The sequence below is a fragment of the Girardinichthys multiradiatus genome, chromosome 4 (genome assembly GCF_021462225.1).
Source record: "Girardinichthys multiradiatus isolate DD_20200921_A chromosome 4, DD_fGirMul_XY1, whole genome shotgun sequence".
In the NCBI taxonomy this organism is placed as follows: Eukaryota; Metazoa; Chordata; class Actinopteri; order Cyprinodontiformes; family Goodeidae; genus Girardinichthys; species Girardinichthys multiradiatus.
Window position 1 is genome coordinate 28,224,073 of NC_061797.1, and position 72,089 is coordinate 28,296,161.

Sequence of the window (72,089 nt, forward strand, 5' to 3'; positions counted from 1 at the left end):
AAGGTTAGAGTCTGAAAGAGAGCACATAGAATTAGTTACAGTAAAAGCTCACTCAATTGCCATGTCTAGGAGAGAGAAAGGGTTAAACACTAAAAGACAGGGCTATGTGGATCATCGGTAGAGGGTGAGCATTAAGTTGTTGCCAGCAGAAGCTTGGACGATTCCCCTCTCCAGAAAGGTGTCACAGGTAGACACAGAGCCAGGCCAGGTGTAGCTTCTAGGAAGAGAAAAATGAGAACAAGGTTAAAAGCTGAAATAACAGCAAATAATGCAAAATTGGGGAGTAGTGTGAGAATGTAGCGAAAAGGGTGAAAGGGGTCATTATGTCCTCCAGCAGCCTAAGCCTATAGCAGCATAACTACACAGATAGTTTCAGTTCAGATTATTTAGTTAAACGGCGCTTATTTACGACAAAGTCGTCTCAAGGGTCCCTCTGATGGTCATTGTTATACTAAAAACCACAAGGATTGGGATACCTCCCTCTGTCAGACTGATTATAACCATTGGAAAAGAGAAGGGGTCATACAGGTAGCAGAAATGGAGGGTGTGTTTGCACCTCAACCATAACTGAGCTGGTTTAGGCTAAGCCTGACTTCCCCTTACTCCAACCAACAGGGAGGGAGGAAGGCTCCCTCCCTGATAACCTAAGCCACTCTAACTATAAGCTTTATCAAAAAGGAAAGTTTTAAGCCTAGCCTTAAAAGTAGACAGGGTGTCTGCCTCACGGACCAAAACCGGGAGCTGGTTCCACAGGAAAGGAGCCTGATAACTAAAGGATCTGCCTTCCATTCTACTTCTAGAGACTCTAGGAACCACCAGTAAACCTGCAGTCTGAGAACGAAGTGCCCTGTTAGGAACATATGGAACAATCAGATCTCTGATGTATGATGGAGCTAGATCATTAAGGGCTTTATATGTGAGGAGGAGAATTTTAAATTCTATTCTGGATTTAACAGGGAGCCAATGAAGGGAAGCTAAAATAGGAGAAATATTATCTCTCTTTTTAATTTTCATCAGAACTCTTGCTGCAGCATTCTGAATCAGCTGAATGCTTTAAACTGCATTTTGTGGACATCCTGATAGGAAAGAATTACAATAGTCCAGCCTTGAAGTAACAAATGCATGGACTAGTTTTTCAGCGTCACTGCTGGATAGGATATTTCTAATTTTGGCAATGTTCTTGAGGTGAAAGAAGGAAATCCTAGAAACCTGTTTAATATGGGATTTAAATGACATGTCCTGGTCAAAAGTAACACCAAGGTTTTTTACTTTATTACCAGAGGTCAATTTAATGCCATCCAGGTTAAGTGATTGACTAAGCAGTTTCTTTTTTAAAGACTCCGGTCCAAAGACAACAACTTCTGTCTTGTCTGAATTTAGAAGCAAAAAATTTAAAGTCATCCAAGTTTTTATATCTTCAAGACATGCTTGTAGTCTATCTAACTGGTTGGGCTTATCAGGATTTATGGATAAGTAAAGCTGACTATCATCAGCGTAACAGTGAAAATTTATCCTATGCTGCCTGATAATTTGACCTATTGGAAGCATATATATAGTAAAGAGAATTGGCCCAAGTACTGAACCCTGTGATACTCCACAATTAACCCTGGAGTTTAAAGATGATTTATCATTTACATGAACAAACTGGAATCTGTCAGACAGATAAGATTTAAACCAGCATAGCGCTGTTCCCCTGATCCCTACAGCATATTCCAGCCTTTTTAAGAGAATATTATGGTCGACTGTATCAAATGCAGCACTGAGATCTAACAGAACCAGTACAGACACAAGTCCATTATCTGAGGCCATAAGAATATCATTAGTGACTTTCAGCAGAGCTGTTTCAGTGCTATGATGAGCTCTGAAGCCTGACTGAAACTCTTCAAACAGGTCATTGCTGTGTAAATGCTCACACATTTGATTTGCAACTATTTTCTCAAGAATTTTAGATAAGAATGGAAGATTGGATATAGGTCTGTAATTTTTCAAGTCAACTTGATCAAGCGAAGGTTTCTTAAGTAAAGGTTTAATTACAGCTACCTTAAAAGCTTGTGGTACATATCCATTTACTAAGGATAAATTAATAATATCTAAAATGGGGCTGATAATCAGAGGGAACACTTCCTTAAATAATTTGCTTGGGATTGGGTCTAACATACAAGTTGAAGGTTTAGATGAAGCTAATATTTCTGATAACTCAGCTTCACAGGATCAAAACAGTTCAAACACAAATCAGGTTCTGCAGTTATTTCCAATGTTGTCCCACTTGCTGAGGATGAAGTAATCATCTTTGGGAGTATGTCAAAGATTTTCTTTTTAATAGAATAAATTTTATTTAAGAAGAATCCCATAAAGTCATTACTGCTAAGAGCTAAGGGAATGGATGGCTCAACAGAGCTATGACTCTGTGTAAGTTTAGCAACTGTACTAAAGAGAAACCTAGGATTATTCTTGTTCTCTTCTATTAATGATGAGAAATAAGCTGTTCTGGCTTGGCGAAGTGTCTTTTTATACAACAGTAGGCTATTTTTCCAGATGACGTAGGAATCCTCTAGATGTGTAGAGCGCCATTTTCTCTCCAATTTTCTAACATTGTGCTTTAAAGTATGCAGCTCTGAATTAAACCAAGGAGCTAGCCTCCTATGAATGATTACCTTCTTTTTCAAGGGGGCTGCATGGTCTAATGCATCACGCAATGATGAAGAAACACTATGAACAAATGAATCAATTTGTGAAGGGGCAGAAACAAGATTATAGCTGGGCTTTTCAGTGGTAATGAGGAAATTAAAAGTGAAACAGATTCTTTAAAGGTTGTTACAGCATCGCCTGATAATGATCTACTATAATGAAATTTTCTTTCAGGTGTGGAGTACTTGGTTAAATTAAACTCAAAGGTTATTAAGAAATGGTCAGACACGACAGGGTTATGAGAAAATATTGTTATGTCTTTACACTCAATGCTATATGTCAGCACAAGGTCCAGAGAATGAAGACAAAGGTGGGTAGGTTGGTTAATGTTTTGAGCAAAGCTAATTGAGTCTAAGATAGCATTAAAAGCTATATTTAGGCTACCACTTTCAGCGTTAACATGAATGTTAAAATCCCCCACTACAATAACTTTATCTGTATTTAACACTAAATCAGATAAAAAGTCTGAAAACTGATCTAAAAATTGAGAGTAAGTACAAAACAACAAACAGAAGTGGTTTTAGTGCTTTGCAATTTGGATGATGAAAACTAAGGATTACATATTCAAAAGAGTTGTAGCTATTAATTGGTCTGGGACTAATCAATAAATTGGACTGAAAGATGGTTGCTACTCCTCCTCGCCCAGTATTTTGAGGAATGTGAAAATTTAAATAATTAGTAGGAGTTGAATCATTTATAGTAACATAATCCTCTTGCTGCAGCCAGGTTTCTGTGAGGCAAAATAAATCAATCTGATTGTCACAAAGCAGGTCACTAACTAATGTCTTTGAAGAGAGAGATCTTATATTCAGTAGGCCACATTTAATTGTTTTATTTTTCTTTTTGGCCTGAGTTGTGTTTATTTTTATGAGATTTTCCTGATTTCCTCCTTTTAGATTATTTTTTAACCTATTCAATTTTGGCTGTGGGTGAGACACTGTCTTAATAGGGTAATGGGTGGGTAGCAGTACAGAAGCTGCAGAGAGGAGTATTTAACTACAACCCTGCTTCCTGGTGTGAACCCTGGGTTGTCAGAGTTTTGGAGAACTAATAAATTCGGCCAGATTCCTAGAAAGAGCTGCTCCATCCAAAGTGGTATGGATGCTGTCTCTCCGGATCAGACCAGGTTTTCCCCAAAATGTTCGCCAGTTATCAATGTAACCCACATTGTTTTCTGGACACCACCTAGATAGCCAGCGGTTGAGTGACAGCATGCGGCTAAACATGTCGTTACTTATCAGATCGGGGAGGGGACCAGAGAAAATTACGGAGTCCAACATCGTTTTGGCAAACTTACACACTGAAGCAACACTAACTTTGGTGACCTCCGATTGACGTAACCGGGTGTCATCACCGCCAGCGTGAATAACAATCTTTCCGTATTTATGCTTATCCTTAGCCAGCAGTTTCAGATATGATTTGATGTCGCCCGTTCTGGCCCGTGGCAGACATTTGACTATGGTCGCTGGTGTCTCTAGTGCCAAGTTTCTGACTATGGAGCTGCCAATTACCAGAGTTGGCTTCTCAGCAGGTGTGTCACTGAGCGGGGAAAATCTGTTAGAAACGCAGACGGGTTGGTGGTGACCTGTGGGCTAGGATCTAGGACTATGCTTTCTACGTACCGTCACCCAGCCAGCCTGAGGCCCCGGCTGCGCGGGCTCTGCTGGAGGACTGCTACGTGGAGCTAGCCTCGGTGGCTCCGCGCTGGCTACGGGGCCTCGGCTATCTGCTGGTTTTTCAACAGCGCGGAGCTGGGCCTCCAATTCTGACACCCTCACCTCCAACACTACAAAAATGCTACATTTATTACACGTACCATTATCACTAAAGGAGGCAGAGGAGTAACTGAACATCTGACACAGAGAGCAGGAGAGAGGAGGAGACTCAGAGAGAGAAACAGCAGAACGGGTAGCCATGGTGGAGCTAACGCTAACGCTAAGCTAGCGACCCCTTACCACTACTAGAAAAACCGTGTAAGACACGGAGAGTACCCAAACGTTAAATACAGCAACAGAAAGTATGTGTTTTAATGTGCTTATGTATTATAACAAGTAAGAGATATCACAGTAGAAAGAAATCAGATCAAACGAGAGAGCCTTCACACACCAAACAATTCACCAAGTGCAACAGCGAAAACAGAAAGTGATGTTACCCAGAGCTCCAGCCGACTCTCTGAACCAGCATACTGCAAATCTACTCAGTCACCACCATCACTGGTCAAGAGCCCCTCAAAGGATTTCTGGCAGAGGTGTCAAAAGAAAAATCAAAGGAGTTATCTAATAGCCAAGGAGCACTCATAGAGAGCTTAAGAAATGTCTGGAAATGGCAGGAATAGTTTTTCCCATGAAAATAAGTATTGCAATTGACAGCTATGGCCTCTATGCACATTTACTGCACAAAACATTGTTGAAGAAAAAGCATGTTCAAAGCTTGACACTTGTTTAAAGATTGTTGAAAGATGTTGAAGAAGACTTTGGCAAGCCAGTGGAATACTGAGAGATTATAGTCTGGTGACATCAGGCCAAAACTGAACTCTGTGGATGTCATTGCATTCATTATGTTTGGAGGATAAATGGTTCTGCACATCATCCCAAACACACCAAGCCAAAATAAAGGTTTGCAGGTGGAAACATCATGGTTTGAGTTGTCTTATTGCATATGACACTGGAAGACTTCATATACAGTACAGAAATTGAAGGTAGGATGAATAGAGAAAATGTACTGTGAAGTTATTGTTAAAAATCTGAACATGAAATAAGTGTGGATTTCCAAGCAACACAATAGTCCCAAACATACAACCACTGGTTTCAGAAATTAAAACTGCTTAATGGCCCAGTCAATTGCCTTACTTGTATCCAACTGAACAACTATGGAAAAAACTGAAGATTGCATAGAGTGCATAGAAAGGACCCCAGAAACTTCAAACTGAAGATGGTGTAATAGGGCAATGGATATGACTAAGTTTCCATACAGAAGATGAATTAGAGTTGGCATGACCAAAAAGGCTTTTTCACAAAGTTTCTGATTTGTTTTTATTATAAAGAAATCCGAAAATTCATAATTGTTTGCTATATATGGTGAGGAATGCAAAAAAGGCAATAAAGAGTTACCATGCAGTTGTAATGTCATGCAGGCCCATGCATAAAAGTTAAAAGACAAGATTGAAGTTTTAATCCTCATTGTAAAATTTATTTCTTTTCCTGTTTAATAGCAAAAGCTATGACTTTAAATGAAGACATCTGGTTTTATTCAAACATTTTTGTTTACAGGTTGTGATAACTATGTACAAACTAGCAGACAAATTAGCTGTAGTTTCCCAAAGGAAATGATGCATTAGGCCCATGGACCATAAATGTGCACCTAACTATGCTTTCTAGAAAGGTTTTGGCAGCAGAGCTGGACCATGTAAGTTTATCACTCATCTGGCCCGACAGACAACTTTTAACGCATTGCTCGAGGTGATGGTAGTATTTTAGCTGAAAAATAAATAATCATTGGATCGGACTTAGTTTAGTTTTCTGCCTAAGGAGCTTTAATATTAGTGTTTTTGGCTGGACACTCAGAAGTCTCTTGGCTGTGCTCGAAACCTCCTTCCACAAACTTTCCAGCTCCAAGTGTTGCAATCTGGTTCCATTTTACAGCTGGCCTTGAAATTGTAACAGAGCGCCTTTCTCTCCCGTCTTGACCGCATATTTAATCCTTGTGCTTATGTCAAACTTAATTACAGAACCTTGTACAAAAAAATAACAAGTGAGCCTTGTAGGGGCAAGAGAGAGAGAGAGAGAGAGAGAAATGTGGAGCATTAGGCGAAGGAGAAAGAAATAGGGACAGAACTAGGATGGTGAGCAGTGCGGGTGAGATATTCTGTGTGCATTTACTTTGGTAAATGACCAGAAAAAAAGCACAATATGTATGCAAAAATATAATATAATATATTAAGAATATAAATAATGTAACAAACAATATATCTTTTAGCATTTAAAAAGTACAGTGCGTGGACATAGTGTGTCTTGCATCTAATATACCCAACAACAATAATAAGAGTTTTAGATAAGAAAATGACCAAAGCCCCCAAACTCCCCTGAGCGCCCAAAAAGAAAAGGGGGGAAACGAATGATCAAGAGATGAAATCATTTACACACTTTTTGTGTGTATGTTTGTGCACGTAAAACTGTTCCCTCCATAGAGGTGGAAAAACCACAGAGTCTGTTTAGTCTGTCAGTTTAAAACTATTACCTCAAACTCTCAGAATATGAGTTAAGCCTGTCGTGCATCGACATAGGGAGACAGCTTTGTGAAGAACAAGCCTTTGAAAAGTCTAAATCAATTTTTTGGGGAGTAACATAACAAACGCTTCACCGCAACATTGAGAGGGGGGGATCCCTTTTTTTGTCAACACTTTGAAAAGCACATATTCATACAATCTTCATAAGGCAAAACAGAATAAATGCAGTATACATGAAGTCTTTTGAAAAGGGAGATGACAGGAAGGGAGAAAGCAGGGATGCTCCTATAAGGAGCAAACAAAACAACTAGGAGGGCCATTAATGCAATACAGAGCCATGCTTTTTCTGTTTCTTTTTTCTGCACTGCACACATTGCACCCACCTTTTCCCCCACCCACCCTTTAGGCCAGCCTGTTGGCTAAAACCTTCCAAGCTTCCCAGACAAGACATGAATGGTCAAGCAATGGACGAGAGGAGGGAGAGAGGTTCCCATGCCACTGGTGCTGGAACTGGCGCGCCACCCGGAGGTATTTATAGCAGGCCAACTCTAAAGGGCCGGGACAGGGGCATGCTTGTTTTCCTTTCCATTCCCTAGGCACTTCTACCAGGCCTCACATGTGGGTGTTAAATATATATCCAAATACTGGGAGCAACATTGTGGAGGCACAGGACAGGAGGCAGCGGGTTCTTTTGGAGTAACAGTGAGCTGGGAAGGAGAGATATAGAGAAAGAAAGACAAAGTTTGTGTTGGTTTTGCAACATCAAAGAGATGTTTGCTAAATTCCAAAATAATGAGATAGATATGCTTTTTAATCATACTTTCTTCAATGTCAGATGTTTACTCAAATGTACTTAACAATTTGTGAAACAGCCTTTTAAACTGTTTTACTTTGGTAAAACATTTAGGGTATCTTTCCACAGGCTTCCCACAATAGTTTGTTGGAATTTTGGCTCATCCGTCCTGACTGATCTGGTGTAACTGATTCAGGTTCGTAGGTCACCTTGCTCACACAAATTTTTTTGTCTCTGCCCAGAGGTTTTTATATGGGACTGAGATCCGGGCTTTGTTTTGGCCACTACAAAAAAATGACTTTGTTGTCCGTAAAACAATTTGTAACTGATTTGGTGGTATGCTTTGGGTCACTATTCATTTGGAAGAGCCAGGTGTTGTTTCAACATGTCAACATAATGTTCTTTCCCTCCTGCAGAAAACACCCGCAACTGGTGCTGCCATCTGCATACTTTGTAATTAGGATGGTGTTCTCAGGCTTGCAAGTTTCCTCCTTCTCCCTCTAAAAGCAACAATGGTAATAATGGCCAAACACTTCAATTTAAGGCCACAGGACATGTCTTCTAAAATTAAAGTCTTTGTCATGGAGTGTCTTTGTAAACTGTCATATGCTTTTTTATGTTGCTTTGGGTGTAATGGCTTCTTCCCTGCAGAGTGACCTTTCCACCCATTTTGGTAAATTACTTATTTGACTGTGGACAATGACACCATCTTAACAGCTTCCTCACTGGGTACTTTGCTCTTGTTCTGGGGTTGATACACACATCTCAGATTAATCACGTTAATCTCTGAGACGCAGAAACCCTCTTCTTCCTGAACTGGACGATCTACCATATTACTTGGACTTGTTTAAACAGATGAACATGACACCAACAAGCATCTGAAAACTGCACAAAATGCTTAAAAATGGAGGTCCACCTATTTTCACTGATATCTTGGTTGATACATTTTGATTTTTTTTATAATGTCACACAGGTATGTAGTGATTTGATGTGAACCTTAAAATACAGCAGGTTTGGCTTCAAGTAACTCAAACTGATGACATTATTACCTGTGCTTTCATAAATTATTTAAAAGGCCTAGTAAAGTTAGTTCATGGAAAATATCTCACATTTAATAATAGAATGAAAAATTGACAAAAAATTGTTCCCTCTCATTATTTTGGCATTTTGCAAATAAAGGTTTTTATTTATTTTTTATTAATAACTAACCTAAAATAGGTAAATTTTCATCTAATGTAATGTTGCACCATGAGAAAAAAATTGGCATGTCTTTTTCTACAGTGTTTGTAAACATCTGGTTTCATCTGTAGGTTTGGACTCAGTAAATGCTCCAAGTCTCAATTGAGACCAAGACATCGACAAGGTTACAGTGAAAGCCAAGCTGACGGTATGTTGTTGTCTGCAGTGTCTGGAGAAGATGGAAAATTCAGAAAAATGTAGGAGACAGCCCTACCCTAATGGCATCCTTAACATTAAAAAATATGAGTGCAATTCCTTCTATATACTCAATTTCATGCTTTGTCTTCCTGCTTGGGATTCTAGAGTGAGATTAGAGTATGATGAAAACATATCCTATAAATATGCACCACTGTGATGAATATAACAGTGATTATGGGGGCAGGCATAATTAGATCAGGAAAGTAACAGACTCATTGAAGTTTGCTCCGTTTCCGTGTTTGGGAATTTCATCTTCTGTCTAATGCATGAGGAATTGCAGAACCAACAGAAGAGTGGTAATCATTTGGGTCTCTAGGAAGAGCTCTTGGGGCCTCTTCAGTGATGCTTTCTCCTGTTTTAGCTCTTTGCTCCCATTCACAGCTCTGCAAAAGTCACCCTGGTGTCTCTGTTTTTAATGATTGTTTGACCACCAAACTATTAATTTGGTGCCTCATAGATGGCTGTTAAAAACTGAAATAAGCAGGAACAATAGAGTGCTCCCAGTTGGGGCCAACTAACAGTTCATGCAATGTTTTCAGCTGGTTTTCCTCGTCTGATCTTCACCTTCGTCAGCAGTTCCCTTGCTTACCCAGTTTAGATCTTTAAGTCCTAAGACTTTAACAACACTCTGACCTAAGCCCCAGTTCAAATCCCATATGTACCAAGGCCATCCCACCAACTGATTGCGTCAGAAAGATTCCACAGCCGTAACCTCTATTTTTTCATACTTGTGGGAAAATAGCAGTTCATGTTTCCTTGGATGCTTCACACATTCCTCACCCTGTCTTCAGATTACAGGGCCCCCGCAGCATGGACATGGCCAAAGCCACTCCAGAGGAGGTGTTTGGTGCATAAGAGGTGTGGCTAAATGAAAATGAAAGAGATTTTTATGTGTGTGTAGATTTAGGAGGGAGTTGCTAAGCGACATGAACTCAAAAAGGCAGTAATTACATTTCCCAAAGCCTGATGAGTCTAACAGAACTTGGACAGGAACTTTCCAGCTCATTTAAGCTCTCTGAACACAGCTGGGAATTATAGATAACAGAACATCTGGAAGTCACAAAAATACCTCTCTGACGACTGATTCAAACTAATTCAAAAGTTGCCACATCCTGCTATGAGCGACATCCCAGAAGCAAAGCTTTGACAGGTCCAATATTTCTAGTTTTGTTGAAAAATAAATGACAACTATAGTAGTATAGTAATTCAGCCAAAACTTAATGCCGATAGATTTAGCAAAACTGTTTCCTCAGATCATGGCCAAAAGCTAAAAGATCATAGAAATGACATCAAACTTCTAACAAACTTCTTCCAAACTCATTATATTGTGCAATTTATGACCACAAGCCTAATTTTCAACAAGCATGAATGCCACATACTTCAACATGTAATCAACTCAACTAACAATTCAAAACACGACTGCTTAATTCTCACACACTAACAGAACTTTACGGACATGTAAAATCTTTGTCTCATCCCAAATTCCTGACCTCAAAATTTCAAGACAAAGGTAGTTAGGCTTGATTTATGCATGTCTCCACTTAGGATGACGAGAACAGGACACAGTAACGGAGCAATTAATTCTGATGCTGATAACATTATTAATGGTAATGTTTAAAACATCAAAGCCCCGGCTGACGAAAAGCCGCATCATTTTTAGTCAGGCAAGATGGAACAGAGGAGCACACTGGAGTCAGTCAAGGTGAGGCACAGGGGGGGGGGAAGTAATTTGTCTCCACACAGATTTTCATTGTGATATCATGGAATCTGTTGTCCAAAACAGGTTTAAACTTCTCTGTATTGCATTCAGTAATATACAGTGTCTCACAAAAGTATTCATACATTTTCCAGATTTTACTTTATTGGGTTGTAACAGACCAACACATCTTGTTTACTAATGTTCTCTAACAAACCTTTTAATTCTTCACAGAACAGAATTTTTAAATTTATACTAAGATTAAATTACACAGTTGGACTACATTTACCAATTAGGTAATTTCTGAAGGGAAATGGTTCGGTTTAGATTTTATGTTGGAAGATTAGAGTATAGAGGGGGGAAATGCACATCATGTATTTTAAGAACCATGCATTATCCTCCATTCACTTCAAAATTATGTTTTACTATGTGTTGGTCTATCACATAGAATCCCAACAAAATACATTGTTTTAGGGGTTGTAATGTGACAAAAAGAGAGAAGTTAAAGAGGTATCAAAGCTTTTGCAAGGAGCTGTAGCTTGTCTGGCCAGTGAATAGGGTTGCCTTCATATTATGAGATTTCAGACTGTTTTCCTAAAATATAATAAACAAGTGGCTGTCATAGTTTAAGTAAGCAGTAAATAGTGCCTTTTATAACAAAATGCAATCAGCAGAGAAAACTATTAGTTTTAACTGTAAAAACCTTAAGTTTGCAAGTTTAGAGTGAGCCTATCAAGGACACCGCCTCCATCCACTGTTGCTTTGGGCAGAGGGATAAAGCTTCTCTGACTTCCACATATTCATTTACCCCCTACCATCACGTCAATTGAACCAGGGAGTCTGAGGGTAGGCAAATTTATATTCACCACACATCTCCATCCCCCAGCCAAAACCATCCCCACTGGAAACATTATTTCATTACATATATTATGCATTCAGCAAAAGGGAGGTGGTGAATATGCACTATGCAGATGCCTGCGTGTGGGTGTTGGCAAACTCGGATGTTTCCCTCTCTGTCTACATGACTGTGACATGCCTGTTGTTTTTAAAAAAGAGGGTGTAAAACAGATATATTGCCCCAGGGGTCCAGTTTTAATGGTACTTGGTTTACTTTGTGAGAACAAAGAGAAAATATTTATTTCATACAGTTGTTGTGTCAACACAAGAGAAGTGATATTTCAAGTTTTACCATGCGTGGGTTGAAAAAAAGTTTCCTACAGAGTTATGATGAACTTTCTCTGTTAATCTGAGTATGTGAGTCCACATGTGGATGTACAGACTGTGCCTCAACCAGAGCAGGAGAGACCAGAGACACAACAGAGAGTAAAGAGACCAGAAAGAGATGAAGATAGAGATGGGCAGATCTGACATGTGACAAGCTGCTCTTTGGGCCCAGGTCCAGATGTCACCAGAGCAGTTTTTGTTTGTTAATGTCTTGTTTTAAAAGCCCCCTTAATAGTGACTGCTGCCTTTCCATTAAGTCTTTAAGTGGCTCAACACAATATAGTCTTGTCTGATTTAAACTGGAATCAATTTGGAAAAGAAACCATTTCGCCTCTATTTAAGCACAGCTCTGTCTCTGCTGTGGCATGCTGACCTTTCCAGAGGTCTGTCTTGTGCTTCTAGGCGGGGCTAAACTTGTATTTGAACCATTTGTCAGGACTCACAACTGCGTCTCTGTTAAGGATTCTCAGTCCCACAAGTCACCCTAATTTCATTTTTATCCTCTGCACAACAAATGTTGTTTTGCAAATTTCCTACCATATGCTTTTCTTTTATTTTTTCTGATCGATATGATTTTTCACCTTGTGAGGAAATAAAAAAAATGAGACTCCTGCTTGGTGGCAAATAATACAGTTAGCTTTGGGTCTGCTTCTCCTTTAAACTTTTCCAGTACAGTGATTTCTCTCAAACATTAAAATGTCGTAAAAGCAGATGCAATGGCTACATCAACTATACTTATTGTATTTGGAAGCACTTTAGTCAGATTCCTAATTTGTGGTCTTGAAAGTGACTGTCTGTAGGAACAACTGTCTGTCTCCTTTCCTCCTGTTAGAAGCTTATTCAAGATCCACCATCCCTTCAGCTTTCTGCTTGACCGCAACGCTTGTGTGACACACATGTTTTGCTGTGTACCAGTCTCCCCTGCAGCCAGATATTTTGTGATTGCACATGGTTAAAAATTACCAAAAGGAGGAAAAAAATACAGTTTAGGGGTATAAAACATTTAACACATATTAAATAAACTTGGAAGAATATTAGAACTTTAGACCTGTCTGAAGTGGACTGAGCTAACCCTTACATGTTACTTTAACCGACCACAACTGTCTTTCAAATTTGCAGAAAAATGAACGTCTCTGTGGATGCACCACATTGAGCTGATTCAAAGTAAGCAAATATTATTAGGCAGATGTTCAGTAATTAGTCACTAATACCTCCACCACCGGAAAGTTGGTAACATAGAAAATTTATCAATGTTTTTAATTCTTAAAGACAATTAAATGGCATGGCTTTGTCATTTAGACTTCTAAAATTTAGCCATCTTTCAAATAGATTTTATAAAATAATATGCTGGTCACTATTTCAATACTTGAAGAAAGAGTTAAATTGGATGTCTTTAAATCTCCTTCAGCTAAATTGTTGGCTTTATTGCTGTTGAGAAATGTAATTGTTGTAAATGCTGTTTGGTATTACCTCCCTCTTTCTCATTTTTAGATGTTTGGATGTTGAACAATGTGTAGGTCTGTCCTGTTAAACTTCTATGATCGGAATCTGTTTTTCTAGCACTTTGGCTCCAGAATGATTCACAGGTCATTTCTGACTAAAATGTTTCATTTGTACAGTTTCTGATAAATGGCAAATAGTTGCTGTGAATTATTTTTTGCCCACTGTTCCTTTTTGAAGTGTTTTACTTCAGCCACACTGGAGGATCTACAGGCCTGAACAGCCAGTCTAATGTCATGCCCCAGCATCTCAATCAGATTTAAGTCCTGGATTTGACTAGATCATTCTGCATAACTTCAGCACACTTTGAACTGAAGGTCATGAACTGATAACCAGACATTCTCCTTCAGATTGTTGTGGTACAGAGTGACATTTTTGAGTGCAAACATTAATTAATAAGTTCCACATCATTACACTATCACCACCCTATTTGACCGTCAGGATGATGTTCTTTTTCTAAACTGCTGTGTTCGTTTTATACCACATATGAAGGGATGAACAACTTCCAAATAAAATCCACTGCTGTCTCACCAGTCCAGATAAAACTTTCTCAAAAGTCTGAAAGACCATTTAGAGGCCTTTTTGGCAAATATGAGTCAGGCCTCTGGCTTTAATTTGATCAGCAGTGTTTTTTAACTCTGACGTCACCCTTAGATGTTGTTATTTTTTGACCTCCTGGATAAGTTGTGAATGCACTCATGGATTGACTTTGGTTGGCCACTCAATGGAAGGTTTACTTCTATTTTATATTTTCTTCTTTCAAGCATACTGGCTCTCAATGTGATGAAGTCTTGCTGTGGTCTGACTAAAGTTCCTAAACTGTATGAATGCCAACCTGTGAACATTGGTAAGGTCAAAGTGGGCTTGTCCATGTAGACACAGAAACTATGTTAAAGCCTTAATCATTTAAGGGGTCCATGACAGAGGTAAAAGATGATAAAAAGACAAAATAATCAATTGAGGATTGCTTAACTTTTTCAAACCCATCTATAGCAACATAAAAGTGCGGGCCACATGTTAAGATACAGTTCTGGAAAGAACACGTCCTTGCTTGTCTTGCACAGAGCTCCATTCAGTCTTTTCTAACGGATGTGCATTTGAGAGATTGGAAAAAATGCATCCTCAAATTGCATCAGTTTCTTATCTTCTACCGATTTTCGGCAGGTATGGCAATGACTTTGTGCTACAGCTTCACCATTTAGTTGATTGCGTATAATGCTTTGAGAGCTGTTCAGTGAGAGGAAGTTCACCAGAGATCAGGTCCCGGTCCACATTCACAAACACTCATGCATCCAGAGAAATGTGGCATTAAGTCAAGCCTGGTGGAGAGAAATCTCACCTGCAATTCAAGCGGATTGCTCTGCCCTTTTATTTGCTCTTGTTTGGTTGCGGGGGGGATGTGCTACACTCTGACCTGGGGGCACTCATCCAATCAGCTCGCTATCTGCTGCAAGGGCCTCCATAATAGTGACATTTTTCCACCTCGCCAATAAAGTGGTGAAAGCCACCCTCCACCCGCTACTTGACCATTTAACTTCTTTCTGAAAAGGCCCTTTCTTTCTGTCTGTCTCTGTGTCTCACTGAAATCAATAAAGGCAGAGCAAGGAAATAGGCCGATCCAACAACTGCATTAACTGGTGGTCTCGACTGTGGTACAAAGAGGGCTGCTGGCAGAGGAGAGTGGGAAGCTCCTGTCTCTTATACATACAATGGTGCAAGAATTCTGCTTGTGGTTTACACTATATGTTATCATCTTGCAATGCAGTGAACACTCTGAAAATACCAATTTAAACGTCTCGCTAACAGACATGAAGGGCTTTACACACACACACCCAGACACGTGAAAAAGAATAGAAAACTGACAATTTTTAAATATTCATGCAGAGAAAAAGGTGACAATCGAATGCAAAAAACACATTAGCACATATATAAACTCTGCAGTCTCTAATGATCATTGCTTGCCATGACTCATTTAGCAGCTGCATCCACACATCACGGCATGTCTGCAGTGATTGACATAATGGCATCAGAGTGAGAACAAAATGTCTTCCAATAAAGGAGCAGGAGGGAGAAAATGAGAGAGATGGGTTACAACTCTGCCCGTGCTGAAATGAGTGTAGTGCTTTGTTTGGTTATGCTGTCTGAGCTGAAATTGATTTCTGTGAGAAGCATGCACCAAAGAGCCTCTGCTTTCAGATGAAATAAATAACATACTCTTGTGAAGATGGGAGGGTATGTGGAAGAAGGAAGAGAAGGTGGAAAATGGGATCAGGGAGGAAGGCAAGAAACAAAGATGGATGGAGTCAAAATGATTTTATAAGAGGAAAGAAAAGCTGGGATGAAAAAATGGAAGGAAATGTCTAAATGTGCCATACTGAATTTTATGTGTTCAGTTTAGTGCAGCACTGAAGAGACACAGCCTGGGAGACATCTGGAGTAGAGGAGGATAACAGCCACACGCCGCTCTCCACCACAGACAACATGATGAGGGATTAAACTTCATTGCAACATGTTATGGTAATGAATGGTCTGTGGCTGGTTCTGAACGTGTTAGAGTAATCAGCACTTTGCAGCATATGTGTGAGTAACACTTTTTGGACGTGCTCGCAAATGCATGTGTCTGCCTAAGCAAGTGTGGAAATAATATGCTTCCCTACATGTTGGCCAAAGCAGACGCATGCAAATTAAAACATGCAACACTTAAGCAGTTGGTGTGGTATGTAATATCTCCAATAATTTGTTTAACATTGTCTTTTAATAGAAGATGGGCAGGACCAGACCTCGTGATCTGAGCTAGCATCTGGACATCTGGCTCTCGGGTTAGTGCCAGAGTGGGAGGAGAAGAGACGCAGTCAGACGTCCCAGAATGGTAAGGTTGACTCTAGGTCATACTGGCTGCCTGGCCTTGTGGCTCACAGATGTTTGTCTGCTTCAACAAGAGTTGTGTTTCTGGAAGAATTTACACCATGTAGTGCTGCATGCTGCAATAATCTTCTCTGTTTAATGAAGATCTCATACATCATCGATCAATAAGACACAAACAAAAGCACATTTATGGATTACAAAGCCTTCTGAATGCAATGAATCTGCTATGTAATTGCACAGAGCTGTAGTGTTGTGGTGTTCAAGTCAGCTACCCCGTCAGTCTTTCCCAAGCAAAGCAACAGATTTATATTGCTGTACGACAGAGCACAGAAGGCAGTGTGGGCTGGAGTGCTGCTGTAATAGATGTAAATCCCACAACAAAAAAACTGATTTTTGCATCTGGAGTAGGGGCGATGGAGAAGGGGGGATGCTATATAGGCAGGTACAAGGCCTCTTGGGTGGTCATGGTGGTCTGATTGGGAAATAATCAGGGTGGCGCAGCAGAAAGCCTTTTCTTTTTCTACATTTTTCACAGAAAATTTCAGAGGCACAACAGTGAATCAATAAATTAAAGTTCCTTGCTGCTTTCTAAAATTATTCTAATGGATAAAGAGTGGAAGCACGTGAAATTACTTTGTAGCCAGTTTGAGTGAAACAACTCATATATTAAAGAGCTGATCAAAACGTTTGCAGTCTAGAAAGTGTTGTGGAAGCTAAGAAGGATTGTTGTACACCAAGCAAATGTAAGTATGAAAGGCTAAATGTACCAGTCTTCTCCCTGGCATATCATGAGGAAGGCAGCCAATCAGGTCTGTGCAGGTTCTCTCACAAGCGAATGGTATGGAATGTCGGATTTCTCATGGCCCCGCCTTTCGTCCCCACTGAAATGCTGTTGCCCATAATGATTTTATAAACATTTTGCCAGCAGATCAATACCTGTATTGATCAGGCATTGTGAGAGTGATCCGTCTAAAACCCTGAACAGCCTAGAGCTCAGAGGTGGGAGGAGCGAGAGAGAGAGAGGCTGTATAGAGGATGGAGAAGGAGAGCGAGTCTGCAGCCACAGTGAAAGGAAGAAGAGGTGCAAGGTTGGAAGAGACTGAGGGAGAGGCGGACGCAAAGATGGAGGCAGGTGGGATGCAGATTTCGGGAAATGCTGCCAGGCCGCTGGGACTGTGGAAAACAAATGGTAATTGCTTTCTCATTAACAGAGGGGAGGGGTGAGGGCAACTGATGACTGCTGTGTGAAAGTGAGCGTTGACAGAAAAAAGTGTGAATAACTTTGTAATGCCTGTTATAGCATGTAACACTAACAAGTATGCTGCTGCTTGTACATGACCACATGAGGCCGAAGGAGATTGTTTTATTAAATTTGTGTGGATGATAAGATAAGAGATGATAAAACAACCCACTATTATCACACTTGTACGTCTAACTGCAGTTTGACTTTGTTTTTCTGTTCTTTTCTAGAAAGACACTCCTACAGAAGAGATTAAGGAGATTTTTGTTTGGTTTTGGACAAAGGAGGTTGAGTGCACACTCCTGCTCTAAATTCAGTTGCTGCAAAAAAGGTCAAAACTTATGTTTCCTGTAAACTCCTTAATATCCAGAAGAGGACTACTTTCCCCATCATAATCATGGATAAAGAATTGCACAACAAATCTAAATGTAAAGACAATGCTGCTAAAAGACAAACATGGCAGCTGAGCACAGTCTTCAGTGTACAGGAGTGCTTCTGTTTTGTACACATGTGGATATGGCTGGCTTTTGGAATGCTTCTACACTCTGGGAATTCACGAAATTGGTGGATGTCATAGTTTTCATTGTAAATTAAGTAGGAAATTTACTGAAGCTGAAGCGATGACTCACTGGATGACTCAACACAAGTTCAAGGCCGCAATCTACCCCGCACTAGAGGACGAGGGAAAAGCTTTTGCCGTCATCCCCTCCTGCGTTGGGGAAATCAAGTTTCATTGATTGGTTTTAAATAAGATGTGTTGTGCATAATTGAGGATCTGAAGGAAGATGAATTCCTTGAACGAACTGTGGGGAAAGACCTGAATGCTCTTGAACTCATGTTGTATTGGAGACCAGGTGTGGAAGCACTCAGTAAAAAAAAAAAAAAGGCCTATAAGTTCATGTCTCTCTGAGCGAGTTAAACAAAAACTATTAATCAAAGACAAAAAGGCGGTTGCATGCAATTTTCCTAATGGATGAAAGAAAAACAAACATTGCAAATCTCTGAAGGTAAAGGAAATACAGTGTCTTACAAAAGTATTAGTGGAACTTTTGCACAGCTTGTCACGTTACAAACACAAACTTCAATGTATTGTATTGAAATTTTATGTGATAGACTGGAAGGAAAAGGATACAAGGTTTTAAAAATGTTTAACAAATACAAATCTGAGAAGTGTGTTGTGTATTTGTATTCAGCTCCTGTATAGTCAATCAATGTAGAACAACCTTTCACTACAGTTATGGTCGGCAGTTATTTGTGGTATGTCTTCATTTGGTTTTGCAAATTTAGAGACTACATTTTAGATTTTTTCCAAAACAGATTATCTCAAATTGGAATCATAGCAACGTTAATGTCTAGCCACAGATACTCAGTTGAATTTAGGTCAGAACTTTGACTGGGGCATTCTGAATGTAAAGGCAATGCTGCCAAACACAAAATAATCAAATGCCTTTGATCTTAACTACTCCATAGTAGCTCTGGAAGTATGTTTAGGTTGTTGCTCTGCTAAAAGATGAATGTACAGCCCAGTTTCAGGTCTTTTGCAGCCCTTACTAGGTTTGCTAGGAGGACTGCCTATATTTAGCTCCACCCATTAACCCTTTAACTCTCACTAGCATGTCCACAGAATTATGCTACCAAGTTTTGCAGTGATGATGTGCAGTGTTATGGTTTATGCAACACAGAGCATTTTGTGTTTAGACCAAAAAAGTCAGTTTCGGTCTCATGTGACCAGAACACCTTTTTTTCCAGGTTTTTGCAATGGCAAGTGAAACCTCCTTCCTTTACCAATGGCTTACTTTCTGTCACTCTTCCATAAAGACCAGGTTTGTAGAGTACACAAAGAATAGTTATTAGTTATTCTGAGGTGTGGATCTCTGCCTCTCCTCCAGACCTACCAGGGACCTATTGGATGCTCCTCTGAATAATCCTCTGTGTCTGTTTCGGTTTCAGGTCATGTCTTGTTGGGTTTGCAGTTGTGCCATACCCTTTCCATAGAAACGGTTATGCTACACATAGCATTGCCAGATGAAAAAGTATACATGGTGACTTCTGAAGGCAACTAGTTGGACTAGATTTCATTAATCGTATTAGAGTAAAGGGAATTGAATATAATATACTACACTTTTTCTTATGTTTTTATTTGTAAAAACCAAAAAGCACTTTACTTCTACTTCGTAATTATATATTACTTTATGTTATTAAATCACACATTAAAGTGAAGACTGTGGTTGCATTGTGGCAAAATGTAAAAAATAGTAAAGCATATTATTGATTTTGGAAGGCTCTGCACTTTTGAAGCAATCTCAGCTAAACAGAAAACACTCATGCAATGAGACATTTTTGTATATTTTCTTTGTTTGCCTCTTAGATAAAAACAAGCAATGTTTACAAGGAAATCGGAGAAACTGGCTAAAAGACATAATAAAATAAGCTTGATTATTTTTTTTTTCTTCACAGCAAAAAATAAACTCTATAGGTTTGTATTGTACATCAGCCAATCTGAGTGTTAAACATTTTATATGCAATTAAGACAATTCTCATTAAAAACTAAATGTGAATGAATTATAAAGCACAAGTGCTGTGTCCCAATGAGAAGTATGATGCAGTCTTTGATTTAACATTAGATCTTGAGCTGCACCTGAGCTGCACATTAATCAACCAGAGAGCAAATAAGGCACAGGGTTCAGTAACCAAGAGACTTAAAGTTACATCTTAAGTTAAGAGCTATAATTCAGTTATTACCCTTATTCTTTGCATGCAATCCACAAGTTATGAATTCATGGAAACTTATAACTAAACAATTTATTCATTATTGCTGCCTTGTTAATTGCTCAAAGCTTTTGGATAGCAACTCTATCAGAACTAATATAGGAAGAGGTTGAAAACCTGTTTGATTGTTGCTGAATTTCCCAGCTACGCTTTGGCCATAAAGTCTGAAATTAAACCAAAACATCTAAATAATCATAATATAAAAGCTACACCCTCTGTTGGCTTAATGATATAAACAAAAATGATCTGATCCAGCTTATAAAATTGAAGTACACCAGAAAACAATTTCAAATATTAACATAATATGTCCAAGCGTAGAACTTCAAGTGGTTCAGAAACACAATATTGTCCTACAAGACCAGAAATGATAATAACTATCATTCCGTAAGGTTTAAATTTCTCCATTTGATTTTTATCACATCACAAAAGACTGGGAATAAAGAGGCCATTGCTTTATTATGTATTCCAGACAGTAATTTATAGATTAATATTCCAGAATTCTACCACTGCATAATGTAATAACAGTAATATGTATGCAATGCAAACTGCAATGATTGCTTTTGCAGAGCTGTACTCTGCTGTTGCAAACAGAAAAATTAAGCTAAACTCACAAAAACAAATTGGCAATTAGCAAACCTTCATAACCTAAATAAATCCTTAGCATCAACAGTCCAAGATACGTTTAGTAAACAATGGACCATAGATGAGGACAACCAGTCCTCATCTGTGATCCTTTAAAAATGCTTTTCTAAATTGGAAATATTAAATCTAGATTAATTGATCAGTCTAGAAGTTGGAACAACATTCCAAACATCTTAGCTAGGAGGTTTATGAGCACAAAGTCCACTTGCAATGATTGTGTTCACTTGGCCGAGTTGGGCAGATGATGAACACCCTTAAAAAAGTTACCCTAAAGATTGGATTAAAAAGTTTTTGAATTTTTGAAAAAAGTCAATAATTAGTTCAATTAACTGAAATTTCAGTTTATAGAACAAGTTTTCAGCACTTTATTTCCCCCTATTGTAGCTTCTTAAGCAAAGAGAAAGCTATTTAATCACAGTAAATAGCATCCTTTACACATGTGTTTATCATTGTTGACATGGCCTCTAAGTGTGGCCAGTGCATTATTATAATAAAGAAATTGGGCCCAGAAAAAAAACTTTAAAAAAAGGAATCTGTTACTGATTGTCATTTATCTTTTACACATATTGGTGCCCCCTATTGTCTATAATAGCTTAATTACAGAAAGATAAACTCATGAGGATTATCACCTCTCTCAAAGACTTAATTCATGTACTATCAAAGCAAAATGTGTGTGCTGAGTCGTTTTCATCTTTCCATTCATCCTTTTTGATTAATTCTTTCTGTCAAAAACAAACCTTTGGATGGGTGCCAAACAATAAATTAGAGTATTCATTAGACACATCAAACATAAATTACTATTCAATTAACAAGCCAGTTGAGCTGAACTAATCAACTAATTAGGCCATGTGTGTTCACAGAAAAGCTAACAAAAGCACATGAGTCCCCTGGGAAAGCAGTAAAACCCAGAAGAAGAATGACAGCAAGGATGAAAAGCTACTGGTTTGAGTGGGAAAAGGAGAAAGCCACCAAAGGTTTGGCATATATTTAAGCTGTTTATCTCCTCTAATCATAAACTTTATTGTGTTAATGTATTACTTTGATCAGTTTCAAATTAAACACAATGCTAAGTCAAACTGACTTGAAAAGCACATTCAGAAAAAACAGTTTCACCCAAGTCGTGCACATCATGATTTCAAAGAAAAAGTGCTAATAACAGTATCAGATTCTCTTTTGTCCTTAGTTTTGTGCAGGTTCAGAACAATAAACAGTGTATTTGCACAAAGTAAAAACAACAAGGTCATGTCTTATTATGACAGGGCGGTTTAAATAAAATTTGATAAAGAATGTTCAAAGAAGTGGAAGATTCTTCTTTTCTCTCTTTTGCTCATCTGTGTTGTGCACTGATTTAAACTCTTTGTTGTGCCCTATAGCCTTTATGACAGGGCTGGTCTGTCAGTTCTGTACTTACCTTTGGTCCAAAGCAGCTCTAGTGAGCAGGGCAGGCTGTCAAATATTGTCTTCACACATTGACCAGGCTGCAACCTAAAGGGGAAACAAACATACAAAATGCATGCATTTATATACAGAAAATAGCCAGACTAATACTGTGATAATCATTACTGTAGCATTTATAGAGAATATAAAAACACAGCCTGGAGTCACACCCTTTGGACCAAAAAATGTGATTAAGATACAAACTGACTGAGACAGTTCTACACATTCCACCCATCATATTTAAATGTCTTGGGTCTGCTGGCTCTCCGCTAAAGGCCAAAGGCGGCTGTTGAGAGGAGAGCACCATTATTGTACCAGTAAATGTCAGAACAGACCCATCTAATTGTGCCATTACTAATTCATGTTTATTAATGCTGTGATGTATGATGGCTCCACAGGCAGACTGAGTTTGTCTGTGCTTGTCATGTATGGCTTATTCTTTGCTGGTGACGGCTGCAGGGAGAGTCTGTAACTGTTGGGCTGAGCGGTGGGTGTGGGGTAGAGGGAGTATGTGAGCAGCAGTGCCAAGTGGCGTGTGACTCGAGCATGAAGCCAGTTGACTGATGGTGCTGGCGCCTTTTGCTGGCCTAGTGCCAGGGCCCGATGGTCCCCAGTGTCCCAGCCCCTCAGTACCCCAGAGCCTCTGGGCTGGAACAACTGTTATTGTTTTCACTGCCAACCAATTAGCAACACTTACGCCTTATTTAGTCATGCTCTAATCTTGGCTAATTAGCTCATATTAGTGCTTGACTACATTAGAACATCACCTTGTCTCTCACACCAGCAAGGGGCGTCCGCTGAAGGAGAGTGGGGGAATGCGAGGGAAGAGGAGGACGCAGGGAGGGTGGGAATATGAAGGGAGGTGGGGCTGAGCTTCGAAGACCCAGCTTTGTGGATCAGCACTTTATAACAGATCTTCAGGGGCCTGTTGGCTCAACGCACAGCAGGAGAAAAGGGCAAATACAGCCCAGTTACACTTTTATAGAATGCTTTGTGGAAAAACACCCCTGACACATACCTAGGTCTGGCAGCTCGGTTTGTCATATGGCCCAGGGGGCTCCACTGGCCTATCACACGACCGTTGTAATGACCTTAAAGGGCAGCTTCCTCAACAAGCTCAGGCCACTCCCACTGGCTGCACTGCTCAGTGCAAAATACAGCTTGGGTCACTGCATAATGTGATGCATCTGGCCCTCAGGGTGGATATTAAAGCAAAAAAACATCAGCAACATAGAGTAGAAACCAGGCCAGAAAGTTGTGTGTAAAAGTTGACAAGCAGGTTATAAAATTGCACTGTATTTTGTGGAATTCAAAACTGAAAGTCTATGCTGTGTTATTAATAAGGTGCTATATCAGAATTACCTTTATTATGAAGTTACAGTCACGTGAAATAAGGACATTAACTTCAGCTATCCTTATTCTAATGAACATGAAAGAATAATCTTTTTTTTTTTAACTAGCGCAATGTTAAGTTTTACAGCTGTAGCTCAGTGAGTATTTATGAGCTTATAAAGGTTCAGTAAAACCTATCAATCTTTTCTGGTTTGAGGGGCATAAATAAATTTGGATCTTTAAATATTAAAACAAAATGAGAAAATGTTTACAGCATATGTCTTTGATCAGGAAAAGACAGTAAAAAAATCCTGAGGATGCAAGGGATCACAGGCACCATTTTTTGTGTTTAGCATTTGAGTGGTGGCTGCCATCCAATTATTGCAGTGCTGGGCCTCCTCATCACCTAAAACTGCCACGCAGTATACAAAGGCGTGGCTATAAATGAAATATCACTTTCCTTTTTATCTCCGGGGGGCAAAGGGATGCTCCGAGCCAATCAGAATCTCACAAGTCAACCCATGACCCTTTTTCATCTCAATATGACCACCATTATCCTGCTGAAAATTAGACACATCTCACTATTGTTCACTATCAACGTAGGGGGACAGTAGTGGAGGTTATTTAAAGATAAATGCTAAAGTGCTCATGATCCATTCAGTAATCAGACACCAGCATTACACAAGCAGAATGAAACATGCAGCCTGATTTCATGAGGTAAATGTGCACGAACAAAGCTTTGTTGTGATGCTTTAATGGTGAATGTTTAGCTTGTAAGTAGCTCCTTATTTTGGCTGCTAAACCTGTCTGTCTGTGTCAGGCAGGAAGGTTTCAGGGAAAGCTTTTGTATCAGGAGGAGCAATAAAAAAACAGCTTAAATGCACAATTTAAGCTCACTTTAGAAAGGAACCACAGGTAGTTATACATCCTTGATTTCACTGGTCTCCATAGGCAACTGGTTCACTGCTGGCTCACTTATAAACATGAGCAGTGAGAGGGATAATGTCCTCCTAGTAACAAAGCCATTAGGCTACAAATATGAATAGGACTCTGAAGGACTGGAATTACATGACAACATGATGCTCGTGGGTGTAAAAAATAGTTGAGTATAGGTTAGCCTTTTTATAATCTCCAGAAATAAAAAAACTTTTAACTTTGTTTATGTTGAAGAAATACTTTTGAGGACCAATGGCAAAGTAAACAAAACAGCCTATTTGGTTCTCATAAAGGTTTGTGGAAATGTGATTCATAAAGCATGCATTAGTGCATACTGTCAAGGTAAAAACGGAATAACGTCCCATTTAAGTCCTATGACTTTACATTATTGTAAATAGATACATGTACATGTGGAAACCTTAGAAATGATGACGGATGTATTTTTTTCTAACCAGGACTTTATAAATTCACAATGAGTGTTTTAGTATTATTATACAGTAAGATTCACAGAGGGAAATTTATCAGGAACTACTATCCTGGGGAGATATTTGAAGCTGTAGCTGAAATATTTGTAAAATAAACTTATCAGATAATTATCTGCAATCAACCTTTTATAATCTTTTGTAACCGTCTTAGTAAAGTCTTAGTAATCAGAAATTTGTTAACATAATCAAGTATTTTCCTGACATTTTCAATATTTTAATCAGATGTATCAATAGATGTTGTATTCTTGTGGTAGGAGTAAGTAAGTAAATAAGTAAGAAAGAAAGTATACGTTTATCCTCAGAAGCTGGCTTGAGAGCATGCTTGTATCTGACAAGGATTTGTTGTTAAGCCTAAGGTTGTTCATACCCCTGGCAGATTTAGATTTAAGTTAATATTTTAATTTTATCATTAGGTTTTTTTTGATTGGAAGTAATGTTAACATTTTGGAGTGGTGCAGCCAGAGTCATTGAATCTGATACAGAACATATGGAGGGAGCTATAAGGTTAAGGGTAATGGCAATAAAGTCTTTCTAGCATCAAATGCTGGTAACTCATGACCAAAAAATAAATTGTCAAAACACCAGTGGAAACATGCAAAAAGCTGGTCAGAAGGGTTTGATTCTTGTGATTATTGAGAAGGGTAAAAATTATTTTTGTAATGCTTTTTTTTAATTAAATGTAAATAAACAGAATTTATTTTTCAAAGCTGATTCTCCTTTTACATTGTTTTATTTTCTTTTGAAATATGCCTTCTGTCATATTCTATAAGACACAAACTTCTTGGTTGAATGAAAGTAATTTCATGTCTTAATTAGTAAGGGGTGTGAATACTTTTGGCCCTAAATTGTAAATGTGGACTTTGACTTTTTCTTCTATAATTTTTGATGTCACATTTTGGTGAATTTCTTAGTGTTCTCAGGATACCTATGCCATTAGTCTTCAAATTTATCTGCTTTCAACTTCCATCTACTATCATGTTTCTCCTATTGAAATTACGACACTTATCTGTACCAAAAAAGTCCCCAGGAGGACCAGTCATGTCAAAGAACTTGGTTTAAACCTATATGTTCCATGTTAAACTGTAGACTTTCCAAGTTTATTTTGGTAAGGCCCTTGCTTGCACCCCACCCAAACATGTATAACTTATCGTAGTCTATATCTGTCGCCATGGACACATGCATCTCATATACTTTTAGAGTCAGCTGCAGATTTACAAGCAGATGTTGGGTTTTACAAGACCTACTTTGTATCAAGTTTTGCAATATTAATAGACGGAATTTGTACACAGCCGATTGTAGACAAACTGTACTTTGTAATACACACCTCATGTTGATGGTTTTCATTTCATAATTAGTTGTTTAATAGGATGTTTTTTTAATGTTTTCTAAAAAAACCTTGGTAAATTCAAAGGCATTCTCAGCTACTCTGAAGGTCTTAATGCTCTATTTAATTTTTTCCTGTTACCATCTGCCTAAGTCCTCAGACTGCTATAAATATTTTTTGCTAGTCTGCTTTTGAATGCAGCTTTAATAATTCAGTAAAAAAATAATAAATCTTAATATTATTTGAGAATGAATTAAACACTGCATGCAAATTAATGTCATTACCTTTAAATAGCCTTACTGAGAATGTCAAACTGAAATTGTATTTTGTATTAATGAGAGTGGATTGGAAGCAGTATTTAAAAAGCAAAGACTTAGACACGTTTAACTCATTGTGTCAATAATATACGATTATACTGCAGCAATGTTGGGATAACTTGTGTAGTTTTTAAATGTACACTGTTATGGCCTAATAATGATGCAATCCCTTATTTCTTATTTGGAGAGTGGTGGCCAAGTGGAAAGAGAGCAAGGCATTTGTGTCTCGGAGAGGCTAAAAGTACCCTGGTTTGAATCCCACAGCCTACCACTCTGAGTCCCTGAGCAGCACCCTTAGCCCCTGAACCCTCCCTGGGTGCCACACAATGGCAGCCCACTGCTCCCTAAGGGATAGGTTAAATGCAGAGGACAATTTCTCCATTGTGAGATCAATAAAGTCTACATTATTATTATTATTATTATTGTTTGTTTATGTACAGTATTTTATTGTTCTTCTGAAGGATTTGTGTTTTTGTAAACACCATAAAACAGCAGGAAATCGACTGTGCTATCCAGCATATGTCGGTGGAAGGAAATGCTTAAAAAAAAAAACTGAATATATTATTATTTTTGCTCTTTTCTCACTTTTAACATTAGTTATTATCTATTATCATGCATGCATAATGTTGAAAAGGGTCACAGGATAGTTATCTTTTAAATGTTATATTTCCATTATTGGTTCATTCTCTCCATTTCCTGTTCATTGTGAGCAAGCAACCTCCATTGTCTGTGGGTAGATTCTGCTTGGCCCTGAGAGGGGCCATCCCCAGGGAATGCCGCATCTTTTATTAATCAGGGCCACTGCACCACAGCCCTGCTTATCTAATTTAGCAGCCTGCCTTGATACAACTCTGTTGGACTTGGTGTAGAAAGAACGGAACAGGGGTATGGGGGTGCAGTAGGGGGGGATAGAATGGGGGTTGGGTTGCTTCGTTTGGATTTTCCATATTGTGGTTGAGGCATGGATGGTGGGGGTGGCGGGTGGCAGGGGTATACCGAAGGGAAGTAGTGACTTATCAGACACCTCATCACCAAGTTTTAGGTCTGAATCACAATACAGCAAATTACCTTCTGCTGACAAGAAAAAATGAGTACTGCCCCCATACAAAAAAAATAGGATTGTCAGGAAGAGGTGACACATTGATTGCTTAGTATGCGCATCTAGAAAGCTGGGGTTCAGAGGCGTCCTTCCTATATATATGTAGAAGAGGCTCAGCAGTGAACAGCACAGCCATAAGGGGGAATGAGAAATTGAAATGCCACGTTAGATTGGAGTCCCTTCCTCAAGCCAATCTTTCTAGTCTAGCGAAGGCGGGCCATATTAATCCACCATATCATAGTACAAACCTTTGGCTTTTAGTAAATAAACTTAAACCTACCAAACATAAAACAATCTGATGCTCAGTGATAGTATAATCTACCTTAAAATCATTTGGTGCACTGTATATGCATTTTAATCCTTTTAATACTGGATGTGCCTGTGTTTTATACTTCTTTTCTGGCTGACCGTCTTCCCCTTTCCTCTCATGTGTGTCATGCCTCAGATGAATCAGTGTCACCCGGTGTTGAGAGCACTTACTGTCAACCCTTGCGCCCCAGGCTACAGCACTGATGGACACAAACTATAAAATATCAGCCCCCTGGGGAGACATTGCTCAAGCACTGCCCCACAACCCGAAGGGCGTGTGATCTGGTCAATGTGTATATATTTCAGTGAGGGTGTTGAGGCAACAATATGCCAGTGTGTTTCTCTGTGTTTCCGACGTGATCACCTAATTATGACCTAAATGGGTGTAATCGTGTGGATGCTTTCCCACATCATTTTTGCAACAGAGGGCTAACAGTGAAGTGGATGAAGAGGAAATTATTTACAGTGTCTGAGTAAAGCTATACCACTTTGTTTTATCATAGTTCTGTTTATCTGACATGATAATACAATATAATTTTCTAGATCCAGCACTGTTACTTTTTTGTTTATCAGAGAAAAGGACACACTTTTTGCTCCATTTCCACTAAATCACCACAACTATTTTGAAAAACTGTGAAAACTGAGACTGTATGGAAAAGCTAGAAATTAGTCAATCAATAAAATCAACTGCTCTGTCTGAGGAAACATCTCGTATCAGCTGATAAGTGGTAAATATCTCCTTCTCCTGGCACAGGGGAGCTAGAAAAGAACACGACTAAAGCTACATTATGTGAAAAGGAAATCAGAAAAGGTAAAAGACATTTTTCAACGCTCTGAATTAAAATGTCCAGGGTGCTATTTCTTTTTTTACAACTCTGCAAGTTCCTGACTGCCAGTTTCTACCAGTTTGTTTCAATCTAGACAAACGTTGTTGCCAGTTCTTCTTTTCAAAATAACTGGAGCTCTTTCAGGTTAGATGAAGAGCCCATGTAAAAATCTAATCCAAGTGTTGCTGCAAATTCTCCATTTTGTTTAGGTCTGGACTTTGACCGGGCAAATCTAACACAAGTATTCTTTGATCTAAACTATTCCTTTTACAACTTGCTGTTTGTTTTTGGTCAACATCCTGCTGGAAGGTGAACCTCCACTTCTAAAGTGTTTTGCAGCCTAAGTCTCACAGGTTTACCCTGGATTTTGCTTCCAATCAAGTCTGACCTGCTTCCCTGTCCCTGCCAACAGAGCTGTAGATTTTTGCAGCTCCTCCAGCGTTACCATGGGCTTCTTGGCTGCATCTCTGATTAATGCTGAGCTTTTGAGCCTTTCACATAACTTCTGTGTTCATAGAAATTTCACAAATTAGGGGACTAGGCTGCACTAGATTTTAATTCAGGGGGCCAAAATAAAGAGAAAATAAATGCATTCCACAATTCACGTAAAATTATTTGTTACGAATATTTGAAGTATGTATCAATTCTTTTCAGCTTCACAATTATGCCCATAAATTATGAGGTTTATGGTTGCCATAGCTGTACACTTTCTGTTTAATGAGATAAAATCTTTCAGGATAAAAGAAACAAAAATGTGCATCTTAACATGTCTTTGACCTGTCTTTTAATATTAACTAATCATTTACACAACGTGATCTGTAGGTGCTTCATTCAGCTAACAACATTAATTTGGCTCCTATAAGATTCAAGGACAAAAGCATTATGGAACAAATGAAGCAAGGAACTGAACGAAGACTCACTCTAGTGGTCTAAAACAGCATAGGAGCTTTTCAGATGATTGTAGACAAACAATCAAACACGAACATATAAAATCACAGCCAAAAAGTGTAGCTAGTGGCGTGTTAATGTTCCAGTTCAAAGCCATAAAAGAGGAATCCTGGATGTTATGATTAAACACAGAAGCTATCAGTTCCTGGAAGGTAAATTACCTAAGACAAAAAGTACTTTCTGCATAATAAGGGGCTAATGGGTAAGAATAATCCATTTCCCTTTCAAATGTGATTGTTAACTGACTTATACAAGTTGGACTCTGGCCAATCCTACATTGTCATATTTAGCTTTCTTGACATGTTTCAATGCGAAATGCACAAATAGTCAACTGAATTTGGATCAAATTGGCCTTCAGTTTTACTGTGCAGTCCAAAAACTTCTGTTATTTGATCTTGAAATAAATCCTAATGCACAATGAAAAAGGAAGAAAAAGTAATGAGAGATATAATACACACATTCCCGATGTTAGTCCAGGCAGTCTCATTAAATCTACATTTTAACAGTGAGAGATGGGGCCTGTTTTAAAGAAGAATGGGAGACAGGAGCTGCAGACCCCTGTGACAGTCACTTAAACTTAGCCTTAGTCCGCTGGGCTGACACATAGTAAAACTCATCTATAATTTGTGATGAGTGTAATGCCTTATCCACCTCATGATTATGTGATATTCTTCACCTCTGCCATAGCCAATGAGGCCAAGGGTTGGCAGTGCAAATAGGTGGCCTGCAAGTATAGCTTGAGAAATACAAAGACATGAGGAAATGAGTAATTTAAATCAACTTTAACTAATAAATTATCAATTGTAGAAATATTTACAATACAAATATGTAAACAATAATACTGCTATTAAATAGCTAAAAAGTAAAAAATGGCTAAATAGTAAAAAGTTCTTATCTGATATTTTCCATTATTGTGTCTGATTTAAACATTTTAGATTGATTTTGCACAATTCCTCCACTCAGCCAGCATAGGAAACAGTTTTGCCCTGTGATACTGATCCTGACAACACTTGTTAGGGAGAGCGTGGAATCCTAGTTTCATTGAGGATTATGTCCACTGGGAAACTCTCATGAGAGAACCTCCTTAGACTCATTTCCAGCAAAGTGCTTCGCTATGCTCTTATGACTGGTCTCAATGTTATGAATAAGTAAATAACAACATTTTTCCAGTCGTTTAATCTCTGAGTACTGCAATTAGTAAGTCTGTAGTTTGTGCTGCCTTTTTTCTGCCCTTATTGTTATTGAAATGTCACGCTCTTATTTAGCTCAAGGATGAATAATAAATAAGCTATAATTACTGTCTTGAATGAGTTAACGGCTTGGCTTGGTCAATGGTAAAGAGGGACCCCATCATCTTCCACCCCCCCACCCACTTCTTGTCTCTCTGTCCCCTTCTTCGTCCTCTCTCTCTTTAATTGGATCTTGTAATTAGTTTCTCTGATGGATCTGGGAGGTCTCAGGCATCTTCTACAGTGTTCATTAGTGTTCTTGGAGGCGGGTGCAGCTCTTTAAAAGCTCTCCCTGCTCCATCCCTCACATGTCATAACACTAGATATGAATCTGCCCATATACAACCAGAACAACATTTAGTTTGGTTCAACTTGCCTATATATATATCACCAAATTAAACCAGATGAGCTCCACTGTCATTTTTGGAAATAACAAAATAATGTATGTGTAATAGGTTTACGTGTTTGTATAATTTAGAAATAATACAACATTTATTAAAGGCATATAAAAAGATTGCAAACAGTAACCAATTAAATAAATTGAAGTTTATGATAAGAAAGCAAAATGATTTTTGGAGAGTAAATAAAGGCAGGTAGCCATGATATAAAATCTAAGGTAAAATGTCCTTAAGCTAGCTAGAAATCCAAACAGCATCTGTAAATGTCTATTTTGAGACAAACACATGTTCAACACACACTCTCCAACAAACACACACACACACACACACACACAATGATCAGGTCTATAATAAACCCTCACCGCCACCTTCTCTGACACCCCCCAACCCAGTTTCCCCCACACCCCACAACCCCCACCCTCCACTGGCCAGGCAACACTAGACATCTCTCCCTAATCAGCAGCCTCGTCTCGCTCCGAGTGGTTGCCATAGTAATATGCCGGCTGGTCGACATGGCAACCACTCCGAGGTCCACTATTAAATGAAGAAGAGTGGAGGGAGGGATAGGGAGAATGGAGCTGGGACGAGACAGAGAGGCAGAGAGAGAGAGAGGAAGAACGGGAAAGACAGCGATAGGCAAGGATTGTCCAAGGCAGGGGGAAGGGGTGTTAGGGTGGGGTAGGGGTGGGGTGGTGTTATAGAAAAATGAAAAAAAAGGGTGTGGGGGTGTGGAGAAGGGCATAGAAAATGACTACAAGAGCAAAAGAAAAGAGACAGTGGTGCTGCTTCAGGTACCTTTTACATTTTCTGGTATTAAAAGTGTCTGAGCTGCGTCACAACAATGCCATTACCTCGGTGCAGAACGTATTGTTCTTTTAATACCTTATATTTAAAAATTATACACATGGAAAAATGCATGGTGAAGCTTGTCAGAATCTACATAAAGGATCATAAACTGATGAGTCCAGAGAAACATTCTTGTTAGTTAGCCTGATATAAGTTATAATGTATTTATGTTTACAGGTTTAGTAAAAATAAATTCCATACTTAGTAAAAATATGGAGAATGATGTATTTTTACATTTAAATATTTTTGAGGTTTACTTCTTTACAGTAGCTTGACTTCATCTTTGTTTATTAAATATGATGTAATTAATGTATACATATACATCCAAAGCCTTAGAATATACTTTGTAAACCTTTCAGTAGTGATAGTGTCAATGATTTTGCTTCTCGTCTGTTCCTGAATTCCTTTAATTCGGGGCATTATGTGTTCCTTTTTAGTTCTTGTAGCCTCCTTCATGTTGTCAGACATCATTGGATCTCCTGATTATACAGATCTGATTAGAATCGGCCATGGGTTTGGCCAGTGAGACTGAACTCAGTTTTCCAAAAAAATGTGGTGTGTCACAGTTGATTACTAACAAAGGGGATCATTACTTTTTTACTTCCTTTATCAAAGGAAGTGAAAAACATGGTTTGAAAAAAGGGCCTCCTGTATATACTAAGTTTGTCCTTGTCCTAAGATAAGATAAGATAGATTTTATCGACCTCACAATGGAGAAATTAACTTGTTAATATGAAGTAATATGTGCTATGTGATTTAGTGCATGTTAAGTTAGGTTTAAATAAGTTTAGACTCTTGTTAAGACCAGATTATTTACCTCAAGGGGTCACAAATTATATTTAAACCAAAATACAAATGATGATGTTTCCTTACTAAGTTATTTAATAGTTAAAAACATTTTCCATCATCTTCTTATTCAACTTATAACTCAAACACAATCTGAATGACGTAAAATGTGCCTGTAGATTTGAACCAAACGGTAAGCTCATTTGTTAGAAGGAGTCATTATTTCACTAAGGCAAAGTTTTCAGTACATGTAAACCTTTTTTTTGTGTGTGTTTTACTTTTATCACTCCAGCCTACATCTCCATCTCTTTCTCATATAATTTCTAAATGCACCTAACCTTTTATATAAGCTGGTGTTTTTCTGCCCCTTTTCTCTCCTTTATCTTCTTGAATGGATTTCTTTCTTGCTTCTTATACAAGTCAAACATTTTTTTTTTTAATGAATGGAATGCCATTCCATCAACATGCCAACACAGCAGTGACACAAAATAGCGTTTGTTGCCTTGTGTGTGAAATTCCTCTATGAACTGAAACCCTCTCTTTTTCCCCAGAGCATCTTATGAAAGCTAGCTAATTGCATGTCCACATTGTACCGTCAGTCCCTGCTTTCCCAGAGCACCATTCAGAGGCAATTAAAGTGAGCTTAAACAGAGTAAGAAAGTGCGTCATCCTCTTAATGCAATTAAGGAAGTGTGCACACAAACATGGAGTGTTAGTGCATAACACAAAAACAGGAATACATAGAGAGAACAAAGCACAGAAAAGCAAATGGTAAAGGACGATTTATTGGGCAAAGCAACCCTCTTAGTTTCATCACATGTCATATTTAGATCCAATGTTGTACATTGCAGATATGGTGTTCAAATTTTGTAATAAAGTGCTCTCTTTCTAATTTAGCTGTCAACTTCATTTTTGCACAGAGCTGAAATACTTGTTTAAAGATAAACACACAGTAATTGTCTAATTGCTTTCTGCATTCAGTTTCCTGGCCTCTCTACTCTTCAAGAAAAATGTTTGTGTTGTTAATTTGTTTCAACATAACAGACACCAGCACACAAGACAAACGTGCCCAGCTTGCAAAAACAAGTTGAGAATATTATGTCAGCATTGCATTCAGAAAAACAAAATAAAATTTGTAGAAAATAAAACTGAAAATTTTTTAAGTGATACAATCAGAACCTTGCAATTCTGGTGACCTTGTCATTGAGACCCCTGGAAAGGCTTTGTTAAAACCTGTAAAATTAAATCCTTCCTTGCTCTTTCCCAATCTCAACAACCACATGCCAAAGAATAACATATTAACAAAATCCCTGATGGCACAGTAGTTGGTAACATTCTCCTGAAAACTTTTTAGGTTCGTCAGTATGGGAACTTCTAATTGGTAATTCATGACATTCTGTTTACATGTGGTATAGATATGACATGACACAGAGGCCCATTTCTTTGAGCCACTGGGCAGCATGAAGGACAACTCACATTTATCTTGCTACAACACACAGTGAGCAGGATGATAGGAAATGTAAAAAGAATCCCAAAGCTTACTGTTAGAAAACTGCAGCCAAGAGTGGCAATTTGGGGTCTCCAGTCTCCATAGCCAGTACTGGAAAGCATCTTCTTGCAAAACAGAAATGATGCCTCAAAAGCTCTTTACGCCTTACCATCACAAACGTAAACATGTGAAACCTGCTTAACTCTACTGGGACGTTTACTGGAACCATGTCAGATAACACGTCCTCGCACCCCTCAGGGATAGGAACAGGAAGTGGTGACAGGTCCTCCACAAACTCCTCCCGAACGGGAACCTGGGATGGAGGCACTTCGTCCTCGGAGCCCTCCAGGACAGGACCGGGAACAGGAGCAGGAAGTGGAGGCAGTCCATCCATGAGCCCCTCATGGACAGGAACAGAGCGTGAGGGCGGCTCGGATTGGGACACCTCCGGAATAGGACCAGGAACAGGATCGGGGTGTGGAGGCAGTTCATTCATGAGCCCCTCCGGAACTGGACCAGGAACAGGATTATGAGTTGGGAGCAGCGGCGATGGCTGATCAGGAGCAAAGCCATGAGCCGGAAAACCGTGTCGAACTTTGGTGGCGAGGCGGTTGGAGGAGGGACCAGGAGATCTCCTCATTGAAGCGGCGATTTCTCCCAGGGCCCTTTGTCGCTCGGCCTCAATGGCGTGGTGAATCTGAGGATCAGGGAAAAAATCCCTCCTCGCCTCAAACCAGTCTTGAAGGCACCAGCCCACGGGACCAAGCGAGAGGAATGGTGAGGGAATTCAAGAGGGTGAGGTTCTGGCCAAATTATCTTTTCACCTGGTGACCTCTCCCAGCTCACCATGGAGAAGGCTGGAAATAGTTGGTTCCTTCTGTCATAATGTGGGTTTCTGTTGGACCAATATGCGGGGAAGAACTCCTGAGGCTCGAAGTTTGCAGGTAAGACAAATTAATTGCTCATGGCTGGACACGGGCAGGGTATCAGGCGTGCACACAAACACAAACAACATATAAGAAACCAGCGGGGAACAAAGGAAACAAACGGGCTTAAATACAAAACTGGACAGCAGGAGGAACCAATGACACACGTGACCAGACAATCAGGGGAAAACACAGAACAGGTGTGGGCTTGGGGTGCAGGGAGACAGAAAACAAAGGACTAGACCAGGTAAAATAACAAAACACAAACTCAAGAACTCAAAACACAAGCAGGTATGACAGGCTTAGGTTATCCTGAGCTATCTCTGTAGTTTTGCTGCTATAAGCTTAGGCTGCTGGAGGACATAATGACCACTTTCACTCTCTCTCTGCTACATTCTCATACTACTCTCCAATTTTGCATTATTTGCTGTTATTTCAGCTTTTAACTTTATGTTCTCTTTATTTTCTCTTCCTGGAAGCTACACCTGGCCTGACTCTGTGTTGACCTGTGATACCTTCCTGGAGGGGGGCATCATCCAATTTTCTGCTGCCAACAACTTAATACTCACCTTCTGTCGATGATACACTTGGCCCTGTCTTTCAGTGTTCAACCCTATTTTTCTCCTAGACATAGCTACTGACTGAGCTTTTACTGTGACTAATTCTATGTGCTCTCTCTCATACTCAAAACTTGAAAACTGGCTCAGAGTTTATCTGTTTTTTCTTCCTAGATGAAACCACTAAAGGAGCTACAACCTCTGATGTTTTACTTTTCCTTACCATAGAGAGTACTCCTGTATCAGTGTTTCTGTGCTCTTTTTCTGTCTTTTTTCTTTTTTTCTGTCAACGCCAGTGACTGTCCACTGTCGCTACATGCTCATCCAGGAGGAGTGACTGCTACAAGTCACTGACTTGGGTTTCCTTAGATAGAAAAGCTTTTAACCAATTTGAATAATAAACTGAATCCGACTGCACTGTTTGATAGTTAGGATTAATCGGAATGTATGTACCTGACTTGAAATCGGCCACCAGAGATTTTAGGGTTAAGAACCCAAACTGTTGCAAACCATGTGAGTATCTTAAAAAAACCTTGTCACGTAATATACAGTCAGCAACTCCATTCAAGAATGTAAATAGAAAACCCATTATAAAGGAAAGAAGCAATTATGAAGTGCACACAGAAAAGCACAGGCTTCTCTGTGCGCTAACTCATGCTAGATAGACAGAAACACAGTGGACAGGGGCTCTCTGATCAGATGACTCATTATCTTCGGTTTGTTTTTAGGGAAGATTGACAACATGATATGTCACAAAAAATCATCCAAACTGTTTTAAGCAAAGCTGCTAAAGCAAGCTTGTTGCATGGGGGAACATGGTGTTCATGGGCTGGGTTTTCACTGATGCTAAAGTGTATATTAAAATTTTAGGAAGGCCCTTGCTACCATAAAAGTTATGTTTTTAACCAAGAAGTCTGGGTGTTTTTCAGCATGCAGGATCAGGCCTCACTCTGCTTGACTTACAACATTATGCTTGTAAGATAAAATGCATGTGCTTGACTGACTAGCATCGACTCCCAGTGAAAATGTGTGCTGCATCATGAAAAGTTCAGTCTGGCAACAATGGACTTAGGCAAAAATTTGCTCATTCACAAATGGTCAAATTGTTGCTGTTTGTGAATGAACACAAATATATATAGGTAAGCATGCATACTCACATCCCATTTTTGTTGTTTTTCACATTATACTTGCATTGAATTAAATTGTTTCATAAATACATATTTAATTATCTGCTTTCCTTTGAATGTGTGCCTGAAAATTGTTTGAGTAAACCACAAAAATGCAGATTTCAGTGTTGTTGTTTTTTGCCATTTAGAAAACACTCCAGGGTTCATCTTTTGTTGAACACGTTTTTTTTGTGTGTGTGTTACTGAGTTAAGTAAGGGAAGCTCTAAAAGCTAAGTCATAACTATGCCTTTCTTTGACTTGAGAAATGCTTCCTGAGTAAGTAATTGCAGCAAAGCTGAAGAAGTCAAGCATGAGATAAATACTATTATAAGTATTTTCCAAATAAGCGTTTTTTAAATTCTTTTGCAAGTAGAAAGATTTTAATGTGATAAACAATAAACTTGTTGGGCTGGAATGATGAGATAAAGAAATCAAACAATGCTTCACTATAACACAGCAAACTTAAACCAGATTTGAAACTGAAGCACTAGTGTTTGTAAAGTGAGTTTGCTTTTTTTGTATTTTAGCATGAATTACACCACCTCCACACACTATGGAGGTTGAAAAAGCTGAAAATGCCATATAATAGTACCTCTTGTGAAGACGTAGGATTTGACTTAGAAAATATCAACACATTTTTTTCTCACTTAAATACTTTGTGTAGCCTCTCCTCAATACAGTCATTAGTTTTTTTTCTTTGCAAGCCAGACTAAGTTGGCAAATACTAAAGGACCAGTTTTATGAATAAATAAAGAAAATTGCATGACACCACTGCAGTGTTAGGCTTCATGTGTCTGAAAAACACTCCTACATTACACAATTCTCATTAACCCCCACTGACAAGAGCCTATGCTCACATTCATAACTGTGCACACACAGGTCACAAGCAGTAGTTTATAAACACAGTGCTGTCTTTTGTCAGGCATGAAGGCGCCATAATTACTATTGATCTGTCATTACAATGTTTAACTCACAAATTGAATTTTCTAAGTTTCTTGTCAAGTTTAGTGCTTTACGTGAAAACATACCCTGCAACAAATCGAGCTCATCTGACCACAGTTCGTTGTGCACAAATGACAAAGCATCCATTCACATCTGTGTTTTAAGTTTAAGGTCGCAGCACTTCCTTAATTCCCCGAAATACCTTGCTCTACAAGATCAAATGAGGAAATGAGCATGGAAGAGCATGACTACCCTCTTAAACAGAAAGAATATGCCCAACCTGTGCCACACATTGTGGAAAACATTAAAATGTGTTCTTTTACGATGAATACATATTGTTTTATTTTAAGCTAGAGTGTGGCTTCTTGCTCCGAATGTCTCTACAGCACAAGTACTATGTAGCCTCATGAGTATGTATGGATGGACCCAAAACAAAGGTTTTGAAAGTAATGATGATTACTGCAGTATTTGGATTGAATACAGCAGCAGATTCCAGAAATATATCCTGAAATAAATAAAATCAAGCAGTTTTTAGAACCCAAAGTTGTATCTCTGCTCAAAAATTTTACTTTCCTTTGTCCACAAAATTTTCATGAACCCACTGACCTTTTACTCTGCCTCAGGAGTCTCTTGTATGGAACTACAGGGGTTGGACAATGAAACTGAAACACCTGGTTTTAGACCACAATAATTTATTAGTATGGTGTAGGGCCTCCTTTTGCAGCCAATTCAGCATCAATTCGTCTTGGGAATGACATATACAAGTCCTGCACAGTGGTCAGAGGGATTTTAAGCCATCTATCTTGCAGGATAGTGCCCTTGTCACTACGTGATACTGGTGGAGGAAAACGTTTCCTGACTCGCTCCTCCAAAACACCCCAAAGTGGCTCAATAATATTTAGATCTGGTGACTGTGCAGGCCATGGGAGATGTTCAACATCACTTTCATGTTCATCAAACCAATCTTTCACCAGTCTTGCTGTGTGTATTGGTGCATTGTCATCCTGATACACGGCACCGCCTTCAGGATACAATGTTTGAACCATTGGATGCACATGGTCCTCAAGAATGGTTCGGTAGTCCTTGGCAGTGACGCGCCCATCTAGCACAAGTATTGGGCCAAGGGAATACCATGATATGGCAGCCCAAACCATCACTGATCCACCCCCATGCTTCACTCTGGACATGCAACAGTCTGGGTGGGACGCTTCTTTGGGGCTTCTCCACACCGTAACTCTCCCGGATGTGGGGAAAACAGTAAAGGTGGACTCATCAGAGAACAATACATGTTTCACATTGTCCACAGCCCAAGATTTGCGCTCCTTGCAACATTGAAACCGACGTTTGGCATTGGCATGAGTGACCAAAGGTTTGGCTATAGCAGCCCGGCCGTGTATATTGACCCTGTGGAGCTCCTGACGGACAGTTCTGGTGGAAACAGGAGAGTTGAGGTGCACATTTAATTCTGCCGTGATTTGGGCAGCCGTGGTTTTATGTTTTTTGGATACAATCCGGGTTAGCACCCGAACATCCCTTTCAGACAGCTTCCTCTTGCGTCCACAGTGAATCCTGTTGGATGTGGTTCGTCCTTCTTGGTGGTATGCTGACATTACCCTGCTTACCGTGGCTCTTGATACATCACAAAGACTTGAAGTCTTGGTCACAGATGCACCAGCAAGATGTGCACCAACAATTTGTCCTCTTTTGAACTCTGGTATGTCACCCATAATGTTGTGTACATTTCAATATTTTGAGCAAAACTGTGCTCTTACCCTGCTAATTGAACCTTCACACTCTGCTCTTACTGGTGCAATGTGCAATCAATGAAGACTGGCTACCAGGCTGGTCCAATTTAGCCATGAAACTTCCCACACTAAAATGACAGATGTTTCAGTTTCATTGTCCAACCCCTGTATGTTTGAACAATGGTAGAAAATAGTGAAGTAAACTCTTTAATGTTTTTCAAGCAAAGCACCAGTTGATTATAACTGCTGTATACCTGCAGTAGGAGAGTTAGTCATATTTCTATAGTGTACTAATCTGACAAAAAGTAAAGAAATAAGAAAAACATGTGAATGTATTACATTTAATCCCACCAAAAACGTCAAGCTAGTGCATTGGTGGTTTTTGTATACAAAGTACAGAGTCTTGCATAAGTATGTACAGGTCCTTCTCAAAATATTAGCATATTGTGATAAAGTTCATTATTTTCCATAATGTAATGATGAAAATTCAATATTCATATATTTTAGATTCATTGCACATTAACTGAAATATTTCAGGTCCTTTATTGTCTTAATACGGATGATTTTGGCATACAGCTCATGAAAACCCAAAATTCCTATCTCACAAAATTAGCATATTTCATCCGACCAATAAAAGAAAAGTGTTTTTAATACAAAAAACGTCAACCTTCAAATAATCATGTACAGTTATGCACTCAATACTTGGTCGGGAATCCTTTGGCAGAAATGACTGCTTCAATGCGGCGTGGCATGGAGGCAATCAGCCTGTGGCACTGCTGAGGTCTTATGGAGGCCCAGGATGCTTCGATAGCGGCCTTTAGCTCATCCAGAGTGTTGGGTCTTGAGTCTCTCAACGTTCTCTTCACAATATCCCACAGATTCTCTATGGGGTTCAGGTCAGGAGAGTTGGCAGGCCAATTGAGCACAGTGATACCATGGTCAGTAAACCATTTACCAGTGGTTTTGGCACTGTGAGCAGGTGCCAGGTCGTGCTGAAAAATGAAATCTTCATCTCCATAAAGCTTTTCAGCAGATGGAAGCATGAAGTGCTCCAAAATCTCCTGATAGCTAGCTGCATTGACCCTGCCCTTGATAAAACACAGTGGACCAACACCAGCAGCTGACACGGCACCCCAGACCATCACTGACTGTGGGTACTTGACACTGGACTTCTGGCATTTTGGCATTTCCTTCTCCCCAGTCTTCCTCCAGACTCTGGCACCTTGATTTCCGAATGACATGCAGAATTTGCTTTCATCTGAAAAAAGTACTTTGGACGACTGAGCAACAGTCCAGTGCTGCTTCTCTGTAGCCCAGGTCTGGGGAATGCGGCACCTGTAGTCCATTTCCTGCACACGCCTGTGCACGGTGGCTCTGGATGTTTCTACTCCAGACTCAGTCCACTGCTTCCGCAGGTCCCCCAAGGTCTGGAATCGGCCCTTCTCCACAATCTTCCTCAGGGTCCAGTCACCTCTTCTCGTTGTGCAGCGTTTTCTGCCACACTTTTTCCTTCCCACAGACTTCCCACTGAGGTGCTTTGATACAGCACTCTGGGAACAGCCTATTCGTTCAGAAATTTCTTTCTGTGTCTTACCCTCTTGCTTGAGGGTGTCAATAGTGGCCTTCTGGACAACAGTCAGGTTGGCAGTCTTACCCATGATTGGGGTTTTGAGTGATGAACCAGGCTGGGAGTTTTAAAGGCCTCAGGAATCTTTTGCAGGTGTTTAGAGTTAACTCGTTGATTCAGATGATTAGGTTCATAGCTCGTTTAGAGACCCTTTTAATGATATGCTAATTTTGTGAGATAGGAATTTTGGGTTTTCATGAGCTGTATGCCAAAATCATCCGTATTAAGACAATAAAAGACCTGAAATATTTCAGTTAGTGTGCAATGAATTTAAAATATATAAATGTTAAATTTTCATCATGACATTATGGAAAATAATGAACTTTATCACAATATGCTAATTTTTTGAGAAGGACCTGTATACTCCTTGAACATGTACACACTTTGTCCCAGAGCAACTACAAACTTATGTGTTTTATTAGGATTCTTTGTGACAGATCAACACATAGCAGGGCATAATTATAAAGATACATGGTTTCAATTTGTTTTACAAATCAAAACCTAAAAAAGTGTGGTATCCGTTTATAATGGGCACCCATGAGTCAGGAACAACCTTTTGCTATGATTATAGCTGCAAGTCGTTTGGTTCATGTTTCAACCAGTTTTTCAACTCTAGAGAATGACATTTTTGACTATTCTTCTTTGCAAAATAGCTCATGCTCTGTCAAACTGAATTCTAAAGTATCCATGAACATCAAATTCCATCTATTGCCTCAGATTATAATTGGATTAATGTTTACCCCAATCTACCACGTTCCATCTTTCAATTGTAGCTCTGGTTGTATCTTTAGGGCTTTTGTCCAACTGTAAAATGGACCTCTGCCCCAGTCTCAAAGCTTTTGCTGCTATAACAAGTTTTCTTCCAGGACTGCCCTGCATGAAACACGATCCACCTTCCCATCAACTCTGACCAGCTTCCATGTCCCCGCTGAAGGAAAACATCTTCACAAAATATTGCTAATATCTCCTTGTTTCATGGTGGGGACAGCTTGTTCCAGGTCTTAGAATTCCTACACATTTAGCATTTTGCATGTATTTCAGAAAGTTTAATTTTGGTCTCATCTGACCAGAGCACTTTCTATCTCTTGTTTGTTTGCTACGTTGCAAGTGGCAAACTGCAGAGCAGAGTTCCTGAGGTTTTCTTTGAGCAATACAACAATCTTGTCACTCTTTTCTGTGAATCTCTGTAGCTCCTGCTTTCTTTCCCTAGCTGTCACCTTAGATGGATGGCCATTTCATGGTAGGCTTGCAGTTATATTTATAATGTTTTTTTTTTATATATATATCAAAACGTCATTATGAAAGAGACCAATCATGTTTTGAAATAAAAATCCTTTTTAATATACCTCAGATTATTATTTGTGTTTTGTAAACAAGTCTTACTGTTTTACTTATTTGTTCCTCCACTGTAATGTGACTGAGAATCATGGGTAGAATTATGTAGGTAACTATGTTAAAGTGAGATATACCTGTGTGATAGTCACATTGCAATTTCTGCAGAAGAGCCTTGCAACAGTAAGAGCAATGTAACTTCACCTGCTGAAGGTTACAAAGTCAGTTACTGTACACAAACCTTTAGTCCCAAGAGATGCTTCAAAACCTATTACCACCTCAAGTTGTTTAAACAGACGCAAAACAAACGGAAAGCACTGACAAAAACTGTAAAATAAATAATCAGCATGTGACTCTTTTAATTAAAAAAAACAAAAAAAACATTTCTATAAAACATTAACATAAATGAATGGTATCATTCAAGCACTGGTGAAAATGTTTGCAAATATCTATTTGCAAAATGAGGAGGATGGATGATTTTAGCCTATTACCAAATATGCCAATCTCAGTGGCAAACGGACAGTTCCAGAACAAGTATAGAGCATGTGCAGACTATGCATAGCCCCCTCACAATGACTGGACTGTAGAGGGGGCTTTGGCATGCCTGTTATTCGACATGCGCGGTCACCATCACAACCAATTCTGTCACCAAATGTAAAGTCCTACTGCCCTCCAAATCCCTCCCAATTATAAAAGGTCCTTGAGTTGCTGTTTTGCCCCTTCTCTAGCTCCTGTCTGATTACTGAGTGTGGGGCGAGCTGTGCAGGCAATCAGCCACAAAGCTCAGAGCACCAATAGGACAGGGGAAAAAAATCAAATCCAAAACAGTGCAAAAAATAAACTAAAGGAAAACTACAGGGCTGCAATTACAGGCCGTCCAGCCAGGCCTTTGCTCCAGCACTCAAGAGCTGCTGTGATTTCCGACAGAAAAGGTTATTAGTTTTTATTGGAGGAAATAGATGCTGGGTGGCTTTAAATGGCACAATAATGCAGGGAGATGGGGGGTGGTTGGAGGCTGGGGCTCCTGACCTGGGTCTCCCAAGAGTCCCATTGCACTGCCACAGAGACACACATAAGCCATCACACAGCCTGTCTCCTTTCCCCGGTCCTCATGCCCTACAGGTCCTGCTTGAACTCCAGGGTAGAACATTGCTACCTTGATCTCCTTCTGGACAGCCACTTCTTTTTATCTTTAGACATACGGATCTAAATCAGGAAATCGTTCAAGCTCATTGTTAAAAATATTTTTTGCACACTATGTAAAATCAAAAATTAAATTTTCTGTGTGTTTATAGACTGTGTCAGACAGATCATGAATACCTGCTTCTAGCAGGAGCAGAGCATGTGAAAACAGTGTTTGTCAGCATGGCGGACCTGAGTTTGCTCGGCCCGACGTAATGACCAGCAGCGGATTTCTTGTCACGAGCGCGCGAGCCTGTGACTCCATAGGCGTGCAGCCATGTTTGCCTTTGCGCATGGCTGCCGGTGTGTGTACTCTGCTGTGTGTAACGTTATTTCAGAGCATGTAAGCTATGATGTGTTCATGTCAGATAAAGTGGTCTCCAGAAGCTCTGGTGTTTGTTCAGTGACAGATGTTTTGCGTCAGCCAGAGGAAATATACAGAAGCAGCTGAATGGTCTCGTGGTTAATTTAAGCCAATGATGCAACAGTTCTGTCTCAGCTTTAATTGCGAGCCTGTGTTTCAAAATATGTCATGGCGTGTCAAAGCAGATAATATGGTAATGCCGTCTTTTGTGAGTGCTCACATGCATGTTTGTCTTCATTGCGCTTGCAGTCCATGCTCCTACTCTAATCTGTATTCAGTGCAGGTGGGCTGCAACGCGGACCCACAGCTCAGTAACTAATGGAGGGGCTGATGGGGGCTTGATGACGACCACTGGGCCATTTGTACACATACACGCAGAGTGCACATATACAAACACAAACACTATTTCCAGCCGCAGCTACTCCCATCACGCAGCTAGTGGCCAAGCAAGTTAATTACATTGACCATTTAATACTGGCATTTTCTTTCCTTTGGAGCATGGGGGATGCAATTTTATCAATTTTATCATCTTTCTGAGTAAGTGAGTAACAATTGCAGTGCAAGGCATTACCCTTTTCCTATGTTGATTACCCTGCTTCTATTTCTTAGCTTTTTGGTTTTTCTTAAATTGCCTCTGCTGCAAACTTTTGAAGCGAACCAATAAGTTGATTGCCAGGATGTGTAAGGGAATTAGAAAATTAATGTCACTCTGGGGTCACTGCATCAGGGAGGCACACATACATTTGTACCATGTGTTTCAAAATGTTAGAGGGCTAATGAAAAGAGTTCTTCATGTTTCTTGCACAACTTTTGGAAAAGCTGCAGACGCAAATAAATTTGTTGTCACTCCTGAAGAAGATGTACAGTATAGAAAGGCTTAAAATAAATTCTGATTTTGTTGGTGAAGCACAATCTTACTCTGAAAATTTTAGAAAAATCCAACCTTTAACTTGAATACATTAACTTGATGGAGAAACAAAATTCCATGTGAAGCAATACTTGTTTTGAAGAAAATCCCTGGTTACAGAATCGATGATAACCTTGCTAACAATGCAAGTTAGTCTTCTCTATAGTGATCTTTGACAATATTTCTAACAATCGCATCTGGATCATCCAGAGTTCCAGGCCTTCTCTTAGATGTTCTTCTCTTTAGCTCTCCTCACAGGTTATCAGAGGTGGGTAGTAACTAGTTACATTTATGCAGTTACATTTAATTGAGTAACTGTTTGGAAACAATGTACTTTTCTGTTGAGTCTGTTAAGCCATTTGGATGTCAAGTGAACATACAGTTAACATTAGATATTGTCACTGTAAGTACTGTGCACTGTTCTAACATGTATCCACAACCTACTGTATGCATTGGTTTCAAAGATCTTATATTGTGGGAACCTGAGATTTGGAAATGCTAGTTTGTAATAATATGATTTGTTTTTATACATTCTATTTTAATATTTTGTGTACCAGAACCTGTACATAATTGCATATTTTGTCTGTATGATTTGCATCTTTTTTGCAAATTATATCAGATTAAAATATTACTCAAGTACTTCGATAGACTTTTAACAAAATACTTTTTTACTCTATACAATTTTTGGCTACTCTACGCCACCTCTGCAGGTTATCTATAGGATTTAGGATGGGGGTATGAGATCTGCATTTAAGATTGCTGATTTTTTTTTTGTCTATTGAACCAATCTGTGTTGATTTGGCCACGATGTCTGAATCATAATCCTGCAAAAATACCCACTGACAAGCCTTGTTTACTGTATTGATAAAGTCCAGATTCTTAATTAAAATCAGGTATTATAAAGGGGCAACATAATAACATATCCAGGGCCTTTGGAAAAGTAACAGACCCACAACATCACAGATTTGGTCAAAAACAATTATTTCATAACAAGGGATTTCTTCTCCCATGAATAAATACAGGTCCTTCTCAAAATATTAGCATATTGTGATAAAGTTCATTATTATAGTATAGTATAGTATAAAACAAAAACTTAATGTACTTTCTTTAATGTGTGCCATGTCGGGTCTTTTTCTCTGGACCTTCCTGCACCAAAGACATAGGCATCCATCATTTCATTGGCACATGTGAACATGAGCAATAATTCTGACCGGTTCTATATCCCGTTTGACTCTAAAGAAAATACAAGAATCCTTTGGGTGTGGAATTTATGTGAACCATCACATTTGGGGCAAAAACAAAACAATGACCTCCTGCAGTGCAACAAAACACCCTCAGAAATGGCAAAAGCTACTCATGGATGGCTTGACTGGCCCGAAAGTTTGACCTATTCTCTAAACTCTCCAGATTGCAGTCTTCAATCATCAATCATGAGTCAGACATGCTGAGGCAGAGTAAATGCACAAAGAGCTTGTTTTAAACCTCCAGGAGTAAACCTCTTAATTGTAGACATTAACAGTTAGCATTTATTTGAAAACATACATGAAAAATGTGGAATGAACATAATTGAAAACTCAAGGTTGCTGAAAAATTCTCTGCATTGTATCTCCTAATTTGTTCTCCTTTTAAGCACACTGACCACGCGCATCTCCTGTAGGCAGCTTTAAAAAATGTTCCCATTTTCTTTTTTTTCCTCTCCTCTAGTCTTTCCTCTCTCTGCTGAGTTTGGGCCAAAGAGCTGACAGCCAGTGACCTAGGAGTCTCCAGGGTTCCCGGGGAGAAAGGTAATGGGCCCAACCCCGGAACGCACTCTCACTCTTTGCACACACAGGGCTGCCGGCAGCTTTGATCCGGCAGCCCCCACTTCAGTCTCCTGACGCCTGGTAAGGAAATTCATAGGAACAACTGGAAGAGGCCTGTGTTTATACAGCCCCTTTAATGAGGAGGGAGATGGATTATCGGGGGCCTAAATCTCCCCCCAAAAAAACACAGGGAAAGAAAACTGCTGCTCATTCCAGATGTTGCTCCACCAGCAGTCACTCCAAAAAAATCCAGGAGAGTAAGAGAGAGAGAGAAAAAGAGACAGAGGGATGGTTTTATTATGCAAGATGGGGAGACTAGTGGTCAGCAGGAGAATCTCTTCATGTTTTCTCTGTCTGGCCAGATGTGGGAGCTGGCAAAGCGTCTGTTTGGGAACACAGAGGAGCCACCCAGGGGCAACAAGGAAAGCTCTGAGAAGGAGTATGCAGTTTTTCTTTTCTTTTTTATATTTCTTTAAAGCACCATGTTTAATAGGTAACCATATAGGTAAGCAGAGCTTGTAGGCATACTTTTACTAAAACAATTTGTGCTGTGTTAAAGAGAAAAAGAAGCCATTTCCTGAGCCAGTCACATGATTCCTAATGTGTTAGTTTTTCAATTTTTACACAGAGCTTCTTTGTAATCATTACTAATGCAGTAAAGCAAGTGACGTAGAATCTGACGTATGATGCCTCTCTGCCCCAAGTATGGAAACAGAATCCCTATCCACTTATAAAGCAGCACAAACACTGCAGGTTGTGGAAAGACATAGGTGCATCATTCAGTATTGGTGACACCATTTTACAAGAACAGCTGTAGTGCGCATCAGGCTCTTGACCCTTTGGCAGAGGGGCTGACAAGATCAATAGGTCTCTCAATTGTCAAATCATTTAGGAGCGGATTATAGGTCAAATACTGGTCAAAGATCCTCACAAACACAGGCCAAAAGGTCAGTCTGTGCAGCATATTTACATGTTCCAAAAATCAGGTCTGGTTAATGGTAGCACCTGTAGTGAGTTTAAAAAGTAATGGCTGTACAGCCTGGTTTGAGTCTATTTCCACATCCCCCTCTTCAGGTCAGTTTTCATACTAAAACATTTGCCCAGCAAGGAGACCACTGTCAGGACTGTCTGGTGAACTGCACAGACCTCCAGCAGGTTGAAGGCCATGGACTGCAACAGTGAGGAGAAGGGGTCTCTCTGCAGTGTGTATGTGCGTGTATAGAGGGAGGGGGGGCTTGTGATAGGTCAAGTTCACACACTGGAGAAATCAAACAACATATACAATGTCTTCTACGCAAACATAAGATTAAACTTTATTTATTTGGTGGTGCTCTGTATAGTTTCTCTATTTAGAAGGAATATTTGGTTTGTCATTTATTTTTAACAACAAGCTCAATGTGGTCTTATAAAATGACATTATGTAGCTATTTGTACATATTTATTTATCAGGCTCACCATCCATTCTACTTAATCAAAGTATTCGTTTTTTTGTGTCAGATCTTAAAGGGAATGTCCTATTTGACTAACAAAATAATTTGATCCAATTTTTAAATAAAAATTTGTAATTTCTTTATCTAAATGAAGTTTATTAATTTCTGATTTTACTTTATTTTCAATTTTCTAAGAAGCTAATTGTTTACCTTAGAGTTTGTTATTGTAAAATCTTATGGGTTTTACATTCTGTCAGTCTGTATTACTGCAATAAAATAAATTAAGAGGAAATTAATTAAAAGAAATGAAAAATAATTAACTTGATTCATGTTTTGATTTTCTGACACATAAAACCATAAAAGGTTTCAAAACGACTTCAGTAAATAGTTTATTAGGAGTGAATAGTTTATTTGGAGGGATACATAGCCAAGATGAAAGGGTATTTCTGTGTAAACATTTGATAAATTAGCACAAGAAACACAACATTTTTCTATAGAATACTCAAAACAAAAGCAAAATAAATTTCCGACAAAAACTACAAGAAGTTTTCTGATTTTAGAATCTAGAAATTGGAGTAAAATGTTTTTTTTATTATTCCATCTGTTTTTGGTGATTTTGTAATATTTTCAGCTGCTTTAAAAGGTTCATCTCACTGACACTATAATTTAATTTCCACAGACTGACAGATCAGATATATTTCAGACATGGTTTGACTTAAATAAACATATTCAGGACCAGACACATGGTTGTCTGCACTAAAGAAAACATTCAGAAATTTTTACGTCATTTTTCTTTAAGCAGTTGGGGTCTTTTTTTTAGCTCTGCATTAGATCATTATTCTGTAATAGAAATCACGTTCTTTTCTTCTCTTAGCTGATTTCAGGACTCCTGCATCTATGTGATTGCATGTAAAACACACCCTGAACAGCCAATGCAAATTATTGCAAAACAAAAAGAGAATCACCACCATCTCCAGGACGTCCTGTAAACTACTGCCACCACAGGATGCAGAAGGTATGGTACATAAAAAAATCATGTAAGATGCTTGCTCTTTGTTCACCTAATCAGTGTTCATAAGCAACATATGATGTCATTTTATTATTTATGCATTGAGTTTTAAAATAATTGCTCTCAGAGATAAGTGCATTTTTATTTAAGAAGGTATGTCATGCTGTGATGTCATCTCTCTTGTCAAACGCTAAAAACAATAAAAATTACAACAATGCTATAAAACCTATTTTCATGAGGCAATTAATACACTATGTTTTAATTATTACATATGTGCAAGAGAGGAGAGGGAAATTTGTCTTTTGCTCACAAGCAACCATGTAAACAAAACAGAACTCAGTAAGTTGTTGACATACAAACAGTTGTTGTGTGCATGAAATATGACAACAGGCGCACAAAAAGGCAGCAGAAATTATAATACCAAAATCAAAATATGTTAAACAAACTTTTTAAATAATGTTGCAAAAAAAGAAATTGCGGATTTGTTTTAAAAATTAATTTCATTATTCAGATGTTATGTTCTGAATCCTATGAACTAATCCCAGATAGTTTTTTAGTTTAGCTTTTAGTTGTTGAAGCTATTTATGCATCCATGCTGCACACAGACTACATATTAGGTCAGATGTTTTCTGGCGGGTCCATACAGGTTTTGCTCTGTCGCTCTGTCTACCACATGTAGTTACATCTGAAAGTCTTCTCTTGACTTTCACATCTCCTCTAATTTTAATGGCATTACAGAGTGGAAACTTCGTGGTGAAAGAGCTGCAGTATCATTTTGTAGCTTTTCTCAATGTTGTAGGCATTAAACCATATGTTAATTATTAGATTTGGAACGAGTTGTAAAAAGGAGTGTGTTCTTACTGAAGGTTGCCACAAGGTGCAAAGAGTTAAAGAAACTGAATAAACAAATGATATTCAGCTGGTCTAATAACTTAAAGGTAATTGAACAGGATGCTAAAGTTCCTGAATGCCAGGTACTGGGACCAATATACTTACCTTTGGTCAATTTTTTTCAAACATTCTATGAAAATCTATGATTTGACCTATTTTGGCCTTATGCAAAATAACGTTTGACCTGTAAAAACGTTTGGTCTAAAAATATGAAAAATTTCTCTTTTAAACTTAAACAGTGATCATTTTCGAAAACAAAAAAAAAAACTCAAGGAAAGTATTTTGTTGGCTAAATTTAATTGGTATTAATATTACATTTAGATTTAATTAAAATTTTTCATTCAAGGTGATAATGGATTTAGGGTGAGATAGAAAGTGTAAAATATAGATAGGGTTTTATACAGTTTGGATGGATTAGGTAAAGTATTCATCAAAGCATCACTCATAATTTAAACTCAAATTCCTTAGCTGTTATGTTGCTTCAGTCAAATCAGAAGATCTTGTTTCTGAAGTGTGTCTAAAGAAACAAATTTTCCACAGAGAAAAAGATTCCCATTGATAAAAGAAATATAAAGGAACCACTTACCCACTCTGAAACAACAGAAAGGTGTCTTCATAGTCCTGTAAAAAACAAGAGATGTATTTCACTGCCCACAGTCTTCAGCAGTTCATGAATTAATCTGTTAAAAAAAGATCTTGGATAAGCTGAAGTAAGTCATTGTTCTTGTTGTTACTTTTATCTTATTATAATTGCAATCCACAATCTTTTGGCAACATCCTTCTGCCCCAGGCCTCTGCTAAGCTTGCAACAAGATCTTATAAATAAATGTATTAAACCTGAATAATTTGCAATAGCACAGGCAGCCATTATATTGGTATTTTGCACTTACTTTTGCCTTCAGGTTCTGTACTTTTTTTTAGAGACTTATTACAAACTGAGGTTGATAAAGGACACTCTACAAACACATTATGCAAAAAAATACATAAAAGCTATGTAAAAATATATTCTTTGTCAGAAAAACTCTAAATGTATATCAAAAACTGTTCATCTTTCATACACCGACGGCATTCTCATTATTTAGACCACTTTATTACAGCACTTCAGACAGTCCAACGCATTGTCCCTTACTTGTTCAAAATGTACTTTTCCTTTTTTAAATGATCCTCCTGAAACATCTCACAAGAATACAATGTGATCTGCACAAACAGTCTGTATATAGTGAATTTGTAACATGCTTTGACATCCTTTTCTATTTCCATTGTATATTGCATGATACCCATCCAGTTCAGTTTAATTCGATTTGTTTACAGTTGAAACCAGCTAATTACATGTACAGGTCCTTCTCAAAATATTAGCATATTGTGATAAAGTTCATTATTTTCCATAATGTCATGATGAAAATTTAACATTCATATATTTTAGATTCATTGCACACTAACTGAAATATTTCAGGTCTTTTATTGTCTTAATACGGATGATTTTGGCATACAGCTCATGAAAACCCAAAATTCCTATCTCACAAAATTAGCATATCATTAAAAGGGTCTCTAAACGAGCTATGAACCTAATCATCTGAATCAACGAGTTAACTCTAAACACCTGCAAAAGATTCCTGAGGCCTTTAAAACTCCCAGCCTGGTTCATCACTCAAAACCCCAATCATGGGTAAGACTGCCGACCTGACTGCTGTCCAGAAGGCCACTATTGACACCCTCAAGCAAGAGGGTAAGACACAGAAAGACATTTCTGAACGAATAGGCTGTTCCCAGAGTGCTGTATCAAGGCACCTCAGTGGGAAGTCTGTGGGAAGGAAAAGGTGTGGCAGAAAACGCTGCACAACGAGAAGAGGTGACCGGACCCTGAGGAAGATTGTGAAGAAGGGCCGATTCCAGACCTTGGGGGACCTGCGGAAGCAGTGGTCTGAGTCTGGAGTAGAAACATCCAGAACCACCGTGCACAGGCGTGTGCAGGAAATGGGCTGCAAGTGCTGCATTCCCCAGGTCAAGCCACTTTTGAACCAGAAACAGCGGCAGAAGCGCCTGACCTGGGCTACAGAGAAGCAGCACTGGACTGTTGCTCAGTGGTCCAAAGTACTTTTTTCGGATGAAAGCAAATTCTGCATGTCATTCGGAAATCAAGGTGCCAGAGTCTGGAGGAAGACTGGGGAGAAGGAAATGCCAAAATGCCAGAAGTCCAGTGTCAAGTACCCACAGTCAGTGATGGTCTGGGGTGCCGTGTCAGCTGCTGGTGTTGGTCCACTGTGTTTTATCAAGGGCAGGGCCAATGCAGCTAGCTATCAGGAGATTTTGGAGCACTTCATGCTTCCATCTGCTGAAAAGCTTTATGGAGATGAAGATTTCATTTTTCAGCACGACCTGGCACCTGCTCACAGTGCCAAAACCACTGGTAAATGGTTTACTGACCATGGTATCACTGTGCTCAATTGGCCTGCCAACTCTCCTGACCTGAACCCCATAGAGAATCTGTGGGATATTGTGAAGAGAACGTTGAGAGACTCAAGACCCAACACTCTGGATGAGCTAAAGGCCGCTATCGAAGCATCCTGGGCCTCCATAAGACCTCAGCAGTGCCACAGGCTGATTGCCTCCATGTCACGCCGCATTGAAGCAGTCATTTCTGCAAAAGGATTCCCGACCAAGTATTGAGTGCATAACTGTACATGATTATTTGAAGGTTGACGTTTTTTGTATTAAAAACACTTTTCTTTTATTGGTCGGATGAAATATGCTAATTTTGTGAGATAGGAATTTTGGGTTTTCTTGAGCTGTATGCCAAAATCATCCGTTTTAAGACAATAAAAGACCTGAAATATTTCAGTTAATATGTAATGAATCTAAAATATATGAATGTTAAATTTTCATCATGACATTATGGAAAATAATGAACTTTATCACAATATGCTAATATTTTGAGAAGGACCTGTATTATATAAAAAGACAAATAACACTTTTTTGCTCACTCCCCGTTTTAGGTAGAATTATCAAACCTATTTCTATTTGCCAACCTGTGGATGTAAATCAAGGCACACTTCAAATATACTGCTTCCTTTTGGGAAAATCAAAATAAATCAGCCAAGGAAGAGAACTATGGACCTCCACAAGTCCGGTTTATCCTTGGGTACAGTTTCCAGATGCCAGCCGATGTGTAGTTTCATTTATTTGGTCAGTCAGTCATTTTCTACCACTTATTCCATAGTGGGTCGCAGGGAGCTGGTGCCTATCTCCAGCAGTCTATGGGCGAGAGGCAGGGTACACCTTGGACAGGTTGCCAGTCCATCGCAGGGCAACACACAAACAACCATGCACACACACACTCACTCACACACCTAAGGGCAATTTAGAGAGACCAATTAACCTAACAGGCATGTCTTTGGACTGTGGGAGGAAGCCAGAGTACCCAGTGAGAACCCACGCATGCACGGGGAGAACATGCAAACTCTATGCAGAAAGACCCCCAGCCGGGAATTGAACCCAGGACCTTCTTGCTGCAAGGCAACAGCGCTACCACCGTGCATTTGGTTGCAATCTTTATTAATACAGGTTGTCTCACAGAGACCCAAGATCTGATTTGCAAGAGAGACCTATAATTCATCTGTCCAAGTAAGTATAAACACCATGGGAATGACCAGCCATCACACCGATCATTAAGAAAACAAGTTTTGTGTCCTGAACATGAACACGCTTTGGTGTGAAAGGTGCAAATCAACATAAATAAAGGTTGAAGCTGGCAAGAGACTCATTATCCACAGGTAAGCATTCCCAAAATGTTTGACAGCCATACAATTTAAAGGCAACCAAACATTAAGGAAGTCTTTTTAACCTTTGGTAAATGGAGAAAGTAATAGACGTATCTCTCCAACATTTTGCCTTGTATTAATCTGGCATTTGGCAAATAGAACTTATTTTAGTAATCCTATCTGACCTAAAACAGTACAAGTTTAGTCTGATTCCACTCAGAAAATCACAACTGTTTATGGAACACGTGGCTCATTGAAAGTATAACAATATCAGCATTATATTGAATCAGCTAAGGTGTTTACTCCTGATAATAACTAAGACATGCATTTCTCAAAAGATAATAAAATAAGGTAAAAATAGTTTTGAATTTGAAATAGGTACTTTGTTATTGTGTAAGTTGTTTAAATATAATTTAAACATGTACAATATCCTTTTAGGTGAAAGCATTAGTAAGTTTCTTCAGTGTTATAAATGATGTAACATCTCCATATCTACCTGCGCAGCATAATGAGACAATACCAATCAATCTCTAACCCCTGCACCTAAACAAGGTAAAGGCATCAATTCCCCTGACTTCAGGTCAGTAAGTAAGCTTGCTATTTTGGATGGCTGCTGTCGATTGTGTATGTACTTTAATAAGCAGTCTGCAGGTCAGGCAGATTTATTGGCCCATAGTGGGGTGGAGGGATCAGACTCCCCTGGCCTCCAGTTTCCCTCTGTGCCATTACGCCAGAGTGAGATATAGTGGGATATTGATCCCAATGCCACTTCATTTCGCTATAACTATTACACAATATTCTCCCAGGCTGCACGTGTCTCCTGATTTATGCTGCCTTGCTATTTACATTACCAGTAAGTGTTTTTCTATAGCAAGTGAGGAGGGTCGTTCAGCCACAGAAATGGACATGTGAACATTCACATTCTATGCCATGCCTGCCTTCCTTTTGCTCTCTGTTATGCACTTTCACAGTAGTGAGGGTCTCTTAACACAGCACTGCCTCCTGAGTGAGGAATGGATGATGCAGAAATAAATATTTGAAGAATGTATCCAAGTCAAGCCCTCATTACTGCACCACAATTGACCTTGAGGCAATGTTATTTTCTACATTATGTCTTATTTAAAATACCTGCCTCATTACTTCCACTCATTAGAATGCTGTTATATTTTGGAATATGTTCTAAATCATTGTAGAGTATTTATTTCCTCTCAATGGTCAGTAGCAAAAACAGACAAATCAAAATAGAAATTATTGCTACATACAGTTTGTGCTGAGATAAAGAATCTTAAATGGTGATATCACACTGTAGTATCACATTATAGAGCAATACCCATCACACTGAGTACAGCCCTCAAAGCTAGACCAGCAAAAAATTCCAGTTGAAACACATTCTACCACTCGCTCTGCCCTGATACAAATTTAATTAAGTGCTTCAATTCTGCAGATTATATCAAATGAAAGAAACTGTTGTCATAATTAGAACAATTAGGATAAGCAGCCCATGGCCCCTGCATGCCATCACCAGCTGCACACTCCAGATCTGGGTCTTTGCCAAAAGTACCTTCCCTCGCAGTGCCAAGCTGGTGCTGCGTTTGTTTATACACAGAGAACAGCTGTGTCAGTAGGTATGAATGGGAAGAAAGGCTGGGGGAAAGACCCTATGTGGAGCTGACACATGGAGCCCCCACAGGTGGCACTGTGCAATAGATACTGTCACTGCAACATCATGCCTCCAGGAAAAAAAAAAACAAAAGGATTAATGACCCTTAATTGCTTTGGAGCTGTTAAAAATCAGATGAGTGCCACATAAGCTGGAGTATGTAAATCAAATCCCTGCCCCTCCTTGTCCCTCCTCCCAGTCGGGCCTCCTCAGCTGTCTCCCCCTGGCACAATCAAGCCTTTTTCTTACAAGGGGGCAGGGCAGCTGAGCGGGCTCACTGCCAAGTGAGAGGAGCTGGCAAGCGTGGTAATGTGGAGACACTTGTTGCTACACTGCTCGCCTGTTACGCCAGCACATGGCAAAAATTAGGTGGCTGAGGACCGTGTGTGGGGAGAACAGATGGGTACACCATAGCTTCCGTAGCAGTTGAAAGAACACGTGCTTCCCTCTTAGCGCTCAAAGCTGGCAGAGATTGTGTGCACGTCCCATTCATTAAGAAGCCCATTCATATGCAACATTAAGTGTGATTGTACACAAATGCCCCATCAGTAATGGAAGGGGGGTGGTTGTTTGCACAGTTTGAATGTGTGCTTATGTGTCTTTGATTGTGGTTGTTTGCATGGTGACTGCTTGAAAAGCATCGTAGATTTAACAGATTGGTAAAAAAAAAAACCTAAATAACATTACAGTTTTCTACAATATACAGAAACTATTGTATCTTAGAACTTTTTGGCTAACGCAGATGCAAGGTTTTTTCAGTTTACTTGATAAAATTTAACATGAAGAAAAATTGATTCAATGCTGAAAATATTTTGGAAATAATTTTACTAATTAAAAAAAGAAAATACAGAATTTAATGATGTGTCGCAGGCAGACATCTGAAGTCTGTGACCAAGTGAGGAGTGAATAATGTCTCCCTGCTTCCCTTGTGTCCCACTGCTCCCACCAGCTATTAACATCAAGCCTTAATGCATTTCTAGTACCTTCATACTCCTCTGCTACATGGAGTTTCGTTTGATTTAAAGACAACAACAAACCTGTCCCATTTTCCGAGTGACATTATTGATATACTGTCACTTCATATTGCAGGTAACAGCTAATGGTTATTTTATGATACATATGTCAGATCTGATTTGCACATTTTTCCTCCTCAGACAAACTACTGTTTGATTTAATTTGAGCTTAATGATTGACCCAAGATCACTGTCACAGTTTTATGAGGAAAACCTTAATTCTGCAGAGATGTTAGCAAATATTGACCTTTTACAAACCTATCCTGCTAGGAATAACAGCATAGAATCTGAATTTGATTATATCAATTCATTACCTGGGTTATAGAAGTTGCATACAGTACCTTAAAAAGGTATTCATACCCCTTAATTTTTTTCACATTTTGTGACTTTACAGATACAACATTTCGGTTTTATGTCATGAACCACCAAAAAGTTGCACCTTAGTGTGAAGCAGAAGGGAAAGCTTACATGGTATTTTTCACAGATAAAGATCTGAAAGTTATGTATGCAGATGCATTTAGCCCCCTGAAACAATATTTTGTAGAACCACCTTTCATCGCAGTTATTGTTGCAAATGTTTTGGGAACGTATCTACCAACTTTGAATATCTACAAACTGAAATGTTTAATTCATCTTTGTAGAATAATGAGTAATGAATGCTCTGTCAGATAAATAGGGACTATCAATATTTTTTAAGGCGTGGCAAATATTCTTAATTGAATTTAGATCTGGACTTTGACAAGGCCATTCTAATACAATATTATGCCTTGATCTATACCATGCCATTGCAGATGTGGCTGTATTTTAGGGCTGTTTTTCAGTTGAAAGGTCAACCTTTAACCTAGTCTCTTGCAAACCCTAACAAATTTTCTTCAATGATTGTAGCTCCATCTATCTCCCCACATACTCTGACCAGTTTCCTTACAGCATAATGCTGTCACCACCTTAGAGATGATATGCTCATAATGATGCACAGTGTTAGTTTTCCCCCACATTATACGTTTGGCACGGAAACCACATATTTATTTATTTTCTCTTCTTCATCTGACCATAGCACCTTCCTTCATGTTTGCTGTTTTGCCAACATGCTGACAAACTTTAAATAGGACATTGTCTGGCTTTCTTTAACAATTTTTTTTTTACCTAGATTTGAAGAGTGCATGACCAAAAGTTATCATGTTAACACATTGTCCCATCTGATCACTGAATCTCTGCAGTTCCTCCAATCTTACCATGGGCCTTTTGGCTGCTTATTCCATTAATCATCTGCTTGCACCTGTCACATAGATGGACAGTCAAATCTTGATAGGTTTGCAGTTGTGCCATGTGCTTTCGATTTTCAGACACTGGATTGAACAGTGCTCTGTCAAATGTTCTAAGGTTGATATACATTTAAACTAGCCCTGCTTTAAACTTCTTCTAAACTTTCTCCTTGACCTGTCTGCTGTGTTACTTGGCCTTCTGATGCTCATTATCCACACTAATGTTCTCTAACAAACCTCTGAGGCCCTCATTTTATTTGAGAAATACTATTTTAAGTGACACTATTCTAACTTAAGTGGAATGTCTGGCTACCCTTCCCAGCTCTAGTCACTTAACTGAGTAAAGAACAGACACACAGTTTATGGCAAAGGGAGACTTCTTGGATGCACACAAGCCTGTTCTAATGTGCTGAGCCTGCTGTGCCATTTGTAGAGCAAGTAAATATACAACATACATATGTGTTCAGAAAAAAAGTAGTACCCGCTGTTCTGATAGGCACATTACTTAAAGCAACAAATGTTGCACAATAGTTCAATAGTGTCATAATTTCTAAAACATAAATTAGACATTATGGTAAAACAGTTACCCAGTGATTGAGTAGTCTTCTCACCAAAACACTTTCTTACTTCTAAATGAGTGTCTCTGTGAATGAGTAGTTTTTGCCTCTACTTGAGTAAAGTTATTTTAAGGTAATGCTACCATTACTTGAGTACAATTTTGGAGGGCTACTCTACCCACCTCTGCTACCAGGCAAAAAAAGGTTTGTAGGTTAGCAAATCGGTCAGTGCACTAAGGAACAGGTGTTTAGATTTATTCTTATGGTACTTTTTACAAAATTGAAGGAAACTAAATAAAATATACGAAATCTCTTTCAAGCTAATCATATATCATTGAAACATTTACTGTGTTAGTATTTTATTTCAGTGTCTAAAACAGATCCTAGCTTCCCTTCTTTACTATTTATCCCAGTGTTTTCCCTTTGTAACCTTGCATTTCTTGTTGTGGATTACCCCCCATACTAGCATGAACAAAGACTCCATCTGGGTGTGTTTATGTGTCAGTCCACGCACTGTGTGCAGAAGAAACATGTCTCCCACTTATGTCCAGATATTTTAGAATAACCCAACTTGTTAAGTATTATTCAGAACACGTGCTCAGAGAGCAGCCTGTGTCACTGGCTTACTTCGTATACCCAGTGGTTTCCTGGTTGTCGACCTCTATGTTTCCCCACTTCAGTCATCAGTGTCATTTGAAATCAATTTAACATTTGTGCCTGAGACTGATTTGAGTATGCAAATGCTCGCATGAAGTGAAAAGGAGTAAGCATTAAGAAGACGAGGAGTAGGCCAAAAAAAAGGCCAAGCAAAGAGGACCTGCTGTGCGCTACTCTGACATTAAAAAGCAATAAACCATCAAGTGTTGTTCTGCAAACAAAATAAAAAAAAAAAATATTTTGACTCAACACGTTAACAAGCTACTAACCTGAACAAAAACAGTGTGAGGAGGAAAAAAGGAAATAAAACACCACACCAAGACTAGGTCAGAGAGAGGTCAGGAATGAAGAGGGAGGGGCAAAAAAAGAGGAAACAAATGAATAAATTCATGGGCCACATCATGAAAAGAAAGATGGAGGGGAGCGGAGCAGAAAAGGGGCTCGGAGTCATCAGCGAAAGATTTTTATTGCCCGGACAGTGGAGGCACACACAAAAGCACAGGGAAGATTCAATTAAGTATCATATGCAGTGACCTTATTGCCATGGTTACAGGACGGTGGAAAATATTAATCAGGCCTGTGCTTACAACAAGGAGAAATGGGATGGTGGAAGGAGACAAATGACAGCAGTGAGGCAGACAGAGGGAGAGGGGGTAATGGCACAACCTCTGTGTGTTTGATTTGATGTGTTTTAATGAGTGAACTTGCAAAAGTTCATAACTGTCCCTTGCAAGCTTTGAACATCTGCAGGCTGACACTGAAGATGCCACTTTTGACAACAGTTTCTTTCTCTTTTGTTATAAATACATTTCAAAATGCTGCTGCTTCCATCAGCACTCACCCTGCTCACATTTACACAAAGACGAGTCAAACATGTGAAATGAACTCAATTCCGAACTCATTTCATACCAGGGGGGTTAACTCGCTTTTCAGCTCACAAAGATTTATTTTAGCTCCTTCCCTGTTTTTCAAGTTGAATTTCATGTGCCACAATTTCTGTTGACGCTTCCTTGGCAAGGAAATAAAACAATCCCTGCACATCTACTATCCATCACAAGCTCATGAATCCATTAATAACCCAACTTGCAAATGTTTGCCACATGAAAATGAAATGTTTTCATCCATCACTGTGCTTTTTTTCCTGTGTAAGGGTACACTTACACATGATTCTAAATAAATCCTCTAAAAAAAAACAATGCTGGCATACTGTTACAGATGCACATAAAAATTACGCCGATCATTTTCAATCATATTCCATTATAATGTTTCTCTCAGTCACATTTTTCTGCACACTGCAGAAGGGGAAAGTTGAAGATTGTTCTGTTTGATGAAGCTGTAGTGTGTTTGCTCGCTGTCTGCAGGGACTGTCTTGAAAACAATCTATCTGAAACTCCCCCCGCTGAGCAAAATGTTAAATAAACAAAGATGGGGATAAACAAAATCCTTCCATTTCAATGTCACTGAGAAGAAAGCCAACATTTTCATGCTGCGGCAGTGAACAGAAGGTGGCAACCATAACGAGATTAGCGTTTAAACTTTGGACAAATAGAAATTAAAATGTTTCCTAAAACAATAATTCAAATATGGTACCTATCAAGCTACTATGAATGTGGTGGCCTCTAACATGATGCAGTAAATTCATACTATTTTGTAGCCTTTACACCTTTAAAAGATGTGTAAAAAAAATAGATACATGCTACAGACACTGACCTCCATAACAATTCCTATAATGTATTTTTGTTTGCCTTTTTCAAGATTTAATAATCTATAATTTGCCGTTTTTCTAGTTTGTAAATTTCAAATTATAAAAAGGCCTATAGGAACTGCTCAAAATGAGAAAGACAAGAGAAGTAAGTCAGATGTGTGTTCATAAGTCTTCATAAGTCAGGAAAATTAATAATGATATTAAGGGAGGTAAAAAAAAAATTCCAAAGCTCTCTATAAGAGCTAACAACTGCTGCATAAAGGGGCATCCTGATTTTCTAGAACAACAATCTGTTTTAAGTGCTTTTGTACACACCGTTGCCAGAGGTGTCAATAATTGTGGAGGGGTGTTGTAATGATGTTTTTAAAGTTTTGTTCTAAGTAATTGCTTCTTCAAACCTGCAAAGAATATGGCACCTTGCCTCGCATCTAAAAACACAACAAAAATAAAATAAATGCCATTTTGTACAAACATTAATTGCAGACCTGTTTAAAACAACAACATGGACATTCATTATATGGAAATTCTTCCAGGTTTTCTATTTGGGAGCAAACACTGAATATACTGCAAGCCATCTTTAGCTTGGGTTTTTTTTTCTTTTAATGACTCCCTTGAATAATTCTTTAAGACAACATCAGTATTTACATTTTTCTAAACAACAACCAGGGTTTCCTTTCTTACTAATAAAATTATGGAATTAGGAGGCTCAACTCAGTGGTGTAGCTGTAAAAATAAATAAACAGAATACATAATTTCCTGACCTAAAACACAATTTAATGTAATCAAATTTTAGTATTTTGATTGTTTATTCATGTCAGGTCAGATTTATTCACACCAAAATAATAATTCAGACTTGGGTTTGCACAGAAATGAGGAGGTAGGATTGCAAAACAGAAAATATACCAGTCCTGTCATCTCTGTTGAAATGCTTGTTAAGGGGCCAATTGTCTTTTTGTCCTCTTAACAGATATTTTCCTGCCAGAGAAAATTAAGCCATCCACCCGATCTGCCTCCTTCAAGCCTCAATTAAAAGTGTGTCTTAGGCGGAGGTCAACTTCAGTTTGTACTTACTTTATGTAAAGACTGGTTTAAGTGTTTTAGGCCAGCATTCCGGTTTAAGAATCTTATCTTATTTTGTATTTCTTTACATATTTTGTTTATTGATTGAAACCAAAAAGTCAGCGATTCATTTTGACACTCTGTTACCTGCATGATCATTTCAACTCTATATTAAAACTACAATAAAGATCAGTGTGCAAAGAATTTGTTTATTCTAATGTTTCATGTTTAAAACTAGTTCAAAATGTAAATTTTCAGCACACATTTGCAAAGTTTAAAATATTTGCACCTTTTTGATTGTTTGTATAGTATCAAAAATTTTTTTTTTTACTTTGACATTGGTTTTGTCCCCTCCCTAATCTAAACCTGAGTCCATGAGTTTCCCTGCCCATCCTGGCAACGGAGCCTGCAAAGATCCTTCTGATGAGGCACAGGAGAGGGCCTGAGCAGAAAGGCCGTTAAAGGGTCTGATGTGACCATGACCACTTCCAGAAACAATTTAATTCCACAGCTTCAGCTATCTCCAGCTGATCTACTCCTCAAGGTCATTAAATGTGCCACAGAAGGTCACATGATTAATGAGTGACAGACCCTCCGGTGCAATAACGTGTATGAATGTGCCCCATTAATTAGACAGAGGGGCCAGAGGGAATGAATGACCAGGGACAGCTTGGCCCCCTTCACAACCCTGTATTTCCCAGACACCATTTTTCATTTTCATCAGAACAAACAGACACAAATATATTCCCAAAATACCTTCTTTGCCCCCAAACCTAAGATGCGAAAAAGAGCCTATTACATGAACAACTTCATCCCATTATTTTAAAACACACTACAGACTATGAAGAACATTATGAAATTTAAGGTCATCTTCATTTAAAATGTCAGGCTTTTTCACAACGTCAAATGTTGATGTGGTGCTCAGAAGTGCTTCCTGCTCTGGCCCCAGGTTGATCTGGGCATCAAGCATCTGAATGTTGTGTCGTTACAGCCTTTTTCCTGGACTATGATAAGTGTTCGGCATTACTGAGGGCAATCTCTAAGAGGAAATGAAACATTCAGCCGCCACAGGGTTGGTTTTATTAGAAGACAACAGGACCAGCCTCTCAGGATATAGAGATCAGGAGCTTTAATTGATGCTGACCGACTGTCGATGCACTACTATAGCTGGGAGAAACAAGAGTGTTTAACACTGCTCCATTGTAAACAGTATTCATTTCTCAGTCTAATCAACTTAATGCAGTTTCAATAAGTCCATTTCTTAGAGTGGCCCTGTTGATTTGAAACCCCATAGCCTTCTGTTTTATTTTCACCAGGGCCAACAAATGTAATGGCTGCTAAGTATATTGAGCAATAATATACAAATGCTCTACATCCAGTGCATGCATTTCAATTTTACCTTGAGGTCACAGTATTATGGATAAACCCCATTGGAGTCATTAATCATAAATACATTGCTTATATGTAATAACAACCAGTGGACGGAAATAGACTACAGAGAAGGTTTAAGATGAGGACTTATATGTGGTCAAAAAACACAATGACTTTTTATGTAAACCATTCTCCAGTTTTACCACCTCACTAATGGCAGTGTTTCACTAAAGCTGCTGCATAATCAGCCAGATGTCTGCATTAAGTCACATTTTCAATCATCACTGCCCTACGAAGATGATAATAAACTGCGACAGGGTAAAATACAATTAGTCAGAGCAAAAATAGGAAAACAATATTCTTTGGAGAGTGGAAAAATAGGATGTTGAAAAATGTGTTTGTGAAAAGGCATTTTGTTGATAGATGTCAGGTCAAAATATATTCATCTGTGTTCATGAATATGATGGTAAAATAAATAGCAAGTGGGCTGATAATAAAGATCATTTTAAAAAGTACCAGTGCCACTTATATGCTAAACAGGCAACAAAAATAAAAGTCACAAAACTTCCTGCATCTCATCAGGCACTTAGAAAACCCTTTGACCCTGCTGAATAAAGCATCTGTCTCGAGATTTAACACACATCTCTCAGCACAGATCAGATGGCAGCCATGAATGTTGTTTGCCCTCTGATATAGTTTTAATATTCAGACCATATCAAATATGTCCTCTTTCAATAATTGATCTTTGTGTCTACTAGCAACATAACATGCTGAGCTTTGGAGTGAGATTTCTATGTTTCATTAAGTGCATCTTCTTCACATTATTTGGAATTAGAAGGGGGGACCCGTCTGCTTCATAAATGTGATGCACTATGACTAAGGATCTAAAACTGGCACTTGCTTAAAAACCGTAAAACTGCAAAATGATGGTTCATCTAAAGCACTGTAGTTGGTAAGTTAATGAATTTAAACTAAAATGTTTTGAAAAAGAAAGTCCAGCAATACTATCATTTTAGGTATCTTCTTTTTTTTCTTCTTAGTGCATCTGGTGCAATGCAAACACTTCAGAAAAAAACAATTTGACTTTTCCATTCCCTCTTTTAACCAGCAGCATCTCCTGTCATGGCATATTTTCTTAGTGCAAAAGGTTCCACAGATGCAAAGATCCTGGGGCTGAGGGCATGGTAGAAATAGAAGATGAGATGGAAAGAAGGAGCAAGGAACAAGGAAGGAAGCCATGCTGGGAGAAAGGAAATTTTCAATGAGCAGAAGCAGAGTGGTTAGAGGACATTTCACACTAATGGCGGCCAGTCCTATTGAAACAACTCTAGCACTGCAAGATTTGAAGGTCAGGAGACAGCAGATTATATTCCAGTGGTGGCAGAAGAGGATTGGAGGAGTAAAATGGTGCCTGCCCACCACCCCGCCCTCCTCCCCTCCTGAATTATTGCAGTACAGTCAAGATGGAATCAACATAGCCCCAAACCCCTCTATCATTACTCTTACAGACAGCACACCATGAAGCGCACAGTGTGCCTGCACATGATCAGGAGCTATTTCATTCAAACCTATGTTGGTGAAAATGTAAACTGCAACAAACCCTGGCTGCCCAGTATAACACTTGGTTTTATTCATTAGGTACATACCTATCTTATTGTCCTACCAAAATGGATTATATAATGCAACATTAATGGTCAATAGTAAACTAATACAAATCTTTCATACAAAAGACAATTAGGCTTGAGAAGGAAAAACAGACGTTTTAATACTACTACTACTACCACTGCTACTACTACTTCTACTACTACTAATAATAATAATAACGATAAAAAATAATTATATTTAGCCCGTATTATAGAAATAAAGCAAAAAACTTTATATGCAAAATGTGGTGTAACAATGACACACAAGGCATGTAAAATGATTTCAACTGGGTCTAGAACATCACAAAGTCCTTATCAGATTCTTCACATTGTGTCTTTGAAATCCCATCCTTAAGGACAAATCCAACATAAAGTTTGGATCCATTTTAATAAGACAGAAAAATCTGCCTCAAGACCGGCAGTTAGTTTACTTACTTGAAGGTTAGCATTTAATCCCCTTGCTCCCCTTCACTGGACATATTTTATAAAGAAAACTGATGGACATAATGGTGGATAGACTGATTCACTGAAAAATTAGGTTTTAAACATGGTTATTTGCTCATGATATCTTTCTTTTCATAGCTCTATTGCATATGTTGTCTCATAAAAAAGGAAAGGTCAAGTGAGAGGCCAGAAAATATTCAGTAAAAATAAAAATATAATGGAAGAAAGAAAGATTAATGAATATTAATGCTCCTGTGACTAATAGGACTAAATTAATAACCAAATATTAGAGCAGTGTTCTTTTAATATTGATGTCCAGGTAAGTAAAAAGACACAAAATAGTGTGTTGAACTCTTTACATGCATTTTTCTTTCTTTATGTTGAGCATAAAACCGATGTAAACAACAGAAAAATATATTGAATTAACTGAATCATCTGAATTAAAAAAACTGTCCTAAATTAATATTGGAAAGAATAGTAGTACTTCTGCATCATCCTCTACTTTATAAAGCAACATTAGAACCCCACAAGCTTATGTTTGCTAGTTAATAAGCCTCAACTAGGTTGTTTATTTTACCAATAGCAGGAACACTAACATTTGTGTTGCAAATTGTTCTTTAAGGTCAGCGTGGTTTTATAAAGAGTTATGAGTTTCACAAATTATTAAAAACATCTAATTTTGAAGATATATATATATATATTTGAAAACTGAACAGCATCAATAGTAGTCTGTTCAACACCTTAGAAAGTGCTTGAGAGGAGCGTTATGGTAGCCCAAAGCCCTAAGATTTTGGGTGCCCGGAAATATTTATTTTTTATTTTTTGTATGTTGGATGTTTTACAAACTTTATATTTCATATTGAAGATGAATTTGAAGGCCAAACGACTATAAGGTGTTTTCATTTTCTGGATTGTTTTGTGGAGATAGCTATCATGCCCGACCTCTAACCCTGGACACCTAGCACATCAGAATCAATTGCAGCACGCTTTAAGTACATGTTTTTATTTTGTTTTTTTTTATGCATTTCATTAACTGTGTTACACCAGTAGATACTGGCATGATTACCATGACCCAAGATTTTGGATCATCTTTTTTGTTTTGATGAAGACATTTCAAGAACAAATACAATGTTTTTTTAGGGAACATTTCAGAAAAAGAAATAGATATATACAAAAAGATAATTTCAGAAAATTGTTTTTAATGTGGACAAAATCTTGAAGTTTGGTGTGTGTGTAAGGCTCCAAAACTAACTTTTGACCAGAGGCCCACATCTTCCTAAATCCGGCGATGCTGGTATTGGAACAATAATAATTGCAGATTGTTTGAAATTATTTAAGTGACTTGTGCTTCATGTTAACATAGCAAATCATTCTCTGGCCATAAAAATCAAAAATAAATCTAATAACATTTGTAAAGTTTTACTTGACAAATAAGTTAATTATGACTCTATTAGAAAAAAAAATATTTAAATTAAAATGTTTCTGTAAGGTAAAAAGTCTTAGCAGGGGACAGAATGGAGACCCACAGTAAGGGATGGGGCTTCACAGACTACTGTGCTTCAAAGAAGATAACAGGCAACCAGGGTAGGCCAGTGAATCCAGTGCATGTCTGAATGGATGACCATGTTAAGCTCTTAAAGCAGGCATTAATCCAGGATTTTAGAAGCAAAGCTAAGTTTGGCACCTTATCATGCCAAGGCCCAGACCTAAGGCTGAGCTTAATCACTATGCAGAAGCACCAACAGCTTCGGTAGCAAAGGCCTCACATGACTCCCACTGCTACTGGACTGTAATGAGTGGCCCGTCAATAATATACATCATACCCAATCTTCATGGAAATTTATAGTGTTTTAAGTTCACTTCAGTGAATGTGAATGTACTTTATAATTAAAATAAATTTAAAAATTTTCTCTAGCTATTCATATTCTACAATATTCTGGTAACACCTCACTCCCTCAAAGATATTTTGCTCAACAAGACAGCCAGATGTTTCATTTTTAATGTGCACTGGATTCTGTTAACATAAGGCATGTTCAGAGTTTTGTCTCTGACTGAGCCAGAGTGACCCCCTTGGCCAATTTAAATGCTAGCATCATTTCTCTAGATATACCAAAGGCCTGAGCATTGCTGACACATAACAAAGCAATCTCTTCTCTGCTCAACTCAAGAAGCAAACAGACCACCTCGGATCAGCAATGATGATGAAAATATTAAGAGCTGACAGCTCCTGACCATGCATCTGCAAAACTGGCATCATCATGTTTAAGGCAATCAAACAAAATGCCCATCCACCCAAAACAAAAGCAGTAAGTGCACAGCAACGTGACTCCACATGCATGCACCCTTATACATAAAGACATGCACATGCCAATCTTAGGAGGCAGCTATAAGGCATGGACTAAGGCTTAGAGGTAGAGCACAGGCTTAGAGAAGTGCATGCGCTTGTTGGAAGAGTAGAGTTATTAGGGGCATTGCACTGACTTTTTAATACTCCTGCACAAAGGGACTGATTTATCATCCAATGTATGAAAAGAAAACCAGAGAAGCTATGGAGAAAAGAAAGAAAATTAAATGACAGTGGTATTAAAAATAAAGGTGGGTGGGGTCAAACTAGCAATGCTGTTTTGCTCATAATATTCACAGGAAAACACAGTATGTGGAGGAATACACACTGCATGTCAGTTTTAATTAATGTCTCCACATTTACTCTGCTAGATGCATAGCTAATACACACGTCAAAAATAGTCTTAAACAAACGCCTGCCACTTCCTGTGTGGATTTTATAGGTGAGTTTAGAATGTGGGTCACCACTGTGTGACAGTTTTTATTGTTATTTATCTTTACAGTGTTGCACAAATAGAGAAACATTGACAGCTATAAAACACAATTGATTTTTCATCAAATCAGTTGTAATTTAAGTAAAACAAATACAATTGAACTTTTTTTTTATGTCTCGATCAGGGACTAAATCCAGACTTTTGCATGGTGATTTGTATGAAATATATATATATATATATAGTTTTCCAGGATATTTAAAACAAGAAAAAAATCAGATGTTTTGCTTTCTGACCAATAGACCTGAACTTCTTTTCATGTTTATGAAGTAAAGCAAAATCCAATGAAGTTCGTTATGTGACTTTTAAAATATAACTGCTAAAAATATATACATTATCCCCTGAAACTGAAAATAAATTAAACTTAAAATTGTTTTGTTGGCTGTTGTGGATTGTAAATTTAATAAACAGTCTTTTGAGACACTGTGGTTCTTCTGATTGTTTGTTGTCACACACTGATGAGGGATCCATTATAGATTAAATAAACATTGTTGACAACCAGCACTCAACAGACAGTAAAATATATGAGTCAGGTCAGCTTTTTTAAGAGGTCAGATATAATTCCACATTCATCAAATCTCAACTACAGAAATTTACAAGACAAATCCAACACCTATTAACACTGGAGGAGTTGCTGTGCTTGGTAGATGCATGTGTGTGTTTGTGTGTGTGTGTGTGTGTGTGTGTCAGGGAATGTAACCGAGAGAACCAGTGAGTTAGGGAACAAGAGACTCCAAATGATTTCAGCCCTGGAATAAATCACTGTCGCCACAGAAAAAGGCCGACAGCTGTGATGGATGGCTGAAATTTTTGTGTTGATGTCTTTAGTATTGCTGACAATTTGGTAGTCCAGGCTTTTCACTTTTCCTGTGCCTGTGTGTGGCTGTGCACATCTATACGCTGACAGTATTTTGTTCCTGCTTATAAATACAGTATGTTTTTGGGGGAAAAAAAGTGATTGTATTAGTTATTATTAAATAGTCAATTTGAATTTTAAGTCCATGACATAATGCTCAGGATGTAAGAAGTGTTATGATGAAACGTAAAAAATAAAGAAACAAAGAAAAAACTTTCAGAATGGTATTGTTAGCACAAATTTCCGTGGTGAAGCTGTGGACACCATCTTGTGTGTGCACCATGATCACATGGTCTTTCTGTAACTGTGCGTGCAGACTCTGATTCGATAACGCGCCACCGCATGACATAGTGACTATTCGTTGTGTTTGGAGCTTCAAACTGTCCGTCTGTCACTGGCATCATTTCTTCACGTCATCCATGCAAACGGGAGAAAAAAGTCATTTTTTCCACATCATCAGGACCCATTTCAATTCCTAAGGTACTGGCTCATTCGCCCTAGATGTTGCATGTCCACATGTGGACGCACACCTACCTTTTCTGTTAACATGAATTTAAAGAAGAGCAAAAAGCATGCTAAATACACAGAATGCAGGTGCACATCCTGCACAGTAAACTAAATCTAGACATACAAAGAGTTATGCAAACAGAAAATATACTCTACACCCTTACATATACACATACTAAATAAAAGTTAGGCCACTCTATACCAGTCCCCCCACCTCCACTCTTTGCATCTGCTTTCACCTGGCAGGATCAAAAGAGCACACTTCCCACAAACTTACAATCAATACTTTCTCCAGCAAATCAGAACAGTCTCAGTCCAAGCTCCACACCAACTCCACTCAAAGTGGAAAAGACTTAAAGGGAGCATCCACAGAGCAGACACTACTAAATAAAATCAATTAAAATAAAATACTGACCTTACTGAATTTTCCCCTTTTAGCTCTGATGTCCAATCCCCCTGTTTATCTTCTGCTGGTTCTTGTCCTCTCTCTCTCTCTCTCACTCTCCCTCTCTCTCTCTATACCCCTCTAGTGTAAGTTAGTCATGCGGGAGCTTCTTCCTGCTCCTGCTCAGCCCTACGCCACTGTATTAGTCTGATTTCACACTCTGCAGCCTTGCCTCCCATCCTGAAGGGGACGGTGAATGTGCTGCTTATTTAGAAGCCGCCACACACTACCTGGGTTTGTAGGCAACTGTTTAAAGCACGAGGCAACATCCAGGGTGCATAATACCCACCACCTCCTCCACCACCAGACGCACACACACACACACAGACACCCACACACACACAACTGCGTCTTCTCTCTCCCTCTTGCTCAAACACATTCACACACTCACACACTTGCTGGCTGCCTGATAAGATAGCCAATACACACTGAAGCAAGGTGAAACACACACACGCACAGATACACACACATGCAGGCAGTCCGTCAGAGGTCTCTCTACCTTGGTTGGGATAGCAGGCAGTGTGAGAGCACACACACAGGCACACAGAGATGGGCTGGCCGCTCCGTTCTGTCTCCTTCTCTCTAAGTGTTTAGAAGACAATTTCAACAAGGGATTGCTCCCAATCTACTAGGGTGATCCACGTGGATGAGTTATAATATGCTTGCCACTCTCTCCCTCTCTCTTACCCCCCCTTCACCTCTTCTTCCCCAGTTGCCTCTCTCTTATCACTCTCTCCCTCTCTCACTCTTTCACTCTTGTGTTCGTTGTTTTAGCCTATTATCGTGCCGTCAACGATTTCATTTCAGGAGGAAAGCTTTCCATTCTTGGATTCTATATTTTTCCTCTCTGTGGATGTGCACGAGATGGGCCGAAGACTGAAACCACCTGAATGTGTTTTAGTAGAATGCATTATTTATTAAAAAGCTGCATTCATTTTTTTTTTTCCCCCTGATATGCTAGTGGACACGCAGGGGGAAGGGAGCAGTGGTGATGACTGCATCAGGGGTGTATTTGTGATATGTGTACTTAGGGAAGGTGGGCGCTATAGGGGGTAGGGATGAGGGGTTCAGGATTCAGGAGAGGAGGATTCTGAAGGGAGGTGAAAAGAATACATAAGACATGATTTTAATTTATTTATTTATTCAGTGGCTGGGATTGCTTTATCCAAGGTGCTGCCTAATGACATCACTGCTGGCTCCAAGCTATCCCAAATCACACTGCCACTCATTTTTCATCAAAATGACTTAGAATGCTGTGTGAATGATTATATGTGTTTGTGCTGCTGTTGGAGTGACATACAAACAAAGATAAAGTGAACGAGAAGGTGAAATATCCTTAAAATATATTAGAAAGCAATTATTTCTGAAGGAGACATTATCGCTTACTGGTAAATGATTATAACCTAAAATACAATATATTAATAATGAATTACATGGAAAATATTGAATATAAACCATAGAGCAGCACATTCTTATTTGACTTTCTTCAACAATAATGCTTTTTTTTCCAGCTTTAAAAGCTAATCAAATATTTAAATATTTATTGTTAAAAGGCTAAACCTGATTTAGTTTCAGCAGATAAAAGTTTATCAATAA

The 72,089-nt window shown here is 38.7% G+C and overlaps 1 long non-coding RNA gene across 5 annotated transcripts; it reads left to right on the forward strand.

The window, feature by feature from the left end:
* Window positions 1-7,390: 7,390 nt before the first annotated feature.
* LOC124866659 lies at window positions 7,391-18,841 on the forward strand. 5 transcript variants are annotated; one of them, XR_007037869.1, is made up of 8 exons: window positions 7,560-7,654; window positions 7,836-7,902; window positions 8,123-8,221; window positions 9,017-9,093; window positions 15,957-16,080; window positions 16,325-16,432; window positions 17,357-17,617; window positions 17,899-18,841. It is a non-coding gene; the product is annotated as an uncharacterized LOC124866659 (long non-coding RNA). The 5 variants fall into 5 exon arrangements; XR_007037866.1 differs by lacking the exons at window positions 7,560-7,654; window positions 9,017-9,093 and adding an exon at window positions 7,391-7,441; XR_007037868.1 differs by lacking the exon at window positions 9,017-9,093 and having other exon boundaries at window positions 7,563-7,654; window positions 17,354-17,617.
* The last annotated feature ends 53,248 nt before the right edge of the window (window positions 18,842-72,089 follow it).